This window comes from Citrus sinensis, chromosome 9 (assembly GCF_022201045.2).
Source record: "Citrus sinensis cultivar Valencia sweet orange chromosome 9, DVS_A1.0, whole genome shotgun sequence".
In the NCBI taxonomy this organism is placed as follows: Eukaryota; Viridiplantae; Streptophyta; class Magnoliopsida; order Sapindales; family Rutaceae; genus Citrus; species Citrus sinensis.
Genome location: NC_068564.1, coordinates 8,347,772 through 8,400,004, shown reverse-complemented (window position 1 = coordinate 8,400,004; position 52,233 = coordinate 8,347,772). Strand labels below are relative to the sequence as shown.

Sequence of the window (52,233 nt, the reverse complement as noted above, 5' to 3'; positions counted from 1 at the left end):
CAGCTTGCAAAGGCCTTTTTCAACAATGCCCTGCAGAAGAACTTGGCCCTTCATGACCTTCACAAAACAAACATTTCCACTAAATTCAACAGATATAGGATTGTCAGATGTGAGTTTGGACACACCTTTTAATAATAGAAATGCTTGTCCAACATGAGTGATAGACAAACCTTGACCATTGCTAATGATAAGTTGATCAATACCTTTAAATTCTTCACTGATCTGTAAATTCTCCATATTGTTGGTCAAATGGTAAGTTGCTCCACTATCCAGATAGCATCCATCATTAGCAGATCCATTCTTAGTTAGCCATAAAAGCTGCGTCAGGAGTACATGCATCCATGCCAGAATAGTAGCCACTGCCAGATATATAATCATATCCTGGAAACATATTATTGAAATTTTCATAGCCAATAAAGTCTGGATTAGCAGCAGAGCCATCAGAATTTGAAAAATATGCTGCTCTTGGTGCTTTGCCTTTGCCAAAACCTCTTGGAATAGGCACATAATCTTGAACAAATCTGTGCCAACAGACATCAGCAATATGACCAAATTTAAAGCAAATCTGACATATCAGCTCTCCCATATTATTGAGAATTCATTGTGATCCATTCATGTTAGCAAATCCATTCTTAATCAAATGAGCTCGGTTCCCTAAGTGCTGGATTCTTAGGTGCTGAAAAAGGATTGAAACCAGTATAGTTATTGCCAGAAAAATATCCTCTGCCATATCCACTTTTAAAACCTCAATTAAATATTCTTGGAGAGTAATTCATGCCTCCTCTGCCAAAGAAAAGATTTCTACCACTGGAATAGCCTTCTCATTTAAATCTTTCCTAGGCTGTGTGATAACTCTATGAAATGAGAGTTATTACATCAATTCTATACTTAAATCAAGATCACTTAGAGAGCAAATAAGGTGGTTTTATTACATTTTGGTTATATTTTGCATAAACAGTCATTTTAGTTGAGTCTTAATAAGTTTTACTTGAATCAAAGTAATTTGTGCTCAAAACAGGTACATAATTGTAGGTTTTCAGAAATCCTTAATTCATGAAGGGATGCTTAGACATTAGATTAGCAAGAGGAGGAAAGAAGATGGCCGCAAAAGAAGTAAAGCACAATCGGGAACAATGCAGTGTTGTAGCTGTTATTAGAGCAACCAGTGCTGTAGCAATTTGCAAGCACTGAGGGAGAAAACTTAAGTGCGGGTCAGCTGCAGAATTACGATATGCATGTTTCCTAATTTAACTCATGCACGTCCACAGACTTTTATTTACCCTAGTTTACAGTATAAAAGGTGGCGCGCACTACATAAAACGGCAGTAAGGGAATTATCATCGAGACATTAGAGAAAAAGAAGGAGAATAAGATCGGAATTGAAGAGAGCGGCGTCAGCAGTATTGAGGAATCCTGCAGAGTTATTTGGATTTGCTTTTTGTCGTTCTCAACTTATACTTTTCTTCTTTATTTGACTGTTCTGATGTATTCTGTGAACAATATATTAATGTTTGTTTTCTCATTCAAAATATGAACTAGATTTGCTTGTAGTTGCGTGACAAACAATCTAATGGATGCTTGATTGTTCTTATGTGTTGTTATGTATTGAGTGTTAGAAAATATATATTTATAAAGGAGAAAATCGTCATTTTACATTTCAAGTCTTACTAACAACCCTTACTTTTATGTATTTAAGGTTCTTGTAATTTAATTATGTGTGTTTTATTTTAATTAAGTATTTTGTGTATTTTAGGGGCATCATAGTCATTTCACAATAAACGAGAGATCAAACGGCAAAACGGACATCACTTTTGAACTTAGGACGATCGAAAACCTTAGGAGGAGCATAAAAGGAAAAATGGCACTGTTCACATGTACGGTACTATTCATATGTACGGTACTGTCTACGTTACTGTTCACGACACTGTTCAGATAGACAGATCGATGACGTGGCATTGACCGATGATGCGGCATTGACTGATGAGGTGTCATGATCCTGTTGGTCTAAAATTCTTATGAACTGTTGATGGTGATGTGGCAGCATATTAGTGGACCAAAACTTGCGCGTACGGTACATGCATTACACAGGATTATTTTCAACCAAACCGTGTTACTATTTAAAGCCGGGTCAAATCGTGTTAATGTTCACCCACGTGGTCAAACCGCGTACTGTTGACTGATGACGTGGCGCAATCCTGAGCGTCCAAACTGTTTTTAATCCGATAGCCATAATTTACTCCATGTATCTATAAAAAGAGGGACTCTCCCCCCTAATTTGAGAGCTCTGAATCCATTTTTGGGATCCATTTTCTGTAATTCCTTCTCCATTTTGTATTTTCTACGTATTTTAATAAATTCTCATTTTGCCCCTAGTTCAATTATGAGTAGCTAATTTTCTTTCAAGCTTGGGTTGAAGGTGAAGTCTCAACATGTGTCATGGGCTTTATTTGATAAATTTACTTTCTCTTCTCCTTTAAGTTTTGTGGATGTTTTGACTTCTTGTCGACAAATAGTACTAATCTTGTCTAGTACCGCCTTGGTTTCACCGGCCCCCTAGTACAAGGTTATTATTATTTGGCACGATAATCCTTTAGCACCATATTGATTAGAGCGTGGTTCATGAGGTGTGGATTCCCCCCTCATGATTTAATTGGCATTAATAATGATTATTTAGCCCATGATGTATGTTGATACGGATCCAAATACCCAAGTACGTCATTACAATAGAATTCTCTTCAAATTATTCTCGCCATTTCAATTCCAATTTTAAGATAATCCAAATCATTTTCACCACAAATCCAACCACCCATTTACAAAATTAATTCTACACACAATTAAAATCCACCTCCTCGTGGGATCGACACTCGTCACCATTGATCTATTCTACAATAGATTCGTGCACTTGTGAGTTCAATAAAATTTGCACAATATTATGTCATTGCTGTAGCATTTTACTCTAGTAGTTATTATTAATATAATTGTTATTTTGGTTGACCACCCATTTAATAGTTCAAGTTAAGATAGAGCAGCAAAATGGCATGTCTTAGCAGATATTATTAGAGTATTACTTGATCTTAATTTTAGTTTCCTGGATTAAGTTATGTTGAATCCCATAAGGGCTATACTTGAAGTTAAGATTTGTGACACACTAGATATAGGTGCTCACCTTGTAGGGTGGAGAGATTAAATGGTCATAAGGCCATATCATAAGTAGATTAGCAACTGGTCATTACTAATATATTTAAGAGTATGAGAGTTTCAATACGCGACAGCTGAGGATGCAGATTAATTCTGCCCAGTGCTGCAGTATTTGCCATAACAACTGGTGTTAACTTGATGAAAAATAGTCAACCCATAAGGAGAGTTTGATCATTCAACTACCATAGTTTCAATTGAATCTTAGACACATTTAATTTAGTTTATTTTATTACGGTATTGTTTTACTTTATTCTCTCACAATCATCAATTACGATAGAACCCACTTTACGTTTAATAACTTCAGACTTAAGTTAGTTTGCACTATTGTGATTACTATAGCATTTCAAGTGACATCAATCCCTATGGAGACGATCTTGAATATTCATCACTTTATTACTTGTTATGTATACTTGCACATTGGCATTAGTAGCATTTGATTATAAAATTTACCAACAAGTTTTTGGCGCCGTGGCCGGGGATTGATTGTTTATTTTTGAAGTGTAAAGTAAATCTTGATAGCGCCAATTTGATTTGATTCATTCTATTTATTGGCATATCAATACTTGCATGCACAAAGACGGATCTGTGGTATTCTAATTCGATCATGAGATTGAAAGGACTGTTAGGAGACTGCGAAGAGAACAAAGAAATTCAAAAACTATTTCAGATATGAATAATTTGTAGGATGTGAGAAATATGGACCCTCACTAGCCCTTAAAACCAGTCAATGTTCAAGAAGAGCAGCATGAACATGCTAATAAGAGACAGCCAGACGATAACAACATTATTTACATGGCTGATGACAGAGACAGAGACAGAGCTATTAGACCTGAAGTAGAAGCCAAAAACTTTGAATTGAAGCCAGCGATGTTTCAAATGTTGCAAACAATTGGTCAATTCAATGGATTGCCAAATGAAGATCCTCATCTCCATCTTAAGTTGTTCTTGGAAGTGAGTGATGCTTTCAAGATTGCTGGAGCAACACAATATGCCTTAAGACTGAGGCTTTTTCCTTATTCCTTAAGAGATCGAGCAAGAGCATGGTTAAATTCGTTACCATATCATTCTATCACTACATGGAATGAGTTGGCTGATAAATTCCTAATGAACTATTTTCTACCAACAAAAAATACAAAATTTCATAATGAGATTACTTCTTTCCATCAACTTGAAGATGAGAGTTTGTATGAGGCTTGGGAAAGATTCAAAGACTGCTCAGAAGGTGTCCTCATCATGGCATTCCTTGTTGCATTCAATTGGAAACTTTCTACAATGGGTTGATCCGAGTACAAGATTAATAGTTGATGCTTCAGTAAATGGAGCTCTGTTATCCAAATCTTACACTGAAGCTTATGAAATTCTGGAGAGAATTGCCAATAATAATTATCAGTGGCCATCAACCAGGCCACCAGTGGCAAGAGGAACAACAGGGGTACATAATATAGATGCAATTACAACCTTATGAGCGCAAGTAACCTCATTGACTAACATGGTAAATGTCATGACATCTGCTCCAGCAGTAGTGAAGCAAGTTGCTGAACTTTCTTGTGTATACTGTGGTGAAGATTATGGCTTTGATAATTGTCTTGGTAATCCAGCTTCAATAAACTATGTGGGTAATTTCAATCGACAGCTTCAGAACAACCCATATTTAAATACTTACAACCCTGGCTGGAAACAACACCCAAATTTTTCATTGAGCAGTCAGAATCGAAATGCCCCAGCATTAAATGGACAAAATAAGAACACTCAACCACCTGGTTTTCGTCAGCAGAGTCAAGGGAAAAAACATATCAGTCAGGATCAAATCACTTCATTGGAAGTACTAATTAAGGAATACATTGCAAAGAATGAAGCAATTGTGCAGAGTCAAGCTGTATCCTTGAGGAACCTGGAAAACCAAATAGGACAACTTGCCACAGCAATGAGTAGCAGGATTCAAGGAAGCTTACCTAACAACACAGAAGACCCTAGGAGAGAGGGCAAAGAACACTGCAAAGTAATTAATTTTAGTAAATTCCTGGAAGTACTGAAGCAATTACACATCATTTAAATTAGATTGTTTATTCTCGTAACACAACTCTCTGTTATGTTATTTGTCACAAACATTAAAATCTTCATACGATGAATCCTTTAATTGACAATAGATTAAGTTGATAATTAAATAGTGGTCAGTTATCTAATTAACAAACATAATCATGAAAATAATTCAGAGAACAAACAAATACTCAAAAAGCAATAAAACAATTAAAGCATAAGAAAGATCTCACAGTAGTGATGAATCAAAACTTCATTAACCTTCAACTAGAATAATAGGTTTAGTTCTTCATAGAGAGAAGAGAAAAATTTAGCTCTGGGTTTCTTTCTTTTCTCCAAAGTCTCCCCCTCTTCACAATAGATTTCTCCCTTAAATACTCTCTCTCTCTTCTCCTCTAGAGTTCTTTTTAAAATCAAATATTAATATCTAAAATATTAAATTCGTAATTACAAAAATAACCAAAAATACAAAACACGTTAAACTAAAAACTGCAGGTCCGTAGTTGACAGCACGCGCCCACGCCTTATCAACAAAGTTCTTCTGACGCTCATAATTTCTCCAAGAGAACAATCATCCTTAAACATCATCTTGTCCCTCAATTTTAGCATCAATCAATAGAATTGCACCTACAAAAATAAAACACAAGTAAATCACTATTATTAAGTGCAAAACATCGATATTAAGGGAAGTAAACAATACAAAACTAGTGCATAAATTGCACTCTAACAAATTCCCCACACCAAGATGATGCTTGTCCTCAAGCATATAACTCAGGACTAATCCCAAATCTCCACTCAATTCTCATCTCAACTCATCCAAAAATAATCTTAAGCAAGCATACCTCAAGAATTTAAGTCGATCAACATTCGAGAGACAAGGATTTTAAAGCATATGATCTCATAAACTAATATAAAAAAAAACATTCAACCACCAAGAAGATCCATTCAAAATTCAAGTGCAACAAGATTTAATAGCCCTCTTAATGACTTCACTCTATGCACTCAAAGTGTTCAAGGTATCATTTATGCACTCAAATCAAATCAAAGAATGCTATTACAATAAGCTTGCTCATATATCACATCTCAATCCACAAAACATGAATTAAATGCAAAAATCTAAGGGTCTTAAAAAGGTTGTAACGAGGTTAAATGAAAAAGAAAGGTCTATGAAAGAAAAAGAGATCAAAATGAGAAGAATGAATTCATTGAACAAACTTTATGATATTGAAACACTTATTTCTACTCAAGTCACCAAGAATGTAAACACATTTTTTTTCTTTTCTTTTTTTTGATTTTTTTTTGATTTTTTTGGTTTTTTTTTTTAATTTTTTTTAATCAAACAAAAGAAATGAACCTTGCACAATTTAATTCAAGCATAATGCTTGTTGATCTAATTGAGAAACTTTAATTCAAGGTAGCAAGAGCAACAAAATATATCCAAACAATGAGTCCAAAAATCTCCTTAAATTGAGGCTCAAAAAGAAGAAAAATGGGTAAATAGAGGGAGAGAATTGAATGAGTAATGGTTGAGGCTCAAACAAAGATAGTAAATAAAGATCTTCGGGTAGAGAAAAAAAAAAGAAAAATGCGAGAATAGAAAGATGGGAAATGGTTTGCCCTTATCATTTTAATGCATAAAATCTCGTAATGCGGCTTCAACATGCATAATAAAGCAAGTTCTAGAATAAACAAACTAAGATTGATATTCATATAACAAAAATAATTAGAACAAAGTGGTTGCTCATAGGGTCAAATCCTCACAAAGTTGGTAAATTTGCCATCAAATCATGTACACTCTTCAAATGAATCAACCATCAATAGTGGTGTAGAATGAGAAGAAGGTAGGAGTAATGTTGTGCAAATTTTAATGTACTCGCAAGCGCACGAATCTATTGTAGTATAAACTAATGGTGACGAGTGTCGATCCCACGAGGAGGTAGATTTTAATTGTGTAGAATTAATTTTGTAAATGGGTGATTGGATTTGTGGTGGAAATGATTTGGGATATGCTAAAACTTAAATTAAAATGGCGAGAATAAATTCTAAAATTGGAATTGAAATGGCGAGAATAAATTGAAGAGAATTCTATTAAAATGACGTACTTGGGTATCTGGATCCGTATCAACATGCATCATGGGCTAAATAATCCGTATTAACGCCAATTAAATCATGAGGGGGGAATCCACACCTCATGAACCACGCTCTAATCAATATGGTGCTAAGGGCTTATCGTGCCAAATAATAATAACCTTATACTAGAGAGCCGGTGTAACCAAAGCGGTATCTAGACAAGATTATTATTATTTGTCGACGAGAAGTCAAAACATCCACAAAAACTAGAGGGGAAGAGAAAATAAATTTACCAAATTAAGCCCATGACACATGTTGAGACTTCACCTTCAACCCAAGCTTGAAAGAAAATTAGCCACTCATAATTGAACTAAGGGCAAAATGAGAATTTATTAAAATACGAAGAAAATACAAGATGGAGAAGGAATTATAGAAAATGGATCCCAAAAATGGATTCAGAGATATCAAATTAGGGGGGGGAGGCCCCCTTTTTATAAATACATGGAGTAAATCATGGCCATCGGATTAAAAACAGTTTGGACGCTCAGGATTGCTCCACGTCATCAGTCAACAGTACGCGGTTTGACCACGCAGATGAACAGTAACACGGTTTGACCCGGATGAACAGTAATGCGGTTTGACCCGGATGAACAGTAACGCAGTTTGGTTGAAAATAATCCTGTGTGATGCATGTACCGTACGTGAGATTTTTCATCCACTGATATGCTGCCACGTCACCATCAACAATACATAAGAATTTTAGCTCAACAGGATCGTGACACCTCATCAGTCAATGCCACATCATCGGTCAATGCCATGTCATCGTCCGTCTATGTGAACAGTGTCGTGAATAGTAACGTAAACAGTATCGTACATGTGAATAGTACCGTACATGTGAACAGTGCCATTTTTCCTTTTATGCTCCTCCTAAGGTTTTCGACCGTGCTGAGTTCAAACGTGATGTCCGTTTTGCCATCTGATCTCTCGTTTATTGTGAAATGACTATGATGCCCCTAAAATACATAAAATACTTAATTAAAATAAAACACACGGAATTAATTCAAAAGAAGGTTAAATTCATAAAAGTAAAAGTGTTAGTAAAACTTGTAGTGTAAAATGACGATTTTCTCCTTTATAAATATACATTTTCTAACACTCAACACACTCCCCAACCAGCTTATTGCTAGTCCCTTTATAAATATACATTTTCAAAACCAAAATGATTTTATTTTATTTTATTTTATTTAGAAACACTCGTGTTTATTCAATCAGATTAATAATAGCAATCAAATAAAAGTATAAGTATTATCTCCAGTCTAAAGTAACATCACACCCACATCAACCATCCACATGAATCAGTCCAGTAGACTTTGTCATAGCTACTTGCAAGAATGACATGTCAAACCCCAAAATCTCACTGGAAGTAGTGACATTCTCACAAAGAAATTAAAACCAATAAAAATAGTCACTCCAATGAATGGTAATTGAGAGAGAAAATAATAAAGAAGTGATATCACATGCTCTCACCAAGATGAAATAAATATGCCCTCAGCTTATAAATAATACGAACTCAAGTTAAACAAAAATGCTAGTCAACCCACTTTATTTATCTTCTTTTTTTTTATTATGCATCACTACATCTTTTTAGCCCATATAACTAGCTTCTACTTCAAACTATAGTTCCCTAAAATCAAGAAGGACTTTTATTAGGACGTAACGTAGGCTAGGGACATGGCTAACAAAGAAGGAAAATAAGGAAAACAAAGTGTATGTTTGAGAAAAATGCAGAGAATTTTTTTTTTTTTTGGAAGTTGCAAGGTGGATTTCACCTATTATTTTTATTTTTATTCTTTTGAAACAACAACTTTTGTTTTTTTTTTCTCTTTTTTTTTGGCATAACTTCACTGAACAAAATAATTATTTACATTTTTCTCAAACATAAATAGGTGATGGAACTTATAAGACATCGGGTAATACTCCAAATCGGAGTGGGTCAAGATGATAAGTTGACAAAGAAAAGGTTTTTTTTTTTTTTAAAGGCTCAAAAGGGTTAACTATGGATATTTAATAAAAGGGATGGCTAGAAAGGCTTAAACGGATCAAAGATGGCCTTTCCATCGTCTTTTAGGGCTCTAAATAATCATCCATATCTACTAGTTAGATGGGACTCCCAATGTAACAACACACATTTTTTTCTCTTTTTTTTTATTTTACAATTTTTTTAAGGGTTAACTCAAAAGCAATTTAGAGATCGTGTGTAAAATAATAAACTGCTAAGCTGTATAAAGAGTGGGTAAAAGGGTTATTCTCCAAGAAAAATAATAGGCTCAAAAACTCACTTGGTACTTATTATGACATGTTCATTCCTTCAAGCAACTCATATTTGTCTTCGACATCAACATGTAGAGTAGCAAACATAATGTAACATCACTTAAGACAAAAAATAATACAAATACTAAAATTTGAAATTAATCATATCATCCAATGTTAAAACAAATCACACAATTTTTTTTAAACAACATTCTACCCCCCAACCTATTCTAAACATGAAAGGAAAATATGCATGCAGAAATGTGAAAATGATGCATAAAAACTAATTAGAAAAGTTACACGTAAAATGATAGAAAACGAAAATGTTTTTTTTTTTTAAAAAAAGATGCGTTTCTAGAGGAACTACACTCCATATTCAGCCATCTTCGACTCACAAGTTGGAAAATGTATATTGATAGAGGAGAAATTAAAAAGAAGAAAAATAAACATAAAAACATAATAAAGAAAAAGAAAATGTCTGAAATTTTTTTTTAGTTTTTTAATTTTTTTTTTTACGATGAAGATGCGTTTCTAGAGTCACTACACTCCATATTCAGCCATCTTCGACACAAAAAGTTAGCAACAGTTAGTTTCTACAACAAAAATTAGTAAAAACTTAACCAAAATTCCACAATTGTCGACTATTCCCTCCCCCCAACTAGAACGAAACATTGTCCTCAATGTTTGAAAGGAAAGAAGTAGAGTTTAGAAGATATCACCTGGGTGGTGCAACACAGAAAACAATATTTACAAGCGGAGAGTTAAATCTAATTTGTACTTCTTACTGCGGCTACTGTTACCATCATTATTTGGGCGCTCCAACACAAAGGTCCAGGGGTCTGGCTTCGGTTTATAAGCTTGTAACAGATCAAGTAGCTCATTAGCAGTGTGAGCACAAATAAAAAGTTTTTTCACATTAGAAGGAATGAAATAGTTTTTTATTGCATGGTTAAGAAATGCGATAAAGCCATCATAAAAGTTATTGACATTTAACAAATCGATGGGTTTTTAGTGGATGTGCAGATGGGCCCAAGATGCTAGCGTGATAAGTGCCTCTAGTGTTGCAAGATCTCCTGGAAGAAAAATAAAATCATCAGCATGATTAAGTATTTCAGTTATTCTTTCTTGCATACCTGAGACGACTAACTCTTCTCCAGTTGATGAGTCAGACGAACTGCCCAATGGTTTTAAGACTCTTGGGATGATTCCTAACACTTGACTTCCTCTGATAAAAGCTGCTTCTGAGACCATTTTTGATAACCCTCGGTTACCTCCTCCATACACCAAGTGTAATTTTCTCGCTGCTATGCTTCGACCAAGATCTATAGCTGCCTCAACGAACTCTTTATGTTTGCCATATGTAAATCCAGAAAGCACACAAATGTTCTTGAATTGTCTATTGGGAGTAGCTGACATTGTGATACTTCTCAAAAACAATTTGTGAGTGCTTGACAAAAAAGAAATCACATTTAAGAGTCTCGGTGATAGTGGGTCATGGTTGTGTATGAGGTAATATGTCAGTGTCAAATAACGCGTAAAGCACGTGGCTCGCGAGTCAAAAAGGAAACAGTAAAAAAGAAAAAGTAAACAGTAATAAGAAAAAAACAAACAGTAATAAAATTATTAAAGACAATAATACACATAATAAACAAAAATAACAGTAAAGTAAAAGGATATTTACAGGTAGTTGCGACTGTGGCTCACATCTTCCTTTGGTTTTACGTCCAGAAACGGCTTAAACGCCCTCTATGGGTCGAGGATAGGCTTCCTATCCAATTTTCTTATAAACTGGCAAACATGGTCGTTTATAGTCAGATTCCCAAGACTATATCGTGCATGCTCTTTCTGGAATAATGGCCATAACTAGAGAATCGCTCCTTGCATATATCCACTGGGATGCGTTTCAAGAGACAAAAGGATATCATCCAATGACTCCTTATTCAAGCCATCCCTAATGAATTGAATCTTATCTTCCCTGTTATCAGACACCATTCCTAAAGAACATGGGTTTTTATTGCACACTTATGACAAGCAACAGAAATTCTTCGAGCTCGTCGTTTTCTTGCATAATTTCCTTTACCACAATCAGGCATGTATGCAATAAATTTTGGAGGTAACTCACCTACCGATCGTACTTTAGCCTCGATTAACCAACGAATGTCAGCAGGTATGTTATTCCTCATGAGTAATCGCATGCGTTCGGACCGAGCTTTATAGATCGTAAGGAGGGCATTCTGAGGAAGTGAAGGGAATCGCTTGTGAAGCTTCGCTAGAATCTCATTTCTGTCCATACCTTCGCCTCAGAATATCAGTTATTATGGGAAACTGAAGTAACCGACTTGATTGTCACGGAGTACCGTTATCCGCCACTTCACCGGGGTAACAAACTAAAACACACAAATAGAAAAACAAATTAAAACACACAAAGAAAATTAAAATCGTCCTCTTATTGAATTTACCTCAAGCTCCAACTGGATGTCGTAAACACTTCTCTCAATGTCTCTGAGTTGGCGTTCTAAACCCTCAACATAGGCTACTAACTCTGGTGATTGTAGAGCCCAAATGCGTTGTGTTTTACAAAATTGAATCTGCCTTTTGAGATGAGTTTTGACACGTTGAAGTGGTTTAAGAATGTTCAGGAGGAACGGTCTAAGTATGAGACTCATGATTAAAAATGATAAGAGAAAACAATTTCAATTAGCAAAAGAATAATAATAAAAAGAAAGAAAGAAAAATCAAATCAACGAAAAGAAAAAAAAATCAATTCAAATTTGGTGGGTCACTCAAATTTATTTCGGTGTCTTTGTCATGTGGTTGGTACTCTAGATATGGCTTTAATCTTTGACCATTAACTTTAAACGTGACACCGTTCTTTAGGTCCTTAATTTCAATTGCCCCATGTGGAAAAACAGTATGAACAATAAAGGGACCAGACCAACGAGAGCGTAACTTACCTAGGAATAGGTGCAAGCGAGAATTGAATAAAAGTACTTTCTGACCTGGAGTGAACGATTTTCTCATAATTTGCTTATCATGGAAGATTTCATTCGTTGCTTGTAAATCTTGGCATTTTCATATGAATCATTGCGAATTTCTTCAAGTTCTGCCAGCTGTAATCTTCTTTCTGAGCTGGCTTGCTGCATGTCAAAATTGAATTTCTTGATGGCCCAATATGCACGATGCTCGAGTTCCACAGGTAGGTGGCAAGCTTTTCCATACACTAGCCTGTAGGGTGACATCCCAATCGGGGTCTTGAAAGCCGTTCTATATGCCCATAAGGCATCATCAAGTCTTAATGACCAATCTTTTCTGTCCGGCTTCACCGTCTTTTCTAATATGTGCTTTATTTCTCGATTGGAGATCTCAACTTGGCCACTGGTTTGCGGATGATACGGGGTCGCCACTTTGTGTGTGATTGAATACTTTGTCAAAAGAGCTTTGAATGCTTTGTTACAAAAGTGGGCACCACCATCACTGATTATTGCTCGAGGGAATCCAAAGCATGAAACAATGTTGCTCTTCAAAAATGCTATCACCACCTTGTGATCATTGGTTCTACATGGAATTGCTTCTACCCATTTCGATACGTAGTCAACACCAACCAATATGTATTGATGGCCAAAAGAAGGGGGAAAGGGTCCCATGAAGTCGATACCCCATACATTAAAAATCTCAACCACTAAAATTAGATTTAGTGGCATCATGTTCCTCCGTGTAATGCTCCCCATTCGTTGACACCTATCACATGAAGAACAGAAAGTGTAAGCGTCTCGAAATATAGATGGCCAATAGAAACTACATTATAAAACTTTAGTCGCTGTTTTCTTAGCACTGAAATGGCCTCAAGCTTATTCATGGCAGAATAAAAGAATATTCTGAATTTTATTTTCTGGGACACATCGTCTAACAATTTGGTCTGCACAATACTCGAACAAATAAAGTTCATCCCAAAAGAAATTCTTTATCTCTGCAAAGAATTTAGCCTTATCTTGCTTGGTCCAATGCTCTGGAAGTTTACCTGTAACAAGATAATTAACTATATCAGCATACCAAGGTAATACTTCCACACTCATTAATTGTTCATCTGGAAATGACTCATTCAATATTAATGGCTCTGTAATTGTGTCAAAATGGAGACGAGAGAGGTGGTCCGCCACAACATTTTCTGTCCCTTTCTTATCTTTGAATTCCAAGTCAAATTCCTGCAAAAGTAACACCCAACGAATTAGTCTGGCTTTTGCATCTTTCTTTGTAAGAAGATATTTAAGAGCAGCATGATCCGTGAATATAATTATTTTACAACTAATGAGATATGATCGAAATTTCTCTAATGCAAACACTACTGCTAGCATTTCTTTTTTAGTAGTTGAATAGTTCAACTGTGCATCATTCAATGTTATACTAGCATAGTAAATAACGTGGAGAATTCGATCAACTCTTTGTCCTAATACTGCTCCTACTGCATAATCAGATGCATCACACATTAGCTCAAATGGTAAGCTCCAGTTTGGGGCCTGAATGATGGGTGATGATGTCAACAACTGTTTTAATTTTTCAAACGCCATAAGACATGAATCATTAAAGATAAAAGGTACATCCTTAGCAAGTAAATTGCATAAGGGTCTAGAAACTTTGCTAAAATCTTTAATGAAACGTCTATAGAAACCAGCATGCCCAAGGAAAGATCTTACTTCTCTGACTGTTTTAGGTGGAGAAAGATTAGAAATGAGATCCACCTTTGCTTTGTCAACCTCAATACCTTTGCTCGAAATGATGTGACCGAGAACAATACCTTGTTTTACCATAAAATGACATTTCTCCCAATTTAAGACCAAGTTCTTCTCGATACATCTCTGCAGAACTAGTGTTAGATGATGTAAGCATTGATCAAACGAGTCACTAAAGACAGAAAAATCATCTATAAAGACTTCAAGGAATCATTCAACCATATCAGAAAAAATGCTCAACATGCATCGTTGAAATGTAGCAGGTGTATTACATAATCCAAATGACATTCTCCTATATGCAAATGTGCCAAAAGGGCAAGTGAAAGTAGTTTTCTCTTGATCTTTTGGTGCTATGGGTATCTGATTGTATCCTGAGTAGCCATCTAGAAAGCAATAAAATTCATGGCCTGCTAATCTATCAAGCATTTGATCGATAAATGGTAAAAGAAAATGGTCTTTACGTGTGACAGAATTCAACTATCTGTAATCAATGCATACACGCCATCCTGTAGTTACTCTAGTGGGTATCAATTCATTATTGGCATTGGTAACTACAGTAACTCCTGAATTTTTGGGGACAACTTGCACAGGACTGACCCATGAACTATCAGAAATGGGGTAAATGATACCTGCGTCTAATAGCTTAAGGATTTCTGTTCTAACAACTTCTTTCATGTTAGGATTTAACTGACATTGCATCTCCCTAGTAGTTTTAGCATTTTCATCAAGGTGAATGTAATGCATGCAGTCTACTGGATTTATACTTTTTATGTCTGCTATGGTCCATCCTAATGCTCCTTTGTGCTCTTTTAAAACATCCAACAACTTACCGTTTTGTTCGTCATTTAGGGATGATGAGATAATTACCGGCAGAGTACTTTCTTTTCCCAAAAATGCATATTCCAGAGTGTTGGGTAATGATTTGAGCTCAAGTTTCGGTGGTGATTCTGATGATGGGATGAGTTTCTTCTCTGATGGTGCTAGTTGCTCAACTCTTAACTTCCATTTATTAGCATCCATGGATAGTGCTGAGTCAAGCAGGGCGTTGACCTCATCAACCGATCTGTCAATATCAAAATCAAAACCAAAGTGAGTTAAACATGTTTGTAAAGGATCATCACTAAGGTTTGAAACAAAAGTATCATCAACTAATGTTTCAATTAAATCCACATCAATAATTCCATCATCTGCACTGTGAGGTTGTTTGGCAATGTTGAAGATGTTCAGCTCCATAGTCATGTTGCCGAAGGGCAACTGCATATTTCCGGTCCTGCATTGAATGTGAGCATCCGCAGTTGCCAAGAAAGGTCGGCCTAGAATAATGGGGATGTGCTTCCTTGAATCCTGTATTGGTTGAGTGTCAATTACAATGAAATCAACAAGAAAATAGAACTTGTCTACCTGGATAAGCACGTCCTCCACAATACCACAAGGTATTTTCGTGGACCGATCTGCAAGCTGTAACACCACTGGAGTTGGGTGTAATTCTCCCAGTCCAAGTTTCACGAATACAGAGTAAGGTAAAAGATTTACACTAGCTCCTAAATCCAACAAAGCATTCTCAATTGTGTGGTTCCCTATGCTACATGAAATAGTAGGGGAGCCTGGGTCTTTGCATTTTAAAGGAATTTTATGTTGGAGGATAGAACTAACGTTTTCTGTTAAAAATGCCTTCTTTTGAACATGCATGTTTCTCTTTTTAGTACAAAGGTCTTTAAGAAACTTGGCATAAGATGGAACTTATTTAATAGCATCAAGTAAAGGGATGTTAACACTTACCTGTTTGAAGATTTTAAGAATCTCACCTGTGGATTTTCCCTTCTTGCCTTTAGCTAACCTCTGGGGGAATGGAGCTTTGGGAACGTATTCTCGTGGGTTGGTTTCTTCTTTCTCCTCCGGTGATGAGTCGTCAACATTTATAGGTACAATTTGATTTTTTTTTTTCGCCGGCATCTCCACTTTGTTGTCGACTTCTTTTCCTTTTCGTAAGGTCATGACTGCTTTGACCTCTCCATGCTGCTGTGGTGAACTAGTACTTGCTTCATGCACTCCTTTAGGGTTAGGCACTGGTTGACTTGGAAACTTGCCTTTCTCAACAGTCATTGCCAAGGTCTGAACTGAAGAAGCAAGTTGTCCCACCATCTTCTCGAGGCTTGAAACTGATTGAGCTTGTGAGTTGAAGCCTGCTCTCAACTCATTTCGTAGTCCATCAATGGTGCGGTTCTGTTGCTCAATCGTGGAGTGAGTAACATTCCTGAAATTCTAGAATGCATCCTCCCATGGTCTAGGTTGAGAGTGGTTCTGGTTCTGATTGTATGGTCTAAATGGTGGTTGAGAGGCTTGAGGATTTTGTGGAATTGGTGGAGCTGGAGCTGCTGGTCCGTTCTGTTGGAATCCTTGAGACCATGAAAAATTGGGGTGGTCTCTCCATCCAGGGTTATATGTGTTGGAGTATGGGTTGTAATTCGATGGTTTTCTCATTACACCTATAGCATTGGCTTGATCTGAGTATGAGTCATGGTCATGTGGCTCTGTTGATTTAGCAGTCGATAATGATGCTATTTGTCGAGAGAGACCTTCAATTATCGCTTTGACTTCTTTAATTTCTGAACTTGATTCGCCAATGTGAACCTCATTTACTCCCTTAATTCTTCTAGTATTCCTGAGTGATCGACTCCGTTGTTGGAAATTATCCGCTTGTCGCTGGAAGAATTCCCAAATCTCTAATGCACTTTTTGACATTAGCTCTCCTCCACTTGTTGCCATTCGCCATTCTTGCACATTCGGCAATAATCTCTCAAAAACGTATTGGCATTGGTGCCATTTCTCGTACCCATGATGTAGACACTTCAAGAGTAGCCCATTGAATTGCTCCCAAGTTTCGAAAAATTGTTCGTCTTCTCTCTGAGTAAACTCTGAGATTTCCCTGCGAATAGCATTGGTTTTATGCACTGGGAAATATTTATTCAAAAATTTCGTTACCATTTGTTCCCATGATGTGATGCTATTAGCAGGCAAAGTATTTAACCATGAACGAGCTCTATCCTTTAAAGAAAATGGGAATAATCTGAGTTTAACATCATCGTCTGAAAAATTTTCATATTTAAAAGTTTGACAAATGGCATGAAAATCATTCAGATGATTATATGGATCCTCATTTTCTAGGCCATAAAATGTGGGGAGACAATTTAGCACACTAGGTTTTAGTTCAAAGCTCCTAGCAGCTACATTAGGGTATCTTATGCATGATGTGCTCAAATTAGCTAAAGGACTGAAGTAGTCCTTAAATGGCCTCTCCTGTGGTTGCAAATCCATTTTATTTTTAATTTGTTTGTGTGTGCAAAGTGTTTTTTCTAGTTCAAGGTCTATAGGTTCAAGATTAGGTAATAATGACCTACGACCATGCATGCAAAACAAATAAAATGAAAATAAAGATGGGAACAAAACAAATAAAAATAAATAAGAGGGAGAAATTATGATACTAACCTTATTGCGCTATTAAAACCTTTCTATAAAAATACACAAAAACAAATACGTGAAATAAATTAACTAAAAATTAAATTAATAAAATAAAAAAAATACAAAGAAAAATAAATTAAAAATTAAATCACAGAATTTTAAAGAAGAGAAAAAGAAAAGAAATACTAACCTTTAAATGTAGATTCACTTTTTTTTTTTAATTAAAAAAATAGAAGAAAACAAATAAAAGAAATTATTAAAAAAAATTTAATTCTATGAATTAAAATTACTTACCTCCCCGGCAACGGCGCCAAAAACTTGTTGTGCAAATTTTAATGTACTCGCAAGCGCACGAATCTATTGTAGTATAAACTAATGGTGACGAGTGTCGATCCCACGAGGAGGTGGATTTTAATTGTGTAGAATTAATTTTGTAAATGGGTGATTGGATTTGTGGTGGAAATGATTTGGGATATGCTAAAACTTAAATTAAAATGGCGAGAATAAATTCTAAAATTGGAATTGAAATGGCGAGAATAAATTAAAGAGAATTCTATTAAAATGACGTACTTGGGTATCTGGATCCGTATCAACATGCATCATGGGCTAAATAATCCGTATTAACGCCAATTAAATCATGAGGGGGGAATCCACACCTCATGAACCACACTCTAATCAATATGGTGCTAAGGGCTTATCGTGCCAAATAATAATAACCTTATACTAGAGACCCGGTGTAACCAAGGCGGTATCTAGACAAGATTATTATTATTTGTCGACGAGAAGTCAAAACATCCACAAAAACTAGAGGGGAAGAGAAAATAAATTTACCAAATTAAGCCCATGACACATGTTGAGACTTCACCTTCAACCCAAGCTTGAAAGAAAATTAGCCACTCATAATTGAACTAGGGGCAAAATGAAAATTTATTAAAATACGAAGAAAATACAAGATGGAGAAGGAATTATAGAAAATGGATTCCAAAAATGGATTCAGAGATATCAAATTAGGGGGGAGGCCCCCTTTTTATAGATACATGGAGTAAATCATGGCCATCGGATTAAAAACAGTTTGGACGCTCAAGATTGCGCCACGTCATCAGTCAACAGTACGCGGTTTGACCACGCGGATGAACAGTAACACGGTTTGACCCGGATGAACAGTAATGCGGTTTGACCCGGATGAACAGTAACGCAGTTTGGTTGAAAATAATCCTGTGTGATGCATGTACCGTACGTGAGATTTTTCATCCACTGATATGCTGCCACGTCACCATCAACAATACATAAGAATTTTAGCTCAACAGGATCGTGACACCTCATCAGTCAATGCCACATCATCGGTCAATGCCATGTCATCGTCCGTCTATGTGAACAGTAACGTGAACAGTACCGCACATGTGAACAATGCCATTTTTCCTTTTATGCTCCTCCTAAGGTTTTCGACCGTCCTGAGTTCAAAAGTGATGTCCGTTTTGCCATCTGATCTCTCGTTTATTGTGAAATGACTATGATGCCCCTAAAATACTTAAAATACTTAATTAAAATAAAACACATGGAATTAAATCAAAAGAAGGTTAAATTCATAAAAGTAAAAGTGTTAGTAAAACTTGTAGTGTAAAATGATGATTTTCTCCTTTATAAATATACATTTTCTAACACTCAACAAGTGATATATATAAAGAAAGGTAAAAATGATAAGAAGTGAGAAAGATGTATGTAGTAATATAAAAAGTGAAAGATAAAATGTGAGTGATGAAAGAGTATGATAGAATAAAAATAGATGTAAATAATTTGAGATAGATGGAAAATAGTAGTGAGAAAGAAAAGAAAAGAAAAATAATAATATATGAAGCATACTAACTCCAAAATCATTTAAGGATGAGCAGAGTGAAAATAATACTTTCAGACATCAATATTGCAAATATCCCTCCCCCGCACCAAGAACTTACATTGTCCCCAATGTAAGATAATCAAAGCTCACGTAAAAATTAAAGCGTAAGGATAAAAGATTAAAGGCAAAAACTTCCCTGAATTGTGAGCTTTGATCCACATAACGTCTATGGGCTTGGCGGAAATGGTGGGATAAATCCCACACTCTCAAAGTGTGCGGCCAAATTCTGCTCCATCTTGTTAAGCTTGTGCTCCATTTTCTCTAATTAAATGCTTAAATGTGGTGCAGATGTAGAAGGAATAGTTGGTGGGGCAGCAGTTTCGTCGTCAAACTCGTCGTCAGAGGTAGCACCACTTCTAGCATAAAGCTTCTTTGGAAGTTGAATGGGTCCTGGTTCAGTAAACTGAAATCTCCCCTCCTTGAATTCGACCACACCTGTTCTTTCAAGCACAGACATATCCAAAAATTCCTTTTTGCAAGCAGGATGCAAATCATTATTGTCAGGATCAAGCACACATAAGTTTATAGCTAACAGAGTAATGTATGGACCAAGAAATAAAGTCCTATACCGTTTAAGCACACTTTGAAATTGATCTGCTAACCAAAAACCTAAATTAGGCCTCACATCATTTAACATGCACCAAATAAAATAAAACTCAGTTTTAGAGAAAACTCTCGAGTGATCTTTCTTTCTTAAAAAATTATATGCTAAGAACCGATGCACACATTTCAAAATAGGATCACGTAAGAAAGAACTCTTTGATTTACTCGAGTCATAGGCATTGTGATCAACAGATAAATTACGCCAAAGATCATAAGGCTCAAAATTTTCGCTAAAGTCACAAGTTGTTCCTAAATATGCATCACTAGAAGAATAATCATCATCAATGAAAAATCTGTGATAGATTGTGAAAAATTTCGTCCCATTAACCTAAAATTTATAACATCTGGAGTATGGAAAGTAAAATCATTCGGTATATTAAATTGAAAAGTAGCATAGAACTCCCTAATCAACTCAACATAACCTAAACAATCAACATCAACAAACTTCCACAAACCAATCTTATCTATCAAAGAATCAAAATTATCCTTAACATTTAATTTTTCAAGAGTCGGGTAATGAATATACTTAGCTGGAAGTATTTTTCGCTTGGAAATATCTTTGTACCTCTCTTTCTTTTGTTGAGTCGTGAATGTGAGGCACCCTCCGAGATTGGATTCCGCAAGTGGCAAAACACTCATGCCTCTTCCATGTTTCGATCTTTGTCTCACGGCTTGGCATGAATTTGAAACTGTGTTCCATGGAACTGTAGTGGGAGCGGCAATCTTGGATTTCTTTGCGACAGGTTTCTTTTTAGACGTTGATGACTTGGAAGTTGATGTTTTCCTCTTCGGCATTGTTACAGTAATTTCACTCACGGGTTTCGATTCACGCGGCTGGAATGCAGGGCGTGGGCTAGTTGCTTGCGCAGATTGCTGGTTGCTTGTGCGGGCTGCTGCTCGCGAGATGCTTGCGCGCGCGCGGTGGTGCTTGATGGTCGCGTGATGGTTGCGGATGAAACTGCGCGCAGGCTACTTGCACGCGGGATACTGCGCGGCTGATTACAGCACGAAGCTGTGCGTGGGATGCTGGTGCTTGCATTGGTGACTCTGGTACTGCTAGACGCGGGATGAAGTTGGTTGCGCGCGCGGGATGCTGAGATGCGTGCTGACGTTGCGCGGATGGTGCTCGATGTTGGTGCTGAGTGCGTGCGTGGCTGGTTGCCGCGGGAGATACTTGCTAGTTCACGCGGGCTGGTTTGCTACTGGTGTGCTGCAAGCGGCTGGAGAAGAAAACAAATTCTGGTGAATTAGGGATTTTGTGAACAGTGAAATTTTTTTTCTTTCTCATTTTTTATTATTATTTTTTCAAATAAAAAAAATAAAAGAAAGAGAAGAAAAAAAACTCTTTTTTCATTTTTGTTTTTTTTAAAATAATAAATAAAATAATATTTTTTTTAGTGATGAATCACTTGAGATACTAAAAATTTCAAAAGTACTTTTTTAATAAGCACGTGGGCACGCCTTAAAACTATTTTACTTTAAAATCACAGAAGTACTTATTAGTTAAAACGTGGGCACGCCTTACCAAAAATTTTCTTCTGGCCAAAATAAGCAAAAACATTATTTAAACAATCTGAATCAAAATTAAAAACAAAAGATATAACAAAAATCAAAATAAATAAATCCTTTGGGTTGCCTCCCAAAAATCGCCTTTGTTTTATGTCTTTGGATAGACACATTCATGCATCAATCTCCATAAATGGGACTCTCGAGAGCCACATCCTCCACAATATTCACCGAAAACCTTCATAAAAAGGTTTTAAGCGTTGATCATTAACCTTAAAAACTTTATCAGAGGTCGGACTCCGAATCTCAACTGCACCATGAGGAAAAACATTAGTAACAATAAAAGGTCCAACCCAACAAGAACGTAATTTACCCGAAAAAAGTTTAAGCTTAGAATGAAAAAGAAGAACTTTTTGACCAACAGATAACTCCTTTCTCAAAATCATTCTGTCATGAAATGTCTTCGTCTTTTCCTTGTAAAAAACTTCTTGCACTATAGGGTTAATAACATCCACAAAAAATGCCGAATGTTCCTCATTAGGATATTTCATGGCATCATTCATACTGAATTCTATAACCTCTCCATCAAACTCCATAGTGAGAGTCCCTTTATATACATCCATTTTAGTCCTAGTAGTCTTAAGAAAAGGTCTTCCTAGCAAAATTAGGACAGAATTAGAGGAGTTATCCTCTTCCATATCAAGTACATAAAAATCAGCAGGAAAAACCAACTCATTAACTTGTACTAAGACATCTTCTAATACCCTGTCAGGATATGCATTAGACCTATCAGCTAGTTGAATTATCACGCCAGTTTCTTTTAATGAACCAACATTTAAAGATGAATAAATGGAACGAGGCATGACATTAATAGAAGCTCCTAGATCTAACATAGCCTTTTCAACTCTAACACTACCAATTTTACAAAGGATAGTAAACATACCTGGATCCTTGCACTTAGAAGGTAGTTTCTTTTGGAGAACTGCTGAAACATTCTCCCCCATGTGAACTTTTTCATCTCCTCTTAATTTTTTCTTGGAGGTGCACAGTTCCTTAAGGACTTTAGCATATCGAGGTATTTGTTTTATAGCATCTAATAAAGGAATATTTACCCTAACCTTGCGAAATGTCTCAAGGATGTCTTTCTCTTGTTCCTCCTTCTTGGATTTTGTAAACCGGCTTGGAAAAGGATGAGGTATCACAATAAGTAGGGGTTTCGCTCTAGTGGGGTGCACATCTTGAGATTTAGGCATCAATTCATTCTTCTCAAGCTCATCTTCTACATGTTTTGTCATTTTCTTACTAGGCTCTTGCAACTCCTTTCCACTTCTAAGGATGACAACACTAACATTTTACTTTGTATTCACCTCAGATTGTGAAGGCAATCTCCCTAATACTTGAAACTCCAGACGGCTCATTGTAGTCGCCAATTGACTCATTTGGCTCTCCAAATTCTGAATGCTTGTTGTAGTTGCCTGCTGAAATTATTGAGTGTTAGTCGCAAGTGATTTAACAATTTCATCAAGAGATATACCTGACTTGGAGTTTGACTGTGGAGGTGCTAATTGTCTTGGTGGATACTGTTGTGGGAATCCTGACGGCCTAACTCCATAGCTAAAGTTGGGATGATCCTTCCATCCCGGATTGTATGCTTGTGCATAAGGATCATACCTCCTCTGAGGCATGCCTGGAAATCCTCCAACTACATTGGCTTGTTCAACGGGTTCTTCTTGAAGTGTAGGACACATATTAGTTGAATGACTCATATTGTAATAAATGCCACAAGTCTTCACTTGTTGCACATTATCTACAACAAACTTTTCCACAAGAGAAGTAAGTTTATCTAAACGTTGTTCAACAGAAGAAATATTTACCTCATTCACCGTTCTTGAAGTGGCATCTTGCCTATTGCCAAATTGTTGTGCATTGGCAACCATATTTGAGATCAACTCCCTTGCTTGAGTAGGGGTCTTGTTCACCAACACACCTCCACTAGCAGCATCTATCATACTCCTATCCATTAATGATAGTCCTTCGTAAAAATATTGAATAAGAAGTTTATCAGAAATCTGATGCTGGGGACAACTGGCACACAATTGTTTGAATCGCTCCCAATACTCATACAAAGTCTCCCCGGGAAGTTGTCTGATCCCACAAATATCTTTTCTGATATTGGCAGCTCTTGAAGCAGGAAAGTACTTCTCGAGGATCTGCTTCTTCAAACCATTCCACGTTGTAATCGATCCACGAGGCAAGTAGTACAACCAGTCTTTAGCTAGTCCATTTAAAGAGAAAGGAAAAGCACGCAGCTTAATCTGCTTTTCAGTCACGCCTTGTGGCCTCATACTTGAACACACAACATGAAACTCCTTAAGATGTTTATGAGGATCTTCACCTGTAAAACCATGAAACTTGGGTAACAAATGAATAAGACTAGACTTTAATTCAAAATTTACCTCCAAGTCTACATATTGAATACAGAGTGGTTGCTGACTCAAGTCTAGTTCAGCTAACTCTCTAAGAGTTCTTTCTACAGGTGCAGCTCTATCCATCACTTGTTCTTCTGAATCACTAGATGATTCAACTAAATCAAGCACCGTATATGTTTCAGAAAGCAAAGGCGACGAGGATCGTTTCTTAGCTCGCTTCGTCTGCTGTCTCAGCTGGCGAGCTGTGTTCTCAATTTCAGGATCAAACGAAAGTGTACCTGTACGAGAAGAAAGAACCATACACCAAGTAAAACGTAAAGAAGATTAAATAAACGACACCAATCCCCGGCAATGGCGCCAAAATTTGATGGTTGTCGAAGCCAATAAAAATAAATACCTACTCTAAATAAATTGTGTATAGTGATTAAGTAGGGTAATGTCCACAGAGATCGGTAATTATTTAAATCCTCTTAAAATGTAAAATGAAAAATGGGAGATTTGTTGACAATAATAAAAATTAAATTAAAATAACAAGAGTGCAAATTAAAATTGTAATTCAAATTGGAGAAAGCTCTGGTTGAAGGAATTAACTCAGCTTGATTCGACTACTGATCATTTATTCAAATATAAATTATTACTACTTATGAATAGACCGGTTATAGCTACTGAGACACTCTAATAGCCAATCTCTCCTTAACTAGTCGATAACCAATGTACGACCGTTGATTATTTCCGTAATCAATAGACAACCTTAGATACGATCATATGATTTAATCAATTGACAGCTTGAAAAATCAGAGAGACCCAAATCCTAATCAACAAACGCATACGATAGTTCATTTAAATTATATTGTTTATTCTCATAACACAACTCTCTGTTATGTTATTTATCACAAACATTAAAATCTTCATACGATGAATCTTTAATTGACAATAGATTAAGTTGATAATTAAATAGTGGTCAGTTATCTAATTAACAAACATAATCATGAAAATAATTCAGAGAACAAACAAATACCCAAAAAGCAATAAAACAATTAAAGCATAAGAAAGATCTCACAGTAGTGATGAATCAAAGCTTCATTAACCTTCAACCAGAATAATAGGTTTAGTTCTTCATAGAGAGAAGAGAAAAATTTAGATCTAGGGTTTCTTTCTTTTCTCCAAAATCTCCCCCTCTTCACAATAGATTTCTCCCTTAAATACTCTCTCTCTCTTCTCCTCTAGAGTTCTTTTTAAAATAAAATACTAATATCTGAAATATTAAATTTGTAATTACAAAAATAACCAAAAATACAAAACACGTTAAACTAAAAACTGCATGTCCGTAGTTGACAGCAGGCGCCCACACTTTATCAACAAAGTTCTTCTGGCGCTCATAATTTCTCCAAGAGAACAATCATCCTTAAACATCATCTTGTCGCTCAATTTTAGCACCAATCAATAGAATTGCACCTACAAAAATAAAACACAAGTAAATCACTATTATTAAGTGCAAAACATCGATATTAAGGGAAGTAAACAATGCAAAACTAGTGCATAAATTGCACTCTAACACTAGTCAAGTTATTTTATGTTAAAAATAAAGCTTTTCTTTCATTATGTTTTTCAATTTGTGTGGTATTTTCTAATGTCTTCCATGTCCTTGTCAAATTATGTGACTTCGTTGTGTATGCTTGTGAGGACACAACACCTTTCAAGTTTGTGGGGGTTGTGTTTCTGAGTGCAGATGTGTATGCTTATGTTGTGTGTTGTGTGAAGCTCTGTTATCTAATGTTTGTGTATGGATTTGAAAACCAAATGAAGATAAATTGAGTGTTATTCAATATTTGTGAGAATGCCAAGTAGAGACAGTTATAGATAGAGGTTGAAATTCTGTCCCGACACTTAGACTTTGGTTGAGTTGTATGAGACTGCTAGAGCAGAGCCAAAAGAATATAAAAGATCTTAAGTTTGGGGTGAAAAGCAAGTTTGATTGACTGTGATATCTATGAAATAAACTTTGGTCCAATGGCTCCAGTTGCTGAGTAACCAGATTTGAGTATGTACCCCATATGCAGAGTTGTGTTCAAAGGGAACAAGAGTTATGAGCAATGTTGTAGCATTTTATAAAAAATAAAAAAAAGAGAAAAGTAAGACAATAATACAAGAAAGTCCTCTGTCTAAGGCATTGAGTAGCCAAGTCTGTTCATGAGCCTCATGTTCAGCCTTGAGTAAAAGATATCTCTAGATAAGATTATATTATAGATATTGCTATAGCAACTCTGATCTGTGCATGGTTTGAGTAATTGGGTGTCATCATTACAATTGATTGACATTCACATGAAAAATAAATGTTACAGTGAGGAGATTGAATACTCTCAAGTTTTGAATACTCTCAAGTTTTCAATCTTAAAATCGACACAATTTGAGCATGGGAAATTTATGATACCTCATATATAAATGCAATTTTGTTACTACTGAATTACATGCAATCTTTTGGTGATGTTATAGCATCTCTAGAATTCAATCAAAAGTAGCACACACACATTGTGGACAGAAGGAAGCTTAAGTCTAGAACTGATTTACTATGGTCACTTTACATGATTGGGATTGTGATATGAAGGTGGAAGAATCCTTGCAAATTTGATAAAAGTGCTAAAGTTGTGTTGCATGATTGTTTGCATGAAGTGTTAGTATGTTGTCATTACTTGAGGACAAGTAAAGGATTAAGTTTGGAGGTGTAATAACTCTATGAAATGAGAGTTATTACATCAATTCTAGACTTAAATCAAGATCACTCATAGAGCAAATAAGGTGTTTTTATTACATTTTGGTTATATTTTGCATAAACATTCATTTTAGTTGAGTCTTAATAAGTTTTACTTGAATCAAAATAATTTGTGCTCAAAACAGGTGCATAATTATAGGTTTTCAGAAATCCTTAATTCATGAAGGGATGCTAAGACATTAGACTAGTAAGAGGAGGAAAGAAGATGGTCGTAAAAGAAGTAAAGCACAATCGGGAACAATGCAGTGTTGTAGCTGTTGTTAGAGCAACCAGTGCTGTAGCAATCTGCGAGCACTAAGGGAGAAAACTTAAGCGCAGGTCAGCTACAGAATTACAATCTGCATGTTTCCTAATTTAACTCATGCACGCCCACTAACTTTTATTTACCCTAGTTTGCAGTATAAAAGGGGGCGCGCACTACAAAAAACAGCGGCAAGGGAATTATCATCGAGACATTAGAGAAAAAAAGGAGAATAAGATCAGAATTGAAGAGAGTGGTGTCAGCAGATTGAGGAATCCTGCAGAGTTATATGGATTTGCTTTTTACCATTCTCAACTTATACTTTTCTTCTTTATTTGACTGTTCTGATGTATTCCGTGAACAATATATTAATGTTTGTTTTTCTCATTCAAAATATGAACTAGATTTGCTTGTAGTTGAGTGACAAACAATCTAATGGGTACTTGACTGTTCTTATGTGTTGTTATGTCATTGCTGTAGCATTTTACTCTAGTAGTTATTATTAATATAATTGTTATTTCGGTTGACCATCCATTTAATAGTTCAAGTTAAGATAGAGCAGCAAAAGGGCATGTCTTAGCGGATATTATTAGAGTATTACTTAATCTTAATTTTAGTTTCCTGGATTAAGTTATCTTGAATCTCATAAGGGCTATACTTGAAGTTAAGATTTGTGACACACTAGACATAGGTGCTCACTTTGTAGGGTGGAGAGACTAAAGGGTCATAAGGCCATATCATAAGTAGATTAGCAACTAGTCATTGCTAATATATTTAAGGGTATGAGAGTTTCAATACGCGACAGTTGAGGATGCAGATTAATTCTGCCCAGTGCTGCAGCATTTGTCGTAACAACTGGTGTTAACTTGATGAAAAATAGTCAGCCCATAAGGAGAGTTTGATCATTCAACTACCATAGTCTCAATTAAATCTTAGACATATTTAATTTAGTTTATTTCATTACGGTATTGTTTTACTTTATTCTCTCACAATCATCAATTACGATAGAATCCACTTTACGTTTGATAACTTCAGACTTAAGTTAGTTTGCACTATTGTGATTGCTATAGCATTTCAAGTGACATCAATCCCTGTGGAGACGATCTTGAATATTCATCACTTTATTACTTGTTGTGTATACTTGTACATTGGCATTAATAGTATTTGATTATAAAATTTACCAACACTGTGCATACTAAGCCTTAGGATAAAATGCATTAGTATATGCATAATTTGCATTAAACACACTTTTGTCATCCTGCTCCTGCTCTAATCTAGTTTCATGAGTGAGTAACAGTGCATAAGCATCATCAAATTCCATCCGTGAACCAGTTATAAATGCAACAATATCACGATATCCTGGTCCTAATCCATTAAGAATAGTTAACATAAGATCCTTCTTTGTAATTGGACTACCAGCACTGGCAAGTTTATCAGCTATTGCCTTCATTTTGATACAATAATCTTCAACACTAAGAGCTTCCTTTTTAAGAGTATTCAGTTCATATATGAGCTGAAGAACTTGAGCCTTAGATTGAACTCTAAATATCTTTTCCAAAGTTCTCTATATATCAAATGAACTCTCACAATTGATAACAAGACTTAAAATACCTTCACTTATTGATGACAGTAGCCAACCAAGAAGAGTATGATCCTGTGATCTCCAAATATGATAGCTTCAGTTAACAGAAGATACTCATCAGGTGCTGATCTAGTTCCTATGACAAAATCCTCTAAACGATTGCCTCTAATTGAAGCTAGAACTTGAGAACGCTAGAGTAAGTAATTTGATCGATTTAGCTTAATAGGATTAGTAAAAGAAAAATTGATTTGAGTAAATTGATTTGTGTTGTTTGTTGTTTGATTATGAAAGCTTGACTGCTGATTACTAGAGCTAGCTCTGTATGGCTCTGATACCATGTTTGAAAGATTGAAATTTCAATGATCAATCTATTTGGTTACCAAGAAAATGTGTTTTGATTGCTAAGAAAAGTGTAAAGAGGCTTCTGGAATTTCATATTTTTATTTCTCTCTCTAATTACAGAATGATTACAAAATGCACTTATTTATATTCAATTCGTTTTCAGCTAACAGAAGAGAAACACAAACTAAAACAGAAACTTAGTGTGCTTAACTAACTTCTACTGAGCTGGCATTACATTCTTCAACTAATTCTGCTGACTGTATTCTACTCACATGTGTGCAACATGCTTCCATTCATTATGTGCTTCCTTAGCACTCATGAATATAACAAAACCACATTTTAAGTCTTTAAAATTGAAGCATAGGCTAAAAATTGCAAGAAATATATTGAACATAACGGATTTGATAAGAGTAGTCGACCCGGTGATTCTTAGAGGCAGACCATGTGGTAAAAAAAGATGGAATAGTGGAAGCATCTATAGAGCTTGCTATTAACTGTCTCTGAATCAGCAGAGAGTAGGCCAACAATGGTTCATGTGGCGAATTGACTTAGAAAAATGTATCAATTAATACCTTGAATTTTCTCTGGATTAACTATAACTTAGCTTTCACTATGTGTTTAAAATTAATACACAGGGAGAGAATTGGAAATCCCCGTTTTGTTTATTAGTCTTTCCCTTTCGTATCTTGTTGATATTTCAAATGTTTGTTTGTTTGTGGATTTTTTCTTTTCTTACAGCCCATCGAGGATCACTCTGCTTGATTTATTACTGGCTTAGGTTTCAATGCAACTAGATTTAATCAGTTGGTTATTACCACAGTTGCTTAGCTCAGGGAGTTAATATGCATATTATTTCTAAATTCGTACAACTGTTGCGTAACTGTATCCTAAAAGCTACTGCTAAAGATATCTTTTGCAATATTGTGTTGTTTTTATTAACAATGATACATTATTGACTAAATTCCTGGTAGTTTAATGTTACTAACTTAGCAACTCCCTGCACTTTTTGATTGGATGGGATGAATGATTTAAAATATGTTTAAATTTCAAGTCAAAATTGAAGTATAAAACAGTACATTTTATACATAGACGCTGTCAATTATCTGAAACAAATAGATGAGCCTTTAGCACATGTTATGTCTGTGGCTTACTTTACATTGCATGTCAACATTAGATATGGAAATTTGCATATGGTTGACTGGGAAGACTTGCAAAGATGTCAATTTTCACTTTAGTTATTTGAAGTCTTGCTTCAGATTTTATACACACATGCCAAATCTGGAGCTTCTTTCCCAAACTTGTAACTGCTATATCTCCTTTATCTGAACACTGGAATTGGCCACCCAAAGGTATATCTTTCAATGCTCTGCTTCATTTTCTTCAAGTGCATCTGTGCGTACGGCGCCATGTTTTCATTTATATGCTTCTAATGTTACATTTCTGGAATCAGAAGAAATAAACAATCAAATATTTTCTCTTTACTTCATATTAAACATGAAACGTCACTGATGAAAATATTTCCTTTTCCTGAAAACTTAATAGAACATTTAAAAGTTGTACTACTATACTAGTTTTATCTTATTTCAATTCAGTGAAAGCATTTCATTGGTTTCTGAATAGGTATTAGATGAGTTCGTTTTTTAGAAAGATCAAGCATCTGGGCAAGGCTGATAAGGAGACATTTATGTTGATGAATGGCAAAGTTTTTCTTGAAAAATTGATCAAATCTTGTGATAATAAACGCAACCCTATTCGTTGTTTCCATGAAAACGAGCTCAAGATAGCAACAAAAAATTATGACAGACAGAAAGTTATAACAACTGGATTGGGCTATGAATTATTCAAGGGTTTTCTGCATGACTATCCTGTTTCTATCATGAAATTTGTAAACTCCGACTATGCAGCTGAATTTTGTTTTAATAACATTGTATTTGCATCACAAATGAATCACAAGAATGTGATAAGGCTGATTGGATGCTGCCTAGAAACTGAAAATCCTGTTTTGGTATTTGAATATGTTGAGTATGGAACTCTTGCTGATTGTATTTATCATCCTCGTCAACCCAATTTTGAACCTGTCACGTGGTCACTGAGGTTAAAGATTGCAATGGAGATAGCTTATGGAATTGCATATCTCCATGTTGGTTTCTCCAGGCCTATTGTTTTTAGAAACTTAAGACCATCGAATATTTTATTCCAGGGACAATCTGCTGCCAAACTGTTTGATTTTTCGTACTCTGAATCTGTTCCAGTGGGTGAAACACGCATAAGAGGCAGGGTGATGGGAACATTTGGATATCTTCCTCCTGAATACATTGCAACAGGTGATTGCAATGAGAAGTGTGATGTTTATAGTTTTGGTATGTTGCTACTTGAGCTCTTGACTGGACAGAGGGCGGTTGATCGAGAAACTGAAGATGGGTGGTTTTTGTCTGATCGTGTGAGAAAATATATTAAGAAGAGTAGGTTCACTGAGATAGTGGATCCCGAAATTGTTGGAGAAAGATTATGCTCAGCAAAAGAGCAAAAATTGAAAGCTTTCACAAGGCTGGCCTTCAATTGTCTCTCTGTATCAGCAGATGATAGACCTACAATGGTAGATGTGGCAAAACAACTTAGGCTAATGCATCGTTCTGAAATGTAATTTTATGAAGCATATATTCCTAGTTTCTTCATCTGTTCTTTCTCTCTCTTGTTGCTACGATCATGTCATTCTATCATACTTCATATGGCATGTCGAATAACTATACCACAATTGGTACTCCGAGATAAATTTAATTTAACTTCACTTTTTTAATTTCTTCATAATTCTACTTTACTTGAATGGTTGTGAATTTTTTGTTAAGATTTTAATTTCAAAAGAATTATGTAACATATGCATTTTGATTTTTACTAATTAAGTGTATGATTTAATTTTTCCTCTTCGATATTAATTTTAAAATTGTCACAACATTAAATCAAGATAAATTGAGCACGATTAAAAGCTCAGGTAGTCGGATTTTATTTTCGTCACGGGTCTAGTATTAGCTTAATTTGTATTAAGCTTAAGTGAAAAAAAAAAAAGAAGCTGGTTTCTATAAATGGAAAGTGGGAGACTGGTTTTCAAAAAAGGAAAGAAAGAGGGGCACGTGAGAGAGAAGGAGAGAGAGAGATTGATCCGGTTTGACCCGCAAAACCGACCCGACCCGTGACCTTGACCCAGACGGATCTCGCGATTCGGGCCACCTCACCGGCCGAGCTTGGTACCGGTCGGAAGCTTGGAAGCCGGCCGTCATAACCCAGCCGTCCTCGTTGCCGGAAAACGGCAAGAATACCGACGATCGAAGCTCGAAAAGACGCGGCAAAAACCCATCATCATCGCCGTCTATTTCGCCGGAGTTTGGGCACGCCTCCAGCTGGGTTCTACTCCTCACGTCACCATCATCATTTTCCGACCAACCTTGCCACCTGAAACGGCCGGATTGTTGACGATCGGCCACTTGGAAAGCTCGGGCCTTTGGGAGCACGATCCGCCGCCATCGCCGCGCGTGGTAAGTCACCGCCGGCACCATTGGACTCACCGAGGTCTGAACCATCAGACCTAAGCTTCCTGTCGTCGTTGACTGAAGTCTGGTCACCGTTGACCGGCAGGGGCAATTCGGTAAATTCATAAAACCTTAGGGTGAATTTGTAATTTATGGAATCAGTGGATAATTTGGTAATTTTAGGTTAAGGCAGTGAGGTAATTTGAGATTTCGAGGGTAATTCAGTAATTTAAGTCGTTAAGGACATTTTGGTAATTTTACGCTCCGAGTGTAATTTCATAATTTCTGATATTGTGGTAATTTCGTGATCTGAATTGAGGACAATTTAGTAATTGAAGATTTTGAGGATAATTTTGGTAAAATAATGATGTTGTGGGCATTTTGGTAATTTTGGCATGCATGGGTATTTTGGTAATTTTGTGCATGCGGGAATAGTTTATTGTGGATAGATATTCGTTTTGAGAATTATTATGTAAAATTTGTTGTATTTCAAATTTACTGTGAATGATTATGTTGTTTCCTTGATTAGGAGGATCCGTGAACGAGAATCAACCCGCGGACGTTGTTGATACCGAGTCTGGACTTCGTCACTGTGAGCAGAATATACAAAACCTATTTTCATAGTATATTCTGATTTTACCATACAGTACAACATGTTTTTTATGCTTCGATTTAATGATTTTCTAGACAATTGATTTTTTATTTACGTGTTGATATTTATTGTTATCAAGAATGAGTTTGATTAATGATTTTATTGTCATTTTTGAGTAAATGCATGGTATTAGAATTTAGTGGATTTGAGATATGTTAAATAAAAAGAAAATGAGATTTCAGATGTGATTATATGTTTATGAACATGTGTATAAAAAGTTGTTTGGAAAATCATTGGACAATACCCTTTCCCTCCAGATACAGAGATACAGATAATACGAGATGAATACAGAGATACAAATGAGATGAGATAGAGGCATTTGGGGCCTGTTTGAACACACATAGAGACTTTGGGCCGTGTGTTTGGGCGCTTTTACCTTTTGGGGGCTTATGCATGCAGTATGATGATTACAAAGATACAGATGTTGAGATACATGAGATACGAGATGAGATTTCCCTATCTATCCGTTGTAGCTCCGGGGCATGATGGTTCCCTGATTGCCCGTCCGTCGAGGTCCGGATATGATGAGATCATTCCTCTGGGTACTTGTTTGATGATAGTTTTTGGTATTATAAGTATTATGATTTCATTGATTTTATTCAGATTTATGTAATATAGTTATTTCAGTGACTGATTTGAATTGAATATGTTTATATAAGTTATGATATTTTGATGAAATTGATTTGAGAAAAATTAAATCATTTTAAATAAATTTATTTTTCAAAAACTACTATCCACTCACTGAGCTCACTGAGTTTTATACTCACCTCATTTTTATTATATTTCCCCCCATAGGAGATTTGCAGGTACATTAGTTGACCCAGCAACGATAGTTAGATTTGAAATTGTGGCCACGTGATGGTGCTAGGAGTCGTAGATTTAATATTTTTATATTTGAGATATTGCGAATTGTATGTATTTGTTATATTTTGTAATTAAGGATAACCATTATATTTTAATATTAGAATGATTTGGGTGATATTTGGTATGTTGACTTGAGAAGTTAGTTATGAAGGATGGATGAATATTGAATTATTTTTAGCGTATTTTTTGTAAATTGTAGGTTTGGGGATGTTTTATTTATAGGGGAGATTTTGTCAAATTTTTGATAAAATTCTTAGATATCATAATTATTATTGATTCGATTATACGAGTTTAGATAGACCCGCCCTGGAGTACGGGACGGGTCGTTTCAAATTATTCGTTTGCATCACAAACAATTATGTGTAACAAAAATTCCCATAGGCCGAGTTCGATTGGATGTGACTTCGCTTTCAATCCAATCACCTGAGTTCAAGTAAAATTTTGAGACAAGGATTAATGTTTAGCAGGTAGTTTTCATTAATTTCTATCCCTAACTTGTGTGTGTGTATTGGTGTTTACCTGTGTCTATTTTGATTACCCACTAAATTCCTTTGTTTTTAATCAAATTTCAAACAAAGGATGGATTAATGACCCCTTCAAAATTACACAGGTTTTACACGAATTTTAAACCATTAGATCAAAGATTGAAGATTATATAAATATTAAATTACACGGAACACTAAGTTTTGCACATTAATTTCTATGATTTTTTCCTTATTCTCTCTTCTCAACCTTTTTTTTTTCTTTTTTTACTGTTCTTTCTCATTCAGCTCAACTCTCCATTTTCTTATTTGTTCTTGTTCTCTCTCTCTCTCTCTCTTTTTGAAAGGAAATCCCATTTAATTTTGGAATAAAAAGTTATTCAATATGTTCGTTTTTTTATATCTGTAGCATAAACTTGTGTGATTTGAAGGTGCCATTGATCATTTCTCACTCAAGTAGAGGAATTTCAAATATATTTAAAATTAGATAGACTTCCTAGAGGGCCGAGTTCTTTTTTGGAATGTATTTATTTACTTTCTATCATGATTTATAAATATCTCGAAGATGTCGTTGAAAAGACAAATCAATTAATAATTACTTCAATGACATATTGATTTGAGTATGACTACTATTCACTTAGTAATTACTTTGCACGACAAATCAACTTGAGTATGATTGCTAATGATTCTGACCAGATTAATTATATCCAGGGCACATCAATTAAGTTTTTTTCTCAAACTATATCATCGGCATTTGCCGTCATGGTGAAAATTCTATTTCTCACGGTTGATAGTTTTGTTTAGCATTTTATATCCAATTTTGGACACAACAGTAAGTTGCATTCTCATTTTAGAGACAAATACCAAATCAAAAGGAAAATATTAAATATTATTTATGATAAAAATACATAGGAGGTGCCATAGAGGAAGAGGCTGCAGTAGTCTTTTCATTGAGTTTGGCAAGAAAAGATTTATGCAGATTATCAATTGTTGCATCCATTTGAAGCAGCTCCTGATGGTTAAGCTCATCAACTGAAGTTTCCCACCAACGCGGCTGAGTCTCTTTCCCCCTCCTCATCTGCTTCAACACCTTCTCCCGTTCCTTTTCCTCATCCAATTGGCGAAGCAGCTCATTATGCTGGTGATTGAGTTCATTAATTCTCACCTGGCGGTGAGCCTCAGCCAGCGGATGAGTGTTGTCATTTGCTGCCTGGTTCAACCCCACGAAGCGGTTTGCAACAGCTTCAATGGAAGGGTGGCCGAATGAGAAAGGCTTTCCAGACTGTGAGAACACCAGAATGGCAATCTCAGAGCCCGTGAGAGTCACAAGCTCACTGGCCTTCTTGTAGATCCCAGATCTACGTTTTGAGAACGTGATCAACCTACCATCCTCACTCTCAATCTTTTTCATCTCAATCTTTTGTCTCCCTTTGGTTTTCTTGTCTGCCATTTCCAAAATCAATGATATCTGGCTAGTTTCTTTTTTATGAACAATGATTTTCTCGTGCTCCGATATGGTCATTTTGGGATGAATTTATAAGAGGAAAGACGCGTAGAATTAATTAGTATAAGGTAAGGAATTTATCTTACTAAGTTGTTACCTTATTATCTTACCATGTTTTTCAAAATCTAATACAAGGTGTAAAGTTACTAAATGAGATACCTAAAACCCCAAAGAATTTAATTCATTAACAATTATAAAAAGAAAATAGGATGAGGTAACAACTAGGAATAGATAAATTCATGACCTTACTAACTAATTCTTTGTGTCTTTCCTCGTATAAATTCACCAGAAAGTTACCATATCATCAAAGCACATGAAAACCACTGTACTGCTCATAAAACATAAATTAGGCAAGCACATTCATTTTGGAAATGGCAGCCAACAAAAATTTATTGAGCTTATTATATATGGTAGTAATGCGCCATAGATGTGTGACAAAAAAGGGAAAAGTTTTAAAAATGTATCTAATATTTTTGCAAATCAAAATGTCACTCTAGTCTGTACTAATTAATAACCTCATTGTCAGCTAAAATATAAAACAAACTAATGAAAATAAAGATTTCGTTCACCAAAAACTTATGTCGTACATATGTATATGTACGCATATGCCGTATTTTACTAAAAGTAATGCTAGAATCATAAACTCTTTGCATAAACTATTTTCTCTACAAAGTGAAGTGGAATAACATTAGTAAGTACATGGATCATGGGATATTTCCAATCACCTTTAACTGTTATACCACAAATATTTGTAGAAAATAGCTTGTACAAAGAATTTGTGGTAAATTCTACATATTAGAAAATATTAGGTGCTCTCTTGTGTTTTCCCTCTGCTATTGATTTTTTTTCATGGGAAACATGCATGAGTTAAGAATTCAACTAGAGACAATCTACACGTCGAATGAAACTACTGAATATGTTTTTTTTTTTTTTTGTTTAAATACTCATAATTTTTAAAAATCAATTTAACTGATATTAAGCCATCAGTAAATGATAAAATATATTATTATTAAAAATCAATAATTAATGATGTAATATAATTTTGAAAAAAAAAGTACCGTGACATCGTCACCACAGCTAATGGCTCTGTTGGTATCGTTGGGAATGGCGCAATGACCGGCGATGAGATTTAGAGATCTGCAAAACAGTGAGATTGTTATTGGCAAAATAGCATCATGATGCAGGCACACATTTCTCCCAGAAGTTGTAGGTCAACATAATATTGTCAATGAAGCTTAGTGGCTGAACAGCGTTGTAATGGATACCATCAAATTTAAAATGTCGAGAACTACAATTCGATGCCAACCAAAGAGGCACAGTGAGGGCGTTCATGCGTCCTTAAAGTGGTAGGCCAGTATAATGTGACTGGTGAGGAGGTAGTGATCCAGCGATAAAGGAAATAATAAATACGTAACACCAGACTCAAATTTTTTAATTCTACACATCGACACCAGAAGAAATAGGAACGATGTCGATGTAGGCGTGCATGCCTCCAAAAGTGAATGGGCAATATAATGAAGTCAGCAATGTGGTCGATTGGATGACGAGATATTGAGACTGTGATTGGCAAAAGAGACACAATTAAGTCTCGCATACCTTGCAAAAGTGGTCGATCGCTCAATGTAGTGTCATCTTCAAATCGTGGGGAATAAGTCTGAAAAGGAAAATAGGAAAATCAATGACAAAAATAAAAATATAACTAATATCAAATGTTAACAAAGAATGAGAATTAAGGGAAAACTTGACATACTTGACACTAGCTAGCTTTTTGGATTTGCAAGCGTGTCTGTTTGTTTTGATTCTTAATCATGATTTTCATGTTAAAACCTAATCAATCAAAATCCCTAGAAATTCACACAAAGATGAACCCAATCACCTTCTCTTCAATAAAACTAAATAAATAAATAATTCTTATATTTTGCTAGTACTAAAAATATTGAAGCTTGACCCGAGTTTAAGGAAAATGTTAAATCTTTATAGGGAAAAGTGCGTAAAATACACGTACTTATGCACGCGCTTGAATGCGTAATATGCATAAATGTAAATACAACTATGTTCTATTAAAAATTACTAATTGGAGTTCTCATGGTTATTAATTGAAGCATGTTACAGATAAGTTAACTCCAATTTGCCTAGTTAGCGAACAACAATAGAACAACAATATTTGGGATAGCATAATGTAGCCCCCTATGTTTTCAACAAGTGACATCAACACTTCCTTTTGAATATTATACCATTTGTTTCTCTCAAACCAAAAATTTATTTATGATATTTTACTAGAATTATAATATTAAAATAAATGAAATAATATATGCATTTTAATATATTTTCAATATTATAAAAAATATTTTAATATTTGACAATTTGTTAGACATATTTTACCATACTAAAGTAAATTTCAGAATAAATAGAAATGTATCATTAAAATAAGTGTATAAAAATTTTAGTCATTTAAAATTATTATATAAAATAATTTTAATATTATTAATACATTAAATATATTTTGTTAATTGTAAAATTTATGTAACCCAAAGATTTATTTACAATCTCTATAATAAATACAAATATATTATTAAAATAAATATAATAATTTAAAATTTTAAAATTATTGTAAATATTAAAAATATTACTATTATTATTATTAAGATTAAATTATTTATATTTATTATTTGAGTCTTTTAAAATTAGTTATCTAAAATGGGATGGATATACCCAAGTTGCAGATTGGAAATATCCCCACCATTTTAGACACCCAATAAGGTAGTGCATATATTTTAAAAAACTTCAGATCCCCACAGACAGGTGCCAACCCAAAAATATATATTGGGTGTTTAAAATGGTGGGGATATTGCCAATCTGCAATTTGGGTATATCGGTAATTATAAATACTTGAATAGTGGGTTTACTCCTTAATTATTTCTATATATGGATACTATTTTACCAATATTTGAATTTTTTTTATTTGTTACCTAATTAGCCTCACACTCACTCCAGTAATTATTAAAATTTAAAGGCTTTTGGTTGTCAGCAATTAATAAATCTTTCCGAAATTATGCTGGGCAAAACAGCAAAAAATTGCAAGCTTTTGGTTGTCATCAATTAATTTATCTATCTATATGAGTACGTGATAGACCTTCAAATGGTAGATGTGCGAAAACAACTTAGGCTGATTCTGAAATGAAGATTTTAAGGCATTTATACTTTATGCATCTTTTCTTTCTCTCTCTTGCTGCTAGGACTACGATCACGTCATCCTATCATACTCCAAATGCTTGTTCAATAAACGTGCCATAATCGCAATTCCATTTTGCTATGTTAAATTCTTTAGAACGATAATCTTGTAAATATATCTTCAATTTACCCCTACCTAGGGGGAGAATATTTAATTTACCACCTACTTAAAATGACGATCTTCAATCTACTCTATAAAAGTGTGAAAATATCAATTTATCGGCATTTACCACACACACACACACACACACACACACATATATATATAATAGTTTTTTGGTCAGGGATCTTAAAGTGTGGAAAAGTTCAGGAAAGCTTCAAAACTGTACAGTTTTAAAACATTGTGAAATTAACATTATAAAACTATAGGGTTTTAAAACTTTCTCGGACTTTTTCATACTTTAGAATTTTAGATTGAAAATTTTTCTATATATATATATATAGACACACACACACCCAATCAAAGCGCCCCCTATTTTCTATCATCTTTTGAATTAAAATTAAGGTAAATAGAGGTTTTCACACTTTTTCGAAATATATTAAAGATTGTCATTCTATCGAGGGAATGAATTGAAGTTCACCTAATTCTTTTTATATAGTTCTATTTTACCTGAATAGTTGTGAATTTTTTTGTTAAGATTTTACGTTCAAAATATTTATTACTCTATGTCACAAACAATTATGTGGAACCATACGTCTCATGGGCATAATACAATTGGCCATGAATTCACTTTGTACCCGATCACCCGAGTTCGATAAGAAATACTTGGGGTAGGCGTAAATATTTAATGGAAAGGGATTTTTATCTCCATCGAAACCTTACATATACGTTCATATCATTTGATCGCCCACCAAAATCGTTTATCTTTGTTTTTAATCAAATTTCAAATTGAGGAAATTAAAAATATTTGTAGCTACCTACTTCCTTGAGGGTTTATTTATCTACTTGTGATTATAAACATGGTTTGAATAGCTGGCTCGATGATGTATTTGGAAAGTTGGGGTTTTGAAAGTAAATCTAGTTCACCAAGCATGAACAAGTAAATTACTTGGACAAATTGACAGATTACTTTGAATATTGCTGCTAATGATGCTCACCAAGCCATATCACATTTTTAGGCACAACAATAACTTGCATTCTCAAATTATATCATAGGCATTTACGATTGGTAGTTTCTAAGCATTATCCAGTTAATCATTTGGACCCGCAACCTCAGATATTTTATAGACAAATGCCAAACCAAATGGAAAATGAGGTATATTATTTATGATGAAAATACAAGGAAGGTGCCACGGGGGAAGAGACAGCAGCAGCAGCAGCCCTTTCATTGAGCTTGGCCAGAAAAATTTGGTGCAGATCATCAACTGCTGAATCCATTTGAAGCAGCTCCTGCAGATTATGCTCATCAATAGGGGTTTCCCACCAACGCGGCTGAGTCTCTTTACCCCTCCTCATCTGCGTCAACATCTTCTCCTGTTCCTTCTCCTCATCCAGCTGGCGCCGTAGCTCATTGTGCTGCTGATTCAGCTCGTTAATGCTCACCTGGCGGTGACCTACAACCAGCGAATGAATGTTGTCATTAGGCAGCTGGTTCATCCCAAGGAAGCGATTTGCAACAGCCTCGACGGAGGGGTGACCAAAGGTGTATGGCTTCCCAGATTGTGAGAACACAACAACGGCAATCTCAGAGCCAGTTAGAGTCACAAGTTCAGTGGCCTTTTTGTAGATCCCTTATCTCAGTTTAGAGAATGTTATTAATCTGTCATCCTCATTCTCGATCTTTATCATCTCAATCTTTTGTCTCCCTTTGGTTTTCTTACCTGCCATTTCCAAAATCAATGTAATTGGCTGGTTTCTCTTTTATTAATAATGATTTTTCTGTGCTCTGATATGGTCATTTTTTGATGAATTTATAAGAGGAAAAGCACGTGGAATTAATTAGTATAAGGTCAAGAATTTCTCTGCATAAGTTGTTAACTTACCATACCTTTAAAATTTAATATAAGTCTATAAAGTTACTAAATGAGGTACGTTAAACTCTAAACAATTTAATTCATTATTCACTATAAAGACGAGTGTGTCAAGTTGCTCAGTAAGATACCATAAACTCTAAAGATTTTAAATCATTAACAATTATGAAGAAAATATGGTAAGGTAACAACTTAGAATAGTTATACAGATTTGTGACCTCCTAACTAATTCTTTGTGTCTTTTCTTTTACAATTTCATCAGAAAAATGACCATGTCAAAGGACATGAAAACCACTTTGTTCAAAAAAAAGAAAAAAGAAAAAAATTTAATCAATCACTTTCATCCCGGAAATTGCTGATTGAGCTTATTATATATGGTAGTAATGCCGTATTATTTGCAGCAATTGAGGGAAAATCTTGTAGAAGTGCATATGATATTTTAACAAATTAAAATGTTGCTCTAGTCTGTACTAAATACTAATTATATATCCTCAATGTTTTCTAAAATGTAAAATAATTCATGAAAGCCAGATTTCATCCACCAAAATCTTTTGGTGTGTGTATTGGCATGCATAGGTACTTTACAAAGAATAATGTTGGAATCACTTGTTAGACTTATTGTTGTTTTGTGCCCTAAAAGCAAGCGATGAAACAACAATTCTTGAATTTCATAAGATTTATTTATTCATTATTTATTTTAGGATAAAAGCTCATTTAATCCCTATATTTTTAAAAATACCTCAAAACATTTCTGCCATTTGATAGACAGCAAATGCATGAGCCACGAAGATCTGGAAATGCCAAAGCCAAATCCTAAGTTTGCTACGTGAGGGCATGAGTCCCATGCAAGCCATGCATGAAACATGCATGTGCTGAGATCGTGAAGATACGTGCTGGAGCTGGAGCCGTGATCTAGGAATATGCTTATCAACAATTGTGCAGCGAGTAAGGAGGGAAGCTAAGACACGGAATTTTTTTCGATTATCTTTCGGTTTCGAATTCTTAGCTAAGTTGTTATACTCATTTATTTAGCCGTAATTGTAGGATGGAAACCAAAGTCTTGTTATTATAAATAAGCTCCAGAATATGAATAAAGGTATTGAGAATTCTAAACAACAATTATTTGGTCTTTTCTCCATAAGCAGAAAAATATCACTTGTGTTACGCGTGATCATTGGCTGTCTCTGACTGGGACCTAACATTGGTATCAGAGCGGGTTAACAATGATGACCAACAAAGAACGTATTGAGCGAATTGAAGCTAATCTGAAAAGCATGGAGAGCCGAATGGAACGCATGGAGATTGGGATCAATGACAAGCTTCAGCGATTAGAAGACACCATCAAAAAATTAGCAGAAACTTTCAATGCATCCAAAGACACCACTAGCCACGGCACCAACGAAACCATTGGTTCACCGCGGCCAGTTCGAGAAGAAAGTGAAGGAGTAGTGAAGCTGCACGGTATGCCCAAGTCAATCATCAGCGATCGTGACCCCATATTCATCAGCAAATTTTGGCAAGAGTTCTTTAATTTATCAAGCACCAAACTCAAAATGAGCTCGGCGTACCACCCGCAAACCGACGGCAAAACGGAGGTAATTAATCGATGCTAGGAACAGTACTTGAGATGTTTTGTTCACTGGTGGCTGCGAAAGTGGCATTCTTTTTTGCCGTGGGCAGAATTTTGGTACAACACCACATTCCACGTCTCCACCGGAATGACTCAATTCCAAGCTTTGTATGGAAGACCACCTCCAGCCGTGCCCATGTATCAACTTGGTTCCTCGCCGGTGCATGAGGTTGATCAAGCCTTACATTCGCGTGATGAACTGCTCTTACAATTAAAGAAAAACTTAGCCACAACAGCTAACAGGATGAAGCAAACAGATGACAAGAGTCGCCGCGACGTTGAGTTCAAACAAGATATGGTGTTATTAAAGTTACAGCCCTATCGGCAGACTTCAGTGTTCAGAAGGGCACATCAGAAATTAACTTGCAGGTACTTTGGGCCGTATTTAGTTTTTTGCAGAGCTGGAGCCGTTGCCTACAAACTACAATTACCAGAGAATGCTCGAATTCACCCAGTGTTTCACGTCTCCTTGCTTAAGAAAGCCGTGGGTGATTTCCTTAGCAACGACGTCGATTACCACCTGTGGATGATGAAGGCTCGGTGATCATGGACCCTGAATCTATCCTTGACACACGTTGGGTAAAGAGAGGAGGTAAAGTGATCGAGCAGAATCTAGTCGGTTGGAAAAAAAAAATGCCGGCTGAAGAAGCAACATGGGAGGACACCATAATGCTGCACCAACAGTTTCCCAATCTGACCCTTGAGGACAAGGGTATTCTTCGAGGATGGGGCAACGATAGACAGCAAATGCATGAGCCACGAAGATCTGGAAATGCCAAAGCCAAATCCTAAGTTTGCTATGTGAGGGCATGAGTCCCATGCAAGCCATGCATGTGCTGAGATCGTGAAGATATGTGCTGGAGCTGGAGCCGTGATCTAGGAATACGCTTATCAACAATTGTGCAGCGAGTAAGGAGATTGTAGGATGGAAACCAAAGTCTTGTTATTATAAATAAGCTCCAGAATATGAATAAAGGTATTGAGAATTCTAAACAACAATTATTTGGTCTTTTCTCGCCATAAGCAAAAAAATATCACTTGTGTTACGCGTGATCATTGGCTGTCTCTGACTGGGACCTAACACCATTACTTCTTTTTCTTTTTTACTTACTTTTACAATATTATCCTCTTAAAATAATGTTTCTTTTTTTGGACATTAATAAAAAGAAACAAATTAAATTATCAATTTAAGCCTAAAAAATAAAATAGAATAAAAAAGAACTTATATTATTTGGTACTGAACAATTTGTTGATGAGTAAATATATTAGCTTTTTTATTATTGTCCAAAAAATTGGTAATTTAACTTTTCTTACAATATTAATTTTTTTGGACATACATGAGTTTCCACAAAAATTAATATATATTGTTTTGTCTTTATTTTATTTTATGTAGTTTCTAACTATATATATATATTACAAAAAAGAAACATTATTGTAAGAACGTAATATTTTAAAATCAAGCCAAAATTTAACGCCAATGATGTTTTGAGATATTTTTAAAACTAAAAGGACAAAATGAGCATTAACCTCAAAATATAGAGACTAAACAAGATTTTACCCTTTATTTGAGCACTACATTATCAACCCTTATTCATAAAGTATGTGATTTCCGTATTGGACATATGATGTCAATATTAGAAGCTATAAATCACAAGTTCTTTATAAATAAAATATTATGCACAACTATTAATGAAATGGGCATTTCATACGCAAGGCTGTAACTTTCTACTTCTATTGTGATGATTTTATCTTGATCATTTAGAGTAGAATGGTTAATATGTATATGTTATATGCATATTGAACTAGACTATACTAATTTATGATCTAATTTATAAAACATCGTTGATTATAATTTACATAAGCTTTAATAAGCTTAATTGATCTTATACTTGGGTGGGTAATGAACTTGCATTCATTTATTGCTTTTTTTGAGTTGTGATGGAGTGAGATCCATATAAACAGTTAAAGCCTCAATAGCTAGGAGATGTAATTTCGTGGATCATGGGAACACGTACTTACAAGATGGAATCTATACTAATGACTCTTACCCAAGTTATTTGTGGTACTTGATGATTTAAATTTATTTCCACAATTTAGTCAATTAATTATTTATTGAATAATAATATTTATTTTAATTTAATTTAAAAATATAGATATATTGAAGGTAATCACCAAAACAAATAGTGACCTAAGGATTATGAAATTACAGAGGCATGACATTTGTCATGGGCCTAGCTTTAATTATGAGCGTCAGATAGAGGGTCGATTAAGTGGTTATTATTGGTCTAAGACCAAGGACAAAATTAATTAAAAGGAGTTTTAATTAATTAGGTTTTTATTTAATTACATGATTTACTAGAGTGCAACGTTGGGGTTTTAGTGGAATAGCCTGGGTTAACTTAGTAGTTTCAGTGTGTCATGAGATGACTAGGCCTTGGCTATTAAGTTGGAGCTAGAAAACCCGTGGGTCTGTAATCCCTTTACTAGCTAAATTCCTGTCAAACTCTGATTCTAATAAATACCTACGTAAAGGAGAGGAAATTAGAACGAAAATAGGATTTAACGTATAGATTTTCTTAAAAAAGAAAAATATAGCTTTAGGATTTCTGTCTCCTATAGAGACTTGTAGAGACGGTTGAGGATAATAGAGAAGACTGCAGCCATATTCTATAGATCCTGACAACGGCAGTGGAAAAGATTGCAATTGTCTTCTTTAGATCTTCAACAGGAAATCAAGGTATTTCTCTAACCTTGTTCATGTATACATAATCAAGAAAAGTTCCTAACTTTGATTGATTTGATAATAGATAGAAAAATTATTTATCTAGATTTGATCAACCAACATCATAAGCTCTTTGCACATATTATTTTGTATATACAATGAAGTGGCATAATAGTATTGACTATTTGGATTAAACTAATATTGTTATATCACAAATGTTTGCAAAATATAATTGGTATGAGGAATTTGTCGCAGATTCTATACACAAAAAAAATATTACGTGCTCTTTTGTGCTCTCTCTCATTTATAGAATTTTTGTCATGAGCAACATGAGTCAAGAATTCAATTGGAGACAATATAGGCATCGAGAGTACTTATTATTTTCTCTCAAAATAATATTGAATATGATTTTCTTTTGTTTGTTTTAGATATGTATTGTTGGAGAATGAACTGCAAATCTGATCTCTCAACCGAGTATTACAAGTTGGTTGTAGACTCAGAGATATAGCGACATGTCGGTTGAAGCCTCCAAGGAGGCTGTATGACTGGCTTTTTGACACAACCCGCTTCGACCTACATGTCGGATTTGAGGCGAATCATGCGGACTAATAACTAAAACTTGTGACACATTTAATTCATGAAAATATGTATATAATATGGCCTTTCCTGTAAACACATAACAACCTCTGTGCCTTTTCTGAAACCATATTTGAATTCAAAACTTGCATAACTCATGTCTCATTGTACATACTGACATTACAAGTATATTTACATATAAAACATAAGCAACATAACTCCACATTCAATATCATACATCAGCAAACATGGAATTCATACATATACACATCACAAACTATACCAAATAGTACCTATGGGAAATAACTCTCAATACTCGTTGGGATCATCATTGCACGAGTAGAGCGGGGGAAAAACCTCTCAATACCCGGCGTAATTAAACTATCTCGCACGGGTAGAGTAACCTAACTCTCAATAAGCACGCACAGAGTCTATGGGGAAGGGTACATATATGGTGACTCGCAATCACATCTCATGACTCAATCAAACATATAATATGCATACATGTAATCATAACATGGTATTAAATCATAATATCAAACATAAATGCTGCATATAATACATAATAGTAATAATAATATCCACTTACAGATCCTGTTTCACTCCAGGGTTCGTTGGGGTTGTTGTGGGTCTCTGAACTCGTGGATTTTTCCGAGAATACAGGGTTCAAAATTAACTGTTAGAACTGATATAAAAACTTATACATATCATGCAAACTGTAACATAACTGCTCAAATTTCATAAATCTATTACCCACTAGTTTGCTGGATTTTAAAGTAACTATCCAATTCTGTTTTCTATAACTTTTCTTTTTAGTTACTCTCTTCCCTACTCTCGGTTTCTTCCTTTTCTTTCTTTATTCTTTTCTTTTCTTTTTCCTTCTTTTTTCTCTTTTCTTTTTCTCGGGTTTTCTTCTTTTCTTCTCTCGATTTTGCTCTCACTTTGACAATGGAAGCACAAATGAGAGCTGCTTTCAATTATTTCAATTTATATATCCATGGCCACCAACTCACGAATGAAGCATGCAGTCATGAAGCAGGCAGCTGGCTGTTGCTTTTGAAGATTGCCACGATTGGCTTTTTTTTTTCTTTTCTCCAAGCGGTGCATGACACTTTTGATATCAGTTGCGTGCATTAGTAACACATGTGGCCAAGCACACGAACATCTTAACCAAAACGGCAGCTAAGGTTGGCATTTAAGCAAATAAAGTTAATGAGACATAGACACATGGTTAGGGGCAGTTTTAAAAGGTTGTTGAAGGTTGTTATAAGCACGGGAAGTAACTGAGTTTATTATTAAGCTCAGGGGTGTTATGTCGGCGTCTGGGGGATCTTTCTAGATCATTCTCGTCTTTTATATATAGTCACATATTTTTTTTTATCATAAAAGGGCTCTTAAGAGAGCTAAGGCAATACTAAGCGGGAGTGTGCAACCCCATGAACATCATTAATCAATATGCTTAGCATATTTGGAGGAATAGATTGAAAGTAATGTAAACCCAAAGAAAAAGAAAAGTTGTACGAGGCAAGGAAATCTGCTGCTTCATTTGCTTCTCGGTAGATATGATCTACTTTGATCAGCCAATCACGCCGGAGGAGGTCTTAGATTGCCTGAATGAGAGTAAAATACTCATTGACAGGAGGGTTTGGGTTAGAGATTAACTTCATAACACACATGCTATCCACTTCCACGTAAACTCTGCGAAAACCATATTGCCAAGCAATAGATAGTCCATGAAATAAACCCCAGAGCTCAGCTAAAGTCACCAAACAAACACCTAAATTGGCACTTTAACCTACCTGCCAAACACCTTTGAAGTCACGGATTAGGGCACCAGCTCCTGCAATCCCCGAAGATTTCTTGGCACCGTCTGTATTTAATTTAATCCAAGGCCAAACAAGCGTAGTCCAACGAATCCATCTTTCGATACGAGCCATGCCAGCAGCAAAGGAGAATGAATTACTTCGTTGAATTTCAGTAGCCCTAACTTTGATATCCATTGCAATAGTATTGCTCTCCCAATAATCTTAAAAGTAAACTGATTTCGCCAAAACCAAATCCGCCAAATAGCCACTCCAAACATCACACGCCAAAGTTTGCTGCCTTGAAACTTGTTTGAAGCTTGCAAATTTCTTGACATTCATTCTGCAAGATCATCATTAAAGAACTCATGATGATTATGGCCCCAGAGAAGTCGAATTCATACCGCTCTAGAATAAGGACAATCACAGAGCACATGTATCGTAGTCTCCAACTCATACCCACACTTCTCACAATGTGGTTCAATGGTTAAATGGTGTGATGCTAACTCTCCCCGAGTCTTCAAGCGATTATGCAGCACCAACTAGATGAAAGTCTTTATACTCTACGGGCCCTTCCACGACCAAGCCAAACACCAGATCATATCCCTTTCATACAAATATGACTTAGCCAAAAGGTCATACGCTGACTTCACTGTGAAATTTCCTTGTGTTGAAACTACCCAGTAAGCTTTATCAGCACCATTACGCGCCGAAGGAGGATGAACTGAAGCAACACGCATCACTGCATTATGGGACAAGAGATAACTGAATTTTGGCCAATTCCAAGAACCATCTGCAGTCACAAAGTTAGCCATATACAAATCACAAAGGTTATGAGGTATTGGTTGTAAAATAAAAGCCGCAAGGGGATAAGATGCCGTGGCCCAACAGTCCCACCAAAATTTAATTCTCATGCCATTACCAGCATTCCAACGTAAACCCCGCTTGGCGTGATCCCAAACTCAACCCACAGATTTCCACAAATGAGAGCCGTACCGAGTGGGAAGAGATTGGGGGATATCCGAGAGAGATACTCTGTATTTTGTAGCTAGCACTTGGGCACAAAACTTACCAGGCTTAGTGATCAAGTTCCAAGAAACCTTCAATAATAGAGCTTCATTCATAATATCCAACCTCTTAAATCCTAGCCCACCAGCCAGCTTCGGTTGACATATAGTGTGCCAACTAATTAAACTCATTTTACGCAGATCATCATTACCACTCCACAAGAAGCGTCTACAAACTTGATCAATTTTAGTCTTGATACTAACTGGCAAATTAGTAGTCTGCGTAGCATAAATAGGGATTGCTTGGAGGATAGACTGGGTGAGGGTAATAAACCCTGCAAAGGACAGTTGAGAGGCAGCCCAACCCGAAAATCTTTGCTCCACTTTATCTAGAATTCCTTGGTAAGTTTGCTTAGAAACCCGGCGATGCAGCAGAGGCATGCCTAAGTATTTGCCCAAATCTTTTGTGACTATATAGCCCAACTCACGCCCCAAACGGCCAGCAATAACCCCTGAGACATTCTTAGAAAAATAAACTTGAGTCTTAGATTTGTTCACCTTTGTGCTAGAGCTTAAACAAAATTCTTCTAAGACCAAATTTATGAAAAAAGCTTGCTCACTAGAAGCCTCGGCAAGGAGAAATAGATCATCAGCAAAAAAATAAATGGCTTTGGGGAGTACCCATCTGAGATAAACGAATAGGTTTCCATTAATCTTGCTGGATTGAGCGATAAATCCCATGACTCAGTCTCTCGATACAGAGAACAAATATATAAGGAGACAACAGATCACCATGCCAAACACCTCTGCTGGGGGAAAAATCACCCGTTAATTCACCATTCCACAAAATGTTCATACTATTAGAAGTAATGCACTCCATTATTAAATAGACAAGATAGAATGGAAAAGATAGCTCCATTAAAGTCTCATGAATAAAAATCCAGTTCAATCTATCATATGCTTTCTCTAGATCAATCTTAATAGCCATTAAACCTTTTTTACCCATCTTTCGTCGCATAGGATGGACAACCTCCTAAGCAATGATAATGTTCTCCGTGATATGCCGGCTGGGGACAAAGCTTGTCTGGTGGGGTCCAATAAGATTAAGGAGTAAAACTTGGAGTCTAGTCACAAGAATCTTGGTTACTGTTTTATAAAACATTGTACATAAACTTATAGGGCAATACATCTTGCAAGATGTGGGACGCTCAATCTTTGGGATTAGGACTAGGGGAGTTTTACTAAGATCTTTAGGGATATTGTGCGAATTAAAATCTTCCTTTATACCAGAACAGAAAGACTCACCAACAATATGCCACTGAGACTGATAGAACCCGGCAGGGAAGCCATCGATTCTAGGAGCTTTGAGTGGGCCCATTTGGCAGACAGCCTCATGAATTTCCTCCTTATCAACCAGCATAGCAAGATTCGCCAAGCGAGTGTGCTCAATTTGAGGAAACCACCCTTGCACATGATACGACTGATACGTGTCCTGATCAGATTTATATAATGTAGAGAAAAAGGTCACAACATGGGTTTTAATGCTTGTGTATCATAAAGCCAAGTACTTACATCATCTCTAATCACAGTGATGTGATTACGAGCCCTCCTTGTAATAGTTTTCTGATGAAAGAAAGATGTATTCCGATCCCCATATTTAATCCACTCTCTGCGAGATTTTTGATACCATAACAACTCCTCTTAAGACAATACTTATTCCAGATTCTTTTTTAACTTTGCCTCCAGACGATACAGGCTACTGAGAGGCTGACGTTCCAAGGCTTTCTGAACCCCGCCAATTCGAGCCAACAATTCTTTTTTCTATTTAAATATATTGCCAAACACTTCTCTATTCCAAGTAGCTACCTTACTTGTGAAGATAGAAGCTGCTTGAGAATAAGGCATATTTCTATGCCAATTATCATGCATAAAATCCCCAAATCGACTATTCGTCATCTAGGCAGCTAAAAATCAGAAAGGCTTAATACTCCCCATACATTTAATATTACGCTCAAACCGAACCAAAATCGGTCTGTGATCAGAATTAACTCTTGGAAGATAGGTAACCGAATAATTATCAAATTTGAGAATCCATTCCTTATTACTCATAGCACGATCAAGGCGCTTCGACAGACTCCCACATGCCCAAGTGAAACGAGGGCCATTGAAAGGTAAATCGACCATTTGATTAGCATGAAACCATGAATTAAAACTTGTACAAATACCCGTGCCCAGTTGAGAACCTCCACGTTTTTCCTCAGCATACAATATTGAATTGAAATCACCCCTCCACAAGCCAAGGATCATGCATCGAGCCCGCAATGCAGTTCAATTGGTGCCAGAGCTCACGACGTCTAACTGAATTGGGGCTCGCATAGACTGTTGTGACCCAAGCTTGAATAACATTCTGGACACTAATTTTCAAGTGAATAAACTAATTATGATTTAAGGCAATCTCAACGTCAAAGAAATCTCGCCATAAAATCCAAATACCTCCAAAGAAACCAGTAGCCTCCACTCGATGTGAGCGATCAAAACCACTTTTTTTAAATAAAATCATCTGCTTTCTTACCACTGATTCTTGGCTCGAAAATTGCTACAACTGTAGAATTATAGTTCTTCACTAGAGTAACAAAAGCTCGTCTAAAAGTTAGGGACCTTGCCCTTTGGACATTCCAGAATAGGATTGATATCATCATAAAGAAAATTATGTACAAAAGTGGGCGAGCAAGAACGGCTTACACACTAAGCCCCACCATCATTCCTTCATGTACTCCAGGAGTCTCATTAACAATCGTGTTCTCATCATCGGACATAATGTCTTCACCTTCATGTCCAAATACAGGTTGAGAACCATCCTCATAATTCGCCATTACATTACCATCCCCTTCATCCTTGCCATCGGGAGGGTCCGCGAGTTGCTTTGGAGGAAGTTACTGTTCAGGGTTGGCAGCAGTTTTTTCACTTGGTGACTGACCTGCAGTGGCATCTAATAGGTAAAGTGACGGCAGTATGTTTTGTGGGATCAAGGGTTGTCAAGTTGAAAGTAAATTCAACGGGATCACTAGGAGTAAGTCTTAAGGGACTTGGGTTGGGGTCA

At 35.7% G+C, this 52,233-nt stretch overlaps 3 protein-coding genes, 1 long non-coding RNA gene, 1 other non-coding gene and 1 pseudogene across 6 annotated transcripts in view; 2 read left to right on the top strand and 4 right to left on the bottom strand.

The window, feature by feature from the left end:
• Positions 1 to 4,332: 4,332 nt before the first annotated feature.
• LOC127900079 (small nucleolar RNA R71) lies at positions 4,333 to 4,438 on the bottom strand. Its single transcript, XR_008052109.1, has one exon. It is a non-coding gene; the product is annotated as a small nucleolar RNA R71 (small nucleolar RNA).
• Positions 4,439 to 30,424: 25,986 nt separating this feature from the next.
• LOC127899771 (non-functional pseudokinase ZED1-like) lies at positions 30,425 to 31,950 on the top strand. Its single transcript, XM_052433844.1, has 2 exons — positions 30,425 to 30,517; positions 30,789 to 31,950. Exon 2 carries the CDS (start codon positions 30,796 to 30,798, stop codon positions 31,810 to 31,812), a length of 1,017 nt encoding a protein of 338 aa, XP_052289804.1. The 5' UTR covers positions 30,425 to 30,517; positions 30,789 to 30,795; the 3' UTR covers positions 31,813 to 31,950.
• Positions 31,951 to 32,264: 314 nt separating this feature from the next.
• LOC127899661 (uncharacterized) lies at positions 32,265 to 34,387 on the top strand. 2 transcript variants are annotated; one of them, XR_008051566.1, is made up of 3 exons: positions 32,265 to 32,808; positions 33,222 to 33,315; positions 33,602 to 34,387. It is a non-coding gene; the product is annotated as an uncharacterized LOC127899661 (long non-coding RNA). The 2 variants fall into 2 exon arrangements; XR_008051565.1 differs by lacking the exon at positions 33,602 to 34,387 and having other exon boundaries at positions 33,222 to 33,438.
• Positions 34,388 to 35,579: 1,192 nt separating this feature from the next.
• Positions 35,580 to 36,140, bottom strand: LOC102611946 (agamous-like MADS-box protein AGL62). Its single transcript, XM_006492900.2, has one exon. The coding sequence runs from the start codon at positions 36,138 to 36,140 to the stop codon at positions 35,580 to 35,582; it is 561 nt and encodes a 186-aa protein (XP_006492963.2).
• A 4,546-nt stretch (positions 36,141 to 40,686) lies between these two features.
• On the bottom strand, positions 40,687 to 41,253 carry LOC102609833 (agamous-like MADS-box protein AGL61; annotated as a pseudogene).
• Positions 41,254 to 52,094: 10,841 nt separating this feature from the next.
• The window catches only part of LOC127899834 (uncharacterized), a 1,515-nt gene continuing 1,376 nt past the window's right edge, over positions 52,095 to 52,233 (bottom strand). Inside the window, exon 2 of the mRNA XM_052433965.1 lies at positions 52,095 to 52,233. This exon is cut by the window's right edge and continues 740 nt beyond it. Coding sequence (XP_052289925.1) covers positions 52,095 to 52,233 — 139 coding nt within the window.

What these genes read in the sequence shown, in the direction of transcription:
- LOC127899771 (XM_052433844.1), top strand. Translation starts at nt 30,796, where the DNA reads ATGAGTTCGTTTTTTAGAAAGATCAAGCATCTGGGCAAGGCTGATAAG.
- LOC102611946 (XM_006492900.2), bottom strand. Translation starts at nt 36,140, where the DNA reads ATGGCAGACAAGAAAACCAAAGGGAGACAAAAGATTGAGATGAAAAAG.